Source organism: Papio anubis, chromosome 2 (assembly GCF_008728515.1).
Source record: "Papio anubis isolate 15944 chromosome 2, Panubis1.0, whole genome shotgun sequence".
NCBI classification, from domain to species: Eukaryota; Metazoa; Chordata; class Mammalia; order Primates; family Cercopithecidae; genus Papio; species Papio anubis.
Genome location: NC_044977.1, coordinates 192,950,909 through 193,022,437, shown reverse-complemented (window position 1 = coordinate 193,022,437; position 71,529 = coordinate 192,950,909). Strand labels below are relative to the sequence as shown.

The 71,529-nt window shown below is 45.8% G+C and overlaps 1 protein-coding gene, 1 long non-coding RNA gene and 1 other non-coding gene across 3 annotated transcripts; 1 reads left to right on the top strand and 2 right to left on the bottom strand.

The window, feature by feature from the left end:
• Positions 1–17,815: 17,815 nt before the first annotated feature.
• LOC108584759 lies at positions 17,816–24,429 on the bottom strand. The gene is made up of 2 exons (XR_001900296.3): positions 23,859–24,429; positions 17,816–18,398 (listed from the first exon to the last, which is right to left on the bottom strand). It is a non-coding gene; the product is annotated as an uncharacterized LOC108584759 (long non-coding RNA).
• A 3,309-nt stretch (positions 24,430–27,738) lies between these two features.
• TFRC (transferrin receptor) lies at positions 27,739–61,426 on the bottom strand. The gene is made up of 19 exons (XM_031663946.1): positions 61,306–61,426; positions 56,093–56,151; positions 53,609–53,810; positions 52,395–52,590; positions 50,184–50,333; positions 49,561–49,663; positions 47,642–47,755; positions 46,221–46,319; positions 45,692–45,831; positions 43,566–43,723; positions 42,025–42,144; positions 40,263–40,348; positions 39,991–40,054; positions 37,916–37,983; positions 36,528–36,586; positions 36,240–36,321; positions 33,523–33,744; positions 32,042–32,182; positions 27,739–30,638 (listed from the first exon to the last, which is right to left on the bottom strand). Exons 2-19 carry the CDS (start codon positions 56,126–56,128, stop codon positions 30,396–30,398), a joined length of 2,283 nt encoding a protein of 760 aa, XP_031519806.1. The 5' UTR covers positions 56,129–56,151; positions 61,306–61,426; the 3' UTR covers positions 27,739–30,395.
• Positions 50,998–51,057, top strand: LOC116273981. Its single transcript, XR_004182466.1, has one exon. It is a non-coding gene; the product is annotated as a U7 small nuclear RNA (small nuclear RNA).
• Positions 61,427–71,529: the final 10,103 nt, after the last annotated feature.

Genomic DNA, 71,529 nt, shown 5'->3' with positions numbered 1-71,529 from the left:
ACCTGCCCTCCTCGGTCTTCAGCTGCACGCACCCTCACCCAGAACATCCGCCTCCTCCCCCAGGTCTCCAGCTCCTCCATGACCCACAATCTAGAACATCAGCTCCTCCCGAATCTCCAGTTGAAAGCACCCTCACGCGTAACAACATCAACTCCCTCCCTGAGGCCCTCAGCCGCACCATCCTCAAACCAGAACATCAGCTTCTCCACCGGTCCCCAGCCAGGGGCCTTCAAATTAGAAACATCAGCCTCCCCACCCTCCCCGCACACCTTTCAACCTAGGAACATCCACCCTCCCCGGCCCTCAGCCGCACCTAACCCCACCCAGAACATCAGCCCCTCTCTGGCCCCCAGCTGCACCATCCTCAAACCAGGAACATCAGCCCTCTCTGGCCCGTAGCTGCAAGACTCCCTCAACCACAACATCAGCTCCTCCCCCCGCCTGGCTCCACACACCCCTGCACCCAGAACATCAGCTTTTCCTGAGTCTCCAGCTGAAAGACCCTCAACGTAACATCATCAGCCTTCCTCCCCTGAGTCTCAGTTGCATAACCTCAAACGGGAAATTATTCTGCCCTTCTCCGGGTCTGCAGCTGCACGAACCTCAAACTAGAACATCAGTTTCCTCCTGGCTCGTGCTGCATGAACTCACCTGTGAACATCTGCTCCTCTCCGGCTCCCCAGCTCCATGACCCACACGAACATCGCCTCCTGAGTCTCCAGCGCCAGAAAGACCTCAACGTGAACAAACATCGCTCTCCCTGAGTCTTCAGTTGCACGATCCTCAAACTGGAACATCAGCTCCTCCCCGCATCTCCAGCTGCACAACCTTCAATCTAGAACATCCGCTCCTCCCCGGGTCTGCAGCTGCACCCACCTCACCCAGAATATCAGCCCCTCCCCGGCCCGCAGCTGCACGACCACCTAGAACATCAGCTCCTCTCCGGGTCTCCAGCCCATGACTCCACACCTAGAACAACATCAGCTCCCTCCCTGAGTCTCCAGTTGAAAGCATCTCAACACTAACAACATCAACTCTCCCCTGAGTCTCAGCTGTACTTTTGTCTCAAACCAGAACATCAGTTCTCTCTGGCCTGCAGCCAAGCATCTCAAACTACAACATCAGCTCCTCCCCGGTCTCCAGCTCCATGACCCTCAATCTAGAACATTAGCTTTTCCCTGAGTCTCCAGCTGAAAGACCCTCAATGCAACAACATCAGCTCCTCCTGGAGTTCTCCTCAGCCCACCCTCAAACTGGAACATCAGCTCCTCCCCACCCCCACCTGCACAACCTTCACCCAGAACATCCGCTTCTCCCCCTCGGCCCGCAGCCGCACCCACCCTCACCCAGAACATCAGCCCTCTCCCGGCCTTCAGCTGCACCACTCCCTCACCTATAACATCAGCTCCTCTCCGGTCTCCAGCTCCATGACCCACAATCTAGAACATCAGCTCCTCCCTGAGTCTCCAGTTGAAAGACCCTCAACGCGAACAACATCAACTCCTCCCTGAGTCTTCAGTTGCACGACCCTCAAATCCAGAAGCCTCCACTGGTCTCAGCCAGGGCTCTCAACAGAACATCAGCTCCTCCCCGAGTCTTAGGCTGCATGACCCTCAAATTAGAACATCTGCTCCTCTCTGGGTCTCCAGCTCCATGACCCTCAATCGAGAACATCAGCTCTTCCCCGGGTCCTCAGCTACACGAACCTCAATCTAGAACATCAGCTCCTCTCTGCCCGCAGCTGCAAGACCCCAACCATAAATATCAGCCTCCCTCCTGGCCCCAGCTCCATGACCCTCAATCTAGAACATCAGCTTTTCCCTGAGTCTCCAGCTGAAAGACCCTCAATGCGAACAACATCAGCTCCTCCCTGAGTCTTCAGCTGCACAATCCTGAAACTGGAACATCAGCTCCTCCCCGAATCTCCTGCTGCACAACCTTCAATCTAGAACATCCGCTCCTCTCCTGGTCTGCATCTGCATGAACCTCAAATTAGAACATCAGCTCCTCCCCGGGTCTTCAGCTGCACGAACCTCACCTAGAAACATCAGCTCCCTTCTCCGGCTCCCCCAGCTGCATGACCTCACCTAGAACATCAGCTCCTCTCCGGGTCTGCAGCTCCATGACCCACAATCTAGAACATCAGCTCCTCCCTGAGTCTCCAGTTGAAAGACCCTCAATGCAACAACATCAACTCCTCCCTGAGTCTTCAGTTGCACGATCCTCAAACTAGAACATCAGCTTCTCCACTGGTCTCCAGCTATAGGGCCTTCAAATTAGAACATCAGCTCCTCCCCGAGTCTTAGGCTGCATGACCCTCAAATTAGAACATCTGCTCCTCTCCGGGTCTTCAGCTCCATGACCCTCAATCGAGAACATCAGCTCCTCCCCAGGTCTTCAGCTGCATGAACCTCAATCTAGAACATCAGCTCCTCTCCGGGTCTCCAGCTCCATGACCCACAATCTAGAACATCAGCTCCTCCCTGAGTCTTCAGTTGCACGACCCTCAAACTGGAACATCAGCTCCTCTCCAGGTCTCCAGTTGCACGAACCTCAATCTAGAACATCAGCTCCTCTCCGGGTCTGCAGCTCCATGACCCTCAAACTGGAACATCAGCTCCTCCCTGAGTCTTCAGCTGAACGACCCTCAAACTAAAAAACACCAGCTCCTCCCCAGGTCTCCAGCTGCGCGACCCTCCAATTAAAATAACACCAGCTCCTCCCGGGTCTCCAGCTGAATGATCCTCAAACTAGAACTCCTCTCCCACCGAGATATCCAGCTCCACGACCCTCACAGAGGAACAGCCACCCCGGCTCCTTCACTGTCTTCAGCTCCACAACCTAAGACATCAGTGGCAGCACCAGTGCCTCCCCGGACCTCCAGCTCAATGACTCTCATAGACTTAAAAGGCAGCATTGGCTCCTCCCCAAGGCTCCAGCTCCACCACCCTCAGATGTGAACAGCAGTAGCACCAGCTCCTGTCCAGGGCTTCAGCCCCGTGACCCTCCCTGAACAATCCCTTCTCGTGAAATTCAGCAGTCAAGAAAACTGCAGCAGAAGTAAATGAATAAATGTTTTGTTTTCAAATCGATGTCTCTTTTATGTTCATGAGTTAACTTTTCTACTTGCCATTAACCTTGCAATCTACTTAAGTCCAATGTGAGATAGAAACACACCATTTGAAATCATGTTTAAAAATTGAGTAATTTTTAAAATACGATCACAGCTGTAGGGCCCTAGACGCGATCTTATTTCTTTCTGCCTGTGCAGAAGTCTTATGAAAATTCAAACTACGAATTCACTTTGTTGAGATTCCCAGAATATACATTAATCCCAAATGTTACTCCCCTCCTTAAAATATTTTAACATGTTCCCCATCACCCAAGCATAAATGCCAGCTCCCATCCACAGCCCGCAGTGCCCGGCACAGCCCTGCCCTCTGCCCTGGCCTCTGGTCTCCCCTCTTACACGCCAGCACCCATCCACAGCCCACAGTGCCCGGCACAGCCCTGCCCTCTGCCCTGCCCTCTGCTGTGGCCTAAGGTCTCTCCCCTGTGCCCTTCCCTTCCCACCGGACAGGCCTCTGTCCGTTCCTCAAACCGCACAGGCTCAGGCCTGACTCTGGGCCTTTGCCCTGTGTGCCCTCTGCCTGGGGTGCCTTTCCCGGGCTCCGCATCCTCCTCTCGACTCGCTCAGCTCCAGCCTGCTGGTCGCCCCTCGGGTGGATGAACACACGGTGTCCTCCCGCCCCACCGGCCTTTGCACAGGCTCTTCTCTGTGCCAGACACACTCCCCCTCTCACCATTGGGCTTTACTCTCTTTTTTTTTTTTTTTTTTTGAGACGGAGTCTGGCTCTGTCGCCCAGGCTGGAGTGAGTGGTGCGATCACGGTTCACTGCAAGCTCCGCCTCCCGGGTTCACGCCATTCTCCTGCCTCAGTCTCCCGAGTAGCTGGGACTACAGGCGCCGCCACCATGCCCGGCTAGTTTTTTTGTATTTTTAGTAGAGATGGGGTTTCACCGTGTGAGCCAGGATGGTCTCGATCTCCTGACCTCGTGATCTGCCCGCCTCGGCCTCCCAAAGTGCTGGGATTACAGGCGTGAGCCACCGCCCGGCCAGGGTTTACTCTCTAAATGCCATTCATCCTTGGAGTCTCCACTGAAATATCGCTCCCTGCCCACCCCCTCACTGGGACTTAACCTTGGTTCGGTTGCCAACCCCTGTCTCCTGACTCCAGGAAGCCGGATGCTATCCCAGCACTCGGAACTCCCCCCCACTGCCACATTTTGCACACCGGTGATTACTGTGTTAGGTTGGCACAGAAGTCATTGCGGTTTTTGCCATTACTATTAACGAACTGCGGCAGCGGCTCCTCCCTTTTTTGTGTGTGTCATTATTTTTAATGACTGCTGCACCAACCTGTTAGAATCATATGTATTTATTCATCCATCATCTGCCTTCCCCTCTAGAAAGGAAGCTCCATGAGAAGAGAGGCCAGATCTACTCAAATCACTCCAGCTTCTCAGCATACTGCTTGTCAATAATCATTTACCGACTGACTGACAGAGAAATGCCATCACTGTTGCTGGGATGAGGCACACGACATGCCCCTTTGAAAGCCACTGTCATGGACAGTTAGCATTTGCTCTCCACTCTTGCACCCGTGGCGTGGCTGGGCTTAGGCTGATCTAGTCTGGGCTTGACTCCAGGCTGAGGATGGGAACCATGTGTGCTCCACACGCCTCTCATCCTGCAGCCAGAGCCGCTGTTCCCTGGGGCATGCACATCTCATAGGGAAAATCAAGAGCCTTAGAGGGCAGGCCTGGCAGTGCCCGCACATTCCAGGCTTCTGCTTGTGCCGTGTCCGTGCAAATCTCGTGGCAGAAGCAAGTCACCCAGCCACGAGCAACACCTGTGGGATGGATAAGTCCGTCCACCCTCCCTCAGGCCCTGGCTAGGCTGCAACTGGGGGAGTGAACAGATGAAGCCCAACATTAAATCACCCACAGCAAGAAATGTCGGCCTCCGTGTCCCCACGCTGGAATCATTCTTCACCAGCGGGTTCGCCTGAGCTGACTTCCCTTTGCAATGGTGTCTGCAAGTTTAGGCCAATGCTGTTTCCCGCGGAGGACAGAGAAGCCTCAATCGGCCTCTGTCTGTTGGGAAGAACAAGATATTAGCGTGGCGCAAAACAACCGCAAGCCCCAGGGGTCTGCAGCCGGTGAGACAGGAGAAGGGCAGAAAACTGTGGGAGCTCAGGAAAGCTTGTGTCCCCAGCCCCGCCCCTGCGTCCCCAGCCCCCTCCCTTGCATGCCCCCATCTCTGCTTCCTTTCTTTCTTCCTCTGTCTCCCTCCCTTCCTTCCTTCCTTCTTTTCTTTCTTTTCTTTTCTTTTCTTTTCTTTCTCTTTCTTTCTTTCTTTCTTTCTTTCTTTCTCTTTCTTTCTTTCTTTCTTTCTTTCTTTCTTTCTTTCTTTCTGTCTCTCTCTCTCTCTCTCTTTCTTTCTTTCTTTTCTCTCTCTCCCTCCCTCCCTGCCTCCCTTCTTTCCTTTCTTTTTTTTTTTTTTTCTCAGGGTCTGGCTCTGTCATCCAGGCTGGAGTGCAATGGCATGATCTTGGCTTACTGCAACCTTCACCTCCCGGGCTCAAGCAATGCTCCCTCCTCAGCCTCCACAGTGGCTGGGACTACAGGTGCACGCCACCATACCCAGCAAATTTATTTTTTTTTTTTTTAGAGACAAGGTTTTGCCATGTTGCCCAGGCTGGTCTTGAACTCCTGAGCTCAAGCAGTCCTCCCACTTCAGCCTCCCAAAGGGTTGGGATTACAGGCGTAAGCCACCGAGTCCAGCCTGCTTCATTTTTCTTTACACTACTTGGAAACTTTTTCTTTCTTTTTGAGACGGAGTCTCACTCTGTCTCCTAGGCTGGAGTGCGTGGCATGATCTCGGTTCACTGCAATCTCTGCCTCCCTGGTTCAAGCGATTCTCCTGCCTCAGCCTCCTGAGCACCTGGGACTAGAGGCGTGCACCACCACACGTGGCTACACCTTGATCTCAGAGACTTCTGTGTGGGGAAAAGAAAGAGAGATCAGCCTGTTACTGTGTCTATATAGAAAGAAGTAGACATAAGAGACTCCATTTTGTTCTGTATTTGAGGTGCTGTTAATCTGTGACCCTACCCCCAACCTTGTCCTTGCAAGAGACATGTGCTGCGGTGACTCAAGGTTTAACGGATTTTGGGCTGTGCAGGATGTGTCTTTGTTAAACAAGTGCCTGAAGGCAGCTTGCTGGTTAAAAGTCATCACCATTCTCTTAATTTCAACTACCCAGGGACACGTACAAGCAGGGACCTCTGCCTAGGAAAGCTAGGTATTGTCCAGGGTTTCTCCCCATGTGATAGGCTGAAAAGGTTTATGGAGATGTTTGCATATGCATCTCAAGGCACAGCATTTTCCTTTAAACTTATTCATGTCACAGAGGTTTTTGTTCATATGTCTTACTGCCGATTTCCTCCCTACAATGATCCTATTGTCCTGCCACTCCCTTATCTTTAAGATGGTAAAGATAATTATCAATAAATACTAAGGGAACTCAGAGACCAGGCCGGTGTGGGTCCTCTGTAAGCTGAGCGCCGGTCCCCTGGGCCCACTTTCTCTTTCTCTATACTTTGTCTGTGTGTCTCATTTCTTTTCTCAAGTCTCTCGTTCCACCTAAGGAGAAACACCCACAGGTGTGGAGGGGCAGGCCACCCCTTCACTTCTGGCCTCCAGAACCGCGAGACAATAATAGGTTTCTATTGTGGAAGTCCCCAGTCTCTGGAACACTGTTAAGTAGCCCTGGGAAGCTGGCACAGAATCCGGCCGGCCCTCCTGGGCAAGCTGCTTCCTGCCAGGCTCTGGGGCGGGGGTGGCCTTTCACTGATCTCCTCCAGTGCTTGCCCCTGTTCCGACCTGTATTTTGGGAGTGTCTTTCGTCTTCCTAATGTTGATAGCCTCACACAGGTGGCGTCGTACTGGCATCCGAGAACCAGCACTCATGTGTGCAGTACTTTCAGAAATTAGTTATATTTCTGCATGGTCATGGTCATACTCATAAATCTAATTGGACTTCTTTTTTAAGAAAGTGAAACAAAGCCTGACTTCTCCATTGGCGTGTAGGCCTCAGTTCCCGGAGCTGTCCTGTAAGTTTCGTGAAAAAAGGTGCTTCTGACCTGTACATGGGATCTCTCGGCAGCTGCCTCATAGCCTGGGCTGTGGACAGCTCTAAGGTCAGAGGAGTGGGGCTTCAGTAGGTTGCGCAGGGGTGAAATCCTGGCTGTCACCCACGAGGAAAGACCAGTGCAGCAGAATGGTCTCTGAAGCAGCGAAACATGGTCAGGAGCCATCAGTCAGCGAGCCATCCCTTTGCAAGTTCTTCACAGGACAATACGTCTCAGAATGTTTAACACATAGTGCCACGAGGTGGCTGACCCGTCCCGTTCCTACTGATGTACATTTGTATTCAAAGTAGAAACAGAAATCGTCTTCTACATAACCAAGTCCTGAAAATCGCTATAGCTCTTAAGCCACGTTTTTCCTCAGAACCACATAAGCTGACCCACCCAGCTCATGACCACGCGGACAGACTACAACATAACTGAAGAAGCGTCGGTATTTCATATGTATCAAATTTCATTTTTAAAAGACATTTTTAGGAGACAGAAACGTTATAGAACAAATTTTAACGTTCCACAAAAGTATAAATAGTAGAAAAGGAAACTAGGGCGTGTGAACTAGGACTCCACGAAAAGTACCCAGTGGTTGAAGCTGCACGACTCCGTGGACAGAAGTTTGCATAAATATTTAAGCGATGTTAGTTCCTGAACGTCAGGACTGAACATACAAGCAAGCCGTGGCAGGTCTGCGGCCAGAGCCCTCTGGAGCCCTCGCTGGGAAGGCCCTGCTCAGGGGGCTGCCATTACTGGTTGAGGAGGGGAGATGTGCCACTCACCTCTCCCAGGGAGCCCCTGGCCACAGACTCTGGAAAGAACATGAAGAGCAATGACCAGGCAGTGGGTGTGCCTGCGTCCCCTCCTGGGCCCCTCCTGCATCCCCTGCCCACATGGAGGCAGCAGAGTCCACAAGCGCTCAGGGGCCATGTGCAGGACACTCCAGGAAGGACCACGCAGACTGAGCTGGGGGTCATGGAGAGAGGACCTAAGGGGAAGGGCAGATACCCCACCCCTCTCCACACTCTGCCCTCTGCCCCCTGCCCCCCGTCCCCGGCAATCACCTGGGTCTGTGGCAGCAGCTGTGGCAACAATGGCAGAGGGCCGGACCCAGCCCCGCGGGGGAACCTCCTCTCCACATGGGGCTCCTGCAGGATGGAGCCAGCCCCACTGCTTCTTTCTCCCTCATCTTCCCAGCACTTGGCCCAGGCCTGGCTCAGCCGTGAGACTGCACAGCTCAGGTGGTAACTAAATCCCCGGCTTCCTAGCGAGAGAATGAAAATAGGGTTCCCAGGGAGAAAAGACATTTTAGGGAGATTCAAGAGAGGGAGAGTCTTGATAAGTGGCATGTGGCCTCCTGGACTGCCCTGAGCTGCTCACATGCGGATTTGAGCTCATACGCAGACCTCAGCCTAGACCCTGGTGGTGCACGCACAGGGCAGAGGCAAACAGCACTGAAGGCTTTGCGAAAGGAACTGGCTGTGGAAACCCGGACCACAAAATGTTAGTTGAAACTTGCAGCCTGAATTTAATCGGGTTAATCACTAAAACAAACCAAGACACAATCCGCGCTCTTCACTGGAGTAAAATAAGATGCAGAGTCTCCAAACATAATATTCATGGTGTCCAGAATGCAATTCAGCCTTACTAGGATATGAAGAACCAGGAAAATCTCAACTCACACAGGAACCAGTCAGCCCAGCCCGTGCCAAGACGACTGAGACATTGTGATCTGCTGACAGAAACATGCAAATAGCTATGATACAATCACTCCACCCATAGTCACAAACAATCTTGAAACGAAGAGAGAAAGGAGAAAATCTCAGGAAGGAACTAGAAGATGTAAATATAAACCAAAAGGACATCTTAGAATGGAAGGGCAATAAGTTCTTTTTGAAACAATCCTCACTGGCTGGGATTATAGAAGACGGTAAAGAAATATCAGAATGGAACAAAGAGTCTGTGGATTCGAATAGAGATCAACGGAAATTATCCAATCTTAACAACAGAGAAAAACATGAGAAAGGCGTGTTTTAAATGAGAATGTCTTCTCGTGGAGACGCAGTGTGCAGACCTAGCTCGTAACTCTCCTGTCACTGGAGGGGCAGGTGAAGGAGACCTACGTGGAGATGGATTCACAAATTCCAGCAAATATGGATTCCAGGTGATGTGTGAAAAGTTAACGATGTACATTTTATTTCCTAGAGAGTGATGCACTGTGTAAAATTAAAACACCCCAAATATAATGACTGAGACAGGATGAAAATCAAAAGATGAAAAATGAAGCAGGCCGGGCGCGGTGGCTCAAGCCTGTAATCCCCTGCACTTTAGAGGCCGAGACGGGCGGATCACGAGGTCAGGAGATCGCAGACCATCCTGGCTAACACGTGAAACCCTTGCCTCTACTAAAAAGTAATAAAAACTAGCTCGGCAAGGTGATCGGCTCTGGGTAGTCCCAGCTACTTGGGAGGCTGAGGCAGGAGAATGGCGGAACCCTGGAAGTGGAGCTTGTAGTGAGCTGAGATTCACACTGCACTCCAGCCTCAAGCGGCAGGATGCAGACTGGCCTCAAAAAAAAAAAAAGAAAAGAAAAATGAAGCAAACGCCAGGCACACCCTCATAGAAGACAGTGGATAAGCCATGTTGGTATCAGGCAACGTAGGCCTTGAAGCAAATAAAATCACTAGGGATAAAGAGAAGAAATAAATAATGACAAAAGGGTCAAGAAAACAACAATCCTAAATGTGAATTCACAAAATGCCAGAACTCTAAAATACTTGAAACAAAAATTTAAAAACCCAAAAAGAGAAATAGACAAAGTCCACAGTGAGGAATGGTAACACTGCTCTGTTAATAAAGATTATACTAAAAAGATAGAAAATTCTCAATAATGTAGGTTTTCACTTTTTAAAAGGTAGAAAAAGGAAACCAAAATGAATCAAAACCAAGCAGGAGTAGGGAAATAATAAAGGTAAGATCAAAAAACAACAAAATTATTTTAAAATAGAATAGAGAAATGAATGACACCAAACCTAATTCTTTGACTAAATTTGAATAAAACTGATGAACTTCTAACAATACCATTGAATAAAAAAGGAGAGGAGGGAGACACAGTTTACCAACATTGGAAAAGAAAGATGGGTCATCGTTACAGACGCTGCAGGCATTAAGGGATAAACAGGGCATAATATGACAACTCCACACACATGAGCTCAACACTCAGGTAAAATGGATGGATTCTTCAGAAAACACAAACTCACCCATGTGAAAGCAATACCCTCAGAGGGTTATTTGCATTCCCAAACCTTCTAACAAAGAAATCTTCAGGCCCATTTTTTTGCTAAGAAATTCTAATAAATATTTCACAAAGAAATGCCATTAGTTCTACACAATGTCTTCAAAAAATAGAAGAGGAGGAGGACTTCCCAAATTATTTAATGAGAGCAAGTCATCAGGATACCAAATCCAGACAAAGAGCATTCAAATAAAGAAAGCTACAGATCAATACTCCTCATGAACATGGACATAACAGTCCTCATTCAAATGTTACCAAATCGAATCTGACAATAAACCAGGAGAGTAAAGAGTACCACACTAGAGTCGAGTGGTGCTATTTATTCCAGGAATACAAGGGTGGTTTGATAGCTAAAAAAGTAAAATCAACTAATACAATACATCATATTAACAGTCTAAAGAATAAAACAACATGATCATATCAATTGATGCCAAAAGGCAATTGACAAAGGAATATCAATTTATGATAAAAACTCAGCAACAAAGATTAGAGAACTTCTCCAACCTGAACAGGGCATCAGCAGAAGGTCTACAGCTGGCATCACACTCGACAGTGAGGGCCCCATGCTTTCTCAGCGAGATCTGGAAGAAGATAGGAATGCCCAGATTTTCCAATCCTATTGGACATCACACTTAAAATCTCAGTCAGTACAATAAGGCAAGAAAAAGAAATAAAATGCATATTGATTCAAGAGAAAACAGTGGTGTCCTTAGTTGTAGATGACATGATTTTACACACAGAAAACCCCAAGAAACACAAAAACTAAATAAATAACTCCCAGAAATAATGAATGAATTTAGCAAAGTAGAATTTATGATCAACAAACCATATTTCTACATTTACATAGAAAGCCAATCATATTTTTACATAATAGCAATGCATAATTGGAGATTCAATTTTTTTTTTAAATGCCATTGTATAACAGGTCCAAACAATGAAGCATTTAGGTGTGAATCTTTCCAAACATGTACAGGATCTCCATGTACTACAAGAAGCCTATGAAGACAGTTTTTGCATGTATGTATAAATAATGAAGAAACAACATGTTCATAGATTGAAAGCCCCAACATGGTAAATACATCAGCTCTCCCCAAATCGACCTGTAGATTAATGCAATTCCAATTAAAATCCCACAAAAATGTTTAAACTGAGTTGATTCTAAACTTCATATGGAAAGGCAAAGGACAGAGAATATGCAACTTAATACTGAAGAAGAACAAAGTTGGAGAAAACAAAATTAAAACTACTTTATCAAGACTTACTGTAAATCTGCAGTCATCCAGACGGCGGCATTTGCAGAGTAGCAAACGTATAGATCCTTGAAACAGAATACAGTGTCCAGAACACAAATACGCCAAATATGCAGAAGGAGCTCATGGAGGGAAGGAGCCTTTCCAACAAACCGTTATGAATCATGTTGACAGGCGTGTGCAAACATCCTCGATCTAAACCTCACATCTTATGAATATTTAACTGAAAGTAATCATAGACCTAAATGAAAACTACGAAAGTATAAACGTTTTAGAAGAAAGCGTAAGAACTCTTCATGGCCTGTTATTAGGCAAAGAGTTTACTAAAATTAGGTTTAAAAATTGATGTACTCCATCACAATGTTTAAAATTAAACTTTGTACTAAACAATATCTCAATTCAATTGCACCCTGGTAAAAAGCCAATTCTAGCTGGACGTCTCTGAATCCTCTGCACCAAGCGTGGAAGGATGCTGGCTTCCCACACCTGCTGTAGTCAGTTGCCAGAAACCCAGGGGCTTAAAGCCATCGAAGCTTCCCCCACAGCTCTGGAGGCGTGAGGTCCAAAACCAAGGTATGGGCAGGGCCTGCTCCAGTCAAGGCCTCTCGGGTCTGTGGGACGTGGACGGAGGAGGCACCTGTGGGACGGTCGTCACATCAGTCCCAGCAGAAGCGCCCGAGCTTCCCGCAGCAGCCTGAAAAGAGTTGGGGAGGGGCAGTCTGCAGCTGCGCCCTCTCTGTTTGAGCAGAAACCGGAATAAAGGCACAGGTGGCTGCAGCTGCGTCCAGCGCCAACAGATGAGGCCTTTGTGAGCCATGGCCACACCGAAGGACCTCAGCATCTTCAAAGTGCTCAGACGTAGCAGAAAACCAGTTGGGAGGAATATTTGCTCCCTCACCGACACGCAGACAGCCTGACCGTGGTGTGAGTACAGAGACCGGGGGGTTCCTTCCGAAGGCTGTTCAAATTCCCATCGTGTTTTCAGCTGGGCATTCATTTAGTGGTCTTGGCTTTGTGGATTATAAAAATCAATGTTCTGTTTGTTTCTGTCCCTCAAACGCACTCAGTTAATCTGCTCCCATCCCCAGAAGGCAACTAACACTTAAACCGCTGGTCAGCTTGGTCATTACCCCAACCCTGCATGACGGTGGAACCATCAATACAACTTACCTTTGATCTTTTTTTCCTCCCCAAGCACCAGCTCAAAGGAGGCCAGTGGGGTCCCTCTGGCTGGGGAATGTTGCGCCGGGCCCAGGAGCTTCACCCCCTCCTGACGTGATGTGTGACTCTGGGACCTCCTCACACTCCCGGCCCTGCAGCCCCCTCCCCTGCATGCCCGTTCCTGGGAGTCTCAGGGACTGTCCAAGAGCACACCTGGCCTTTTCTCTCCATGACCTTCTCCTGGGCTCAGATCAGCACAGGGAGAGCCAGGATGGAGAGCTCAGGCCTCAGCTTCCCTCAGCACGGCCCCAGGGCCTGCAGTGGTGATTGCCTGAGGCTCCCCACCTGTGGTGGGCAGGTGTTGCTGCCGGTGTTGTGGTGGGGGGTGCTGGGGTGGACGGGTGTTGTGGCGGGTGTTGTCGTGGGCAGGTGTGGACTCAGGTGGGGTGGGCGGGTGTTGTGGTGGGCAGGTGTTGTGGTGGGCAGGTGTGGACTCAGGTGTTGTGGCAGGCAGGTGTTGTGGTGGGCGGGTGTTGTGGTGGGCGGGTGTTGTGGTGGGCAGGTGTGGACTCAGGTGTTGTGGTGGGCAGGTGTTGCCACGGGTTTGTCACCTCTTCCTGCCCCAGGAAAGTGCTGGTTCCCAAGAGCACTCCCAGATGTTGGGTGGAGGTTTTCCACTGTGGGCTCCAGCCCGAGTTCTGGGCCCTGGGAAATTCTCTCTGGACGCTGTGCTCTCACCCCGTGCATGGACATTGAGCTATTGGTAGGTCTTTACAAACAATACTGGGTCCACTATTCTGAGACGAGCTGAACTCCTGTGTGAGACACCACATCTGAAACCAGGGCCAAAAGCACAGATGGAATCTTCCTTTGCTTCCCCAAAGGAAGAGTGCACAGGAGCCTGGCACTCCTGGACCTGAGGAAACCCTGAAAGTGTTGGTATCTGCAGATCCTCTCCAAAAAGAGTTGGCCAATCTCCTCAGACTGCAAGCTGACCCCAGCATTCTGGGAGCCAAGAGGGAGAAAGAGTCTGCGGATCTCCCTGCTCAGTAAACTGGCTTTGACTAAATACTCGCTTTGCATAAGCAGCACTACCCAGTGTCCTGAAGCTTAGAAAAGTTCTGTTTCAATGTCTGAAGAAAACGAATTGTTTCTTTTTCCAATGTCAGGGAGGAGCATTTGACTGCCAGGGTGGACTGAGGGGTCTTGGGATCAGCTGCCTCTGTAGGCATCTCTCTTCCCAATGTGCTTTGAACCGACCCTTCTGTGTCTGCCTCACCATCTCCTCTGCTTACCTAGACACTTGGGAACCCTAACACAAGCCCTTCTAGGAGTCTGTGGTGTGGCTCAGCTGTCTCTGTAGGCATCTCTTGGGGTTAAACATTTTCGACTCTGCCAAGGCAGGGCCATCTATTCTTCTGCTTCATCTTCAGAAGACACCGAGCCCTTCCCCACCCTCCACACCAAGTCCGTGGCGCCCTCGAGGCCATAGGGTTGCTGCCATAGGATTTTTGTATTGAGTGCTCTCATTCCAAGCAACTGTGAGAGATTTCTATGGCAGGGCCTCCGGGTTCCTGTCAAATTAAATTGTAGTTGAGTGGTGGGTGCTATTTAAGAAGCATCCCCCTTTCTCCTTCCTAACAGAGCCCTGAATTATTCAGTCACGTGGTTTGAAACATGGGGTGGGTCCTGGTTGACTTAACCAGCACTGTCTCACCCTGTGTCACAGTTATTGGTTCCAAAGTGGGTGCATAACTGAGGCTCATGCCAGGTGCCACACAGCACTCCCTTGGTCCCCCTAATGGACTTGGGGATGGGCAAGGGTCTGAGTTGTTCCAATTAGAGTCAAATACAAGTTGTGCTAGGTTGTTAGGAACAAGGGTGTGCTTGTTCGTGCTCCCTCTTTGGTGAAGAATGCAGCCTCAGAAATTGTTCCTGGAGATTTTGCCACACGCAGAATGATTCTGACTTCACTGAAGGCAGAGCAGAAAATTGGGAAGAGACTGAGTCCTGGTAGCATCCATGAGCTTCTGTGCTCAGATTCACCCTGAAGCCTGGCCTGCTTCTGAACTACCCACCTGAGTCAATACATTCCCTTGTATTTAAAGTCAAATTGAGCTGGATTTTTAGTTACTTGCACCTGCAGGTGTTCTGTGACGCTGGTACTGTGAGTTTGCATCTGAGAATATTTACAGTGTTTCTCTCATGGTCGAGTCAATCATTTCAAGGATGCTCTGAGGGTAAAAAGAACGATCAATTGTGAAGCAGTGAATTGTGCTGCCAGGCACAATTCATTGGACAATAGAAAGCCTCATTTCCTGGGCAGTAGAAAGTTTCATTGTACACAAATTACATATCTTGTTTCTGTCTCAACCTCTTATTTTTTCGTATGCAAAGGAGGTAAGGAAGTCCATATCAGTCCAGCAGCCGATATGCCTCTTAGGCGTGATCCAAAGCAGAATTGAATTACACAAGCATTGTTAAAATTCATCATCATTATTCATAATTCTGAATATTTAAATTAGAAATTCTGAAAAAGCAGTTTGTTTCAGAGGTAGTTTGTGTGTATGTAGGTGTTTTGTCAGGATCAAAAGTTTATTCTTTATTGTCTGATTGAGTTTAATTTACATACAATAGAATATAGTAATTTTAAGTGTACAAATGAATGCATTTTGACGAATATATATAGTCATGTACACAACACTACCATTGAAATGCATTTCATTACCCCAGAAATTCCCTTGCATGCTGCTGTAGTCAGTGACCCCTGCCCCACACCACAGCTCCTGGCAGCTGCTTTCTTTCACTATAGTTTTGTCTGTCTTAGAATTTAATACAGGCCACGTGCAGTGACTCATGTCTGTAATCCTAGCACTAGACTGAGAAGGGAGGATCATTTGAACAAGGAGTTTGAGACCAGCCTGGATAACATGGCAAAACCCCATCTTAAAAGAAAAAAATCACACACACACACAGATGAGCCAGGTGTGGTGGCACACCCCTGTAGTCCCAGCTACTTGGGAGGCCAAGGTAGGAGAATGGTGTGAACCCGGGAGGCAGAGCTTACGGTGAGCCGAGGTTAGGCCACTGCACTCCAGTCTGGGCGAGAGAGCGAGACTCCGTCTCAAAAAAAAAGAAAAGAGGCGGGACACAGTGGCTCACACCTGTAATCCCAGCACTTTGGGAGGCCGAGGTGGGTGGATCACGAGGTCAGGAGATCGAGACCATCCTGGCTAACACGGTGAAACCCCGTCTCTACTAAAACTACAAAAAACTAGCTGGGCGTGGTGGCGGCGCCTGTAGTCCCAGCTACCCGGGAGGCTGAGGCAGGAGAATGGCGTGAACCCAGAGGTGGAACTTGCAGTGAGCTGAGCCCTTTGCCCATTTTTAAAATCAGATTTTTTTGTTTTTTGTATATTTTTATATAATCTTTTATCAGACATATGATTTACAAATATTTTTCTCTCATCCTGTTGGTCATTTTTTCTCACTCTCTTGATAATATCCTTTGATGCACAAATGTTTTTCATTTTGATAAAACCCAATTTATCCATGTTTTGTTGTTGTTTCATGTGCTTTTAGTGTTACATTCAAGAAATCATTGCCAAATCCAATGTTATAAAGATTTTCTGGCTGGTCATGGTGGCTCAAACCTGTAGTCCCAACACTTTGGGAGACTGAGGCAGGAGGATAGCTCGAGCCCAGGAGTTGGAAAGCAGCCTGGGCAACATGGCAAAACCCTGTCTCTACAAAAAACACAAAAATTAGCCAGGCGTAGTGGCTTGCACCGACAGTCCCAGCTACTCAGGAGGCTGAGATGGAAAAATAAGTTGAATCTGGGAGATCAAGTCTGCAATGACACTCCAATCAGGGTGACAGAGTGAGAGCTTATAAAAAAAAAAAAAGTCGGGCCGGGCGCGGTGGCTCAAGCCTGTAATCCCAGCACTTTGGGAGGCCGAGGCGGGTGGATCACGAGGTCAGGAGATCGAGACCATCCTGGCTAACATGGTGAAACCCCGTGTCTACTAAAAATACAAAAAACTAGCCGGGCGTGGTGGTGGGCGCCTGTAGTCCCAGCTACTCGGAGGCTGAGGCAGGAGAATGGCGTGAACCTGGGAGGCGGAGCTTGCAGTGAGCCGAGATCGCGCCACTGCACTCCGGCCTGGGTGACACAGTGCGAGACTCCGTCTCAAAAAAAAAAAAAAAAAAAAAAGTCCCTCTTTTTTCTTCTAAGAATTTTATAGTTTTAGCTCTTAAGGTTAGGTATTTAATCATTTAAGTTAATTTTTGGGCCAGATGCTGTGGCTCATGTCTGTAATCCCAGCACTTTGGGAGGCCAAGGTGGGTGGATCACCTGAGGTCAGGAGTTCGAGACCAGCCTGGCCAACATGGCAAAACCCTATCTCTACTAAAAATACAAAAATTAGCCAGGTGTGGTGGCAGGCACCTGTAGTCCCAGCTACTCGGGAGGCTGAGGCAGGAGAATCGCTCGAACCCGGGAGGTGGAGGTTGCAGTGAGCTGAGATTGCGCCACTGCACTCCAGACTGGGCAACAGAGCAAGACTCCATCTCAAAAAAAAAAAAAAAGGTAGCCGGGCGCGGTGGCTCAAGCCTGTAATCCCAGCACTTTGGGAGGCCGAGACGGGCGGATCACGAGGTCAGGCGATCGAGACCATCCTGGCTAACACGATGAAACCCCGTCTCTACTAAAAAAAAGATACAAAAAACTAGCCGGGCGTGGTGGCGGGCGCCTGTAGTCCCAGCTACTCCGGAGGCTGAGGCAGGAGAATGGCGTGAACCCGGGAGGTGGAGCTTGCAGTGAGCCGAGATTGGGCCACTGCAATCCAGCCTGGGCGACAGAGCGAGACTCCGTCTCAAAAAAAAAAAAAAAAAAAAAAAAGGTAATTTTTATATATGGTGCAAGGTAAGGATACACCTTTATTCTTTTGCAGATAGATACCCAGTTTTCCCAGCACCGTTTGTTAAAAAGACTGTACTTTTCCTATGGAGTGCCCTTGGCACTCTCGTCCAGCCAGGGTTTATTTCTGGGCTTTCTATTCTATTTCACCGGTCTATGTGTCTGCCCTCATGCCAGTACCACACTGTTCTGATTATTACCTCAGTTTTGTAGTAAGTTTTGAAAAATCAAGAAGTGTGAGTCTGTTACCGCCCAAGGGGTTCACCTTGCCTGCTGCCTAGACAGAGCCGATTCGATTCATCAAGGCGGGGGACTTGCAACAGAGAAAGAGTAACTCAGGCAGAGCCCGGCTTGTGGGAGACCAGGGTTTTGTTATTACTTTTATTATTACTCAAATCAGTCTCTTGCTGGGTGGGGAAGCCAGGGACCGGAGTGCTCACTGGTCAGGGATGAAATCCCAGGGAGTCAGAGCTGTCTTCCTGCGGAGTCAGTTCCTGGGTCGGGGTCACGAGATCAGACCAGCCAGGTTATCGATCCGGGTGGTGCCAGCTAATCCATCAGGTGCAGGGTCTGCAGAATATCACGAGCACTGATCTTGGGAGCCATGTAGGGAGGGTCAGAATCGTGTAGCCTCCAGCTGCATGGCTCTTAAACCAGAATTTCGAATCTTGTGACTAATGATAGCCTCACAAAGGCAGTCTAGTCCCCAGGCAAGGAGGTCTGCTTTAGGAAAGGGCTGTTATCGTCTTTGTTTAAACTATAAACTAAGCTGCTCCCAAAGTTAGTTCAGCCTACACCGAGGAATGAACAAGGACAGCTTGGAGGTTAGAAGCAAGATGGAGTCGGTTAAGTTAAATCTCTTTCACTGTCTCAGTCATCATTTCGCAAAGGCGGTTTCAAGTCCTCCAACTTTGTTCTTCTTTTTCAAGACGGTTTTGGCTATTCAGGGTCCCTTGAGATAACCACATGAATTTTGCCTTTTTTTTTTCTTTACAGAGATAATCAAGTCACTACATGAATTTTTATTTTTTATTTTATTTTATTTTGAGATGGAGTTTCACTCTTGTTGCTCAGGCTGGAGTACAGTGGCGCAATCTCTGCTCACCGCAACCTCCACCTCCCAGGTTCAAGCAATTCTCCTGCCTCAACCTCCCGAGTAGCTGGGATTATAGGCACCTGCCACCAAGCCTGGCTAATTTTGTAGAGACAGGGTTTCTCCATGTTGGTCAGGCTGGTCTCGAACTCCTGACCTCAGGTGATCCACCTACCTTGGCCTCCCAAAGTGCTGGGATTACAGGCGTGAGCCACTGCGCCCTGTGTGAATTTTTATTTTTTATTTTTTATTTTTTTGAGACGGAGTTTCACTCTTGTTGCCCAGGCTGGAGAGCAGTGATGTGATCTCGGCTCATTGCAACCTCCCCCTCCCGGGTTCAAGGGATTCTCCTGCCTCAGTCTTCGAGTAGCTGGGATTATAGGCACCGACCACCATGCCCGGCTAATTTTGTATTTTTAGTAGAGATGGATGGGGTTTCTCCATGTTGATCAAACTGGTCTCGAACTCCCGACCCCAGGTGATCTGCCCGCCTCAGCCTCCCGAAGTGCTGGGATTACAGGCGTGAGCCACCACGCCCAGCCAGAATTGTTTTCTTAATATCCTTTCGGAAAGTTCATTGCTAGTGGGTAATAATGCAGCTGATTTTCCTGTGTTGATTTTGTATCTTGCCATGTCTCTGAATTCTGGAGTGAGATGTAACCATGTTACTGTGGATTCTTTAGAATTTGCTACATGTAAGAGCCTGTCTTCTGTGAACAGAGATGATTTTACTTCTTCCTTTCCAATTCAGATGGGATTTATTTTTGGTCGAGTTCCCGTGACTACAAGGGCTACTCCTGTGTTGAAGAGAAGTCCTTATCTTCTTTCTGATCTTTGGGGTAAAGTTTTAAGAAATTCACCATTGTATATGTATTATATGTATATGATATTAGCTGTGGGTTTTTCAGATATAACCTTTATTATTTTGAAGGAATTCCCTTCCATTCCTAGTTTATTGACTGCTTTATCATGAAAGTGTGTTGGATTTTGTCAAATACTTTTTCTGTATCGACTGAGATGATCGTTTGGGGTTTCCACTTCATTCTATTAATTAATTAATGTAGTATATTACATTGGTTGATTTTCCTATGTTGAACCGTCCTTGCATTTACAGAATAAACCTCACTTAGTCACAGTATATAATTATTTTGATAAGCTGCTAAATTTGGTTTGCTAGTATTAAACATTTTGCATCAATATTCATAATGGCAGATGGGCGTGGTGGCTCACACCTGTAATCCCAGCACTTCGGGAGGCCAAGGCGGGTGGGTCACGAGGTCAGGAGTTTGAGACCAGCCTGGCCAACACAGTGAAACCCCATCTCTACTAAAAATACAAAAATTAGCTGGGTATGGTGGTGCGCACCTGTAATCCCAGCTACTGAGGAGGGTGAGGCAGGAGAATCACTGGAACCCAGTAGACGGAGGTTGTGGTGAGCCAAGATCATGCCACTGCACTCTAGCCTGGGCGACAGAGCAAGACTCTGTCTCAAAAAAGAAGAAGAAGAATTCACCAGTGAAACCATCTGGTGAAGAAAAGGCCAGGGTCTTACTGATTCGACCTTAGTAGTTTGGAGTCTATTTAGATTTTCTACTGCTTTATGAGTCATTTTTGGTATATTGTGTATGTCTATGAATATGCCCATCTATTCTAGGTTATCCAGTTTGTTGGTATACAATTGTTTATGCTATTCTTTTATAAACTTTTTACTTTCTGTTAAATTGGTAATAATGTCTCTAATTTCATTTCTGATTTTAGTAAACTGAATCTTCTCTCTTTTTTTCTGAATCCACCTAGTTAAAAGTTTGTCACTTTTGTTGATGTTTTCAAAGAAAAACTTTGGTTTCATTGATTTTCCTTGTTTTTCTATTATCTACTTCATTTATCTCAGCTCTGATTCTTTATTATTTCCTTTTTTCTAGCTTTGAGTTTAATTTGCTCTTCTCTTTCTAGTTCTTTGAGGTGTACAGTTAGGTTGTTGATTTTAGATCTTTCTTCTCTTTTTAATATAATTATTATTTGTCAATTATGCCTCATAAGAAGAAAAGAATTCTGAGTAAAAAATAAAATAATACAGAATTTGTCCATTACATAAAAAATAAAACACAGCCATATTTTATTTACAAAAGAAACATTTTATGTAGACAGACATATTCTAAAAGTGAAAGGATGAAAATAGATCATGCAAATATTAACCAAGGGAAAAATTATATGGCTATATTACTATCAGACAAAGTAGATCTAAAGTAGAATTACAAGACATAAAGATACACATTTCAAAGTAATAAAAAGATCAATTCCATAGGAAGCTCATAAATTTGTAAATACCTAATAGCATAAATTTCAGTTATATAAAACTTACAGAACTATAAACTATGGTTTATAGTTTATAACTATAGAAGTAATATACAAGTCCAGCCAGGCACAGTGGCTCACACCTGTAATCCCAGCACTTGGGAGCCGAGGCAGGTGGGTCACGAGGTCAACAGATCAAGACCATCCTGGCCAACATGGTGAAACCCCGTCTCTGCTAAAAAGTACAAAAATTAGCTGGGTGTGGTGGTGTGAGTCTGTGGTCTCAGATAGTCAGGAGGCTGAGGCAGGAGAATTGCTTGAACCCAAGAGGCAGAGGTTGCAGTGAGCTGAGACCACACCATTGCACTCCAGTCTGGCAACAGAGTGAGACTCCATCTCAAAAAAAAAAAAAAAAAAGAAGTAATATACAAGTCCACAATCACAGGGGACACTAATCCACTGTTTGCAGTATTTTTCTTTCATGTATAGATTGACAACTATACATTTCCCTCTTAATGCTGCTTTTGCTGCATCTCATAAGTTTTGGTTGGCATATTTTTTTTCATTTATTTATCTTAAGGTATTATCCAATTTCTCTTGTGATTCTTTCTTAGCTCATTTGTATTTAAGAGTGTGAATTTCCAGCCGGGTGCGGTGGCTCGTGCCTGTAATCCCAGCACTTTGGGAGGCCGAGGCGGGTGGATCACAAAATCAGGAGTTTAAGATCAGCCTGGCCAACATGGTGAAACCCCATCTCTACTAAAAATACAAATATTAGCCAGGCGTGGTGGCACAAGCCTGTAGTTCCAGCTACTCAGGAGGCTGAGGCAGGAGAATTGCTTGAACCCTGGAGACAGAGGTTGTAGTGAGCCAAGATCATTCCACTGCACTCCAGCCTGGGCAACACAGCGAGACTCCATCTCAAAAAAAAAAAAGAGGTTTAATTTCCATATATGTGTGAATTTTCAAGTTTTCATTGTTATTGATTTCTAGTTTCATTCCATTGTGATTGGAAAAAAAGCTTCGTCTGATTTCAGTCTGTTAAAATGTATTAACACTTGTTTTTGGCCAGGTGCCAAAACAAGTTTGTATCAAATCTTTTATCAATATGTAATGCCCTTCTTTGTATTTTGTCATCATTTTAAAGTCTATTTTATCTGATAATAATACAGCCACTCAGCTTTCTTTTAATTACTATTTGGTAAAATACCTTTTTTCATCATTTACTTCCAACATTGTATCCTTACATCTAGAGTGAATCTCTTGTTGACAACATTTAGATGGATCTTGTTTTTTTTTTTAAATCCACTCTGCCAATCCCTGCCTTTTCACAGGAGAGTTTAATCCAGTTACATTTAACATTAGTGATAAAACAATATTTTCTTCTGCCATTTATGCATTTGTTTTTGTATGTCTTACATTTTAAAAATTCCTCAATACCTTAATTACTGCCTTTTTGTATTTTTTTTTTTTAGTGTACTTTTTAAAATCCTTTCTTCATTCCGTTTCTGTACATTTTTAAGTTATTTTCTTAACGGTTAACATGGGGGCCACAATTCGCATCTTAAATGTGTAACAACCTAGTTTTGTTTGTTATGTTTGTTTCGAGACAGGGTCTCACTGTGTCGCCCAGGGTGGGGTGTAGTGGAGCAATCCTGGCTCACTGCAGCCTCCGCCTCCTGGGTTCAAGTGATTCTCCTGTCTCAGCCTCCCAAGTAGCTGAGATTACAGGCATCCACCACCACACCCAGCTAATTTTTGTCCTTTTAGTAAAGACAGGGTTTCACCATGTTGGACAGGCTGGTCTCAAATACTGGCCTGAAGTGACCCACCTGCCTCAGCCTCCCAAAGTGTTAGGATTACTGGCGCGAGCCACTGTGCCAGGCATCCAGTTACAGTTTTGAATTACACCTACGTACACCTGTATTACTGAACATAGGAAAGAGATATTCATCACAAATCCATGATGGTCATTACATTTATTTCCTCAATCAATAAAAGAGAAAGAACAGGTAGGAAAGACGAGTCATTATTCCCGAGAAACAATCAATCAAGAATATATCTAATCCAAACTAATGATGTGAAATATTTAGTTCTCATGTCAGGTATGTGATTCTGCTTTTACTTGAATAAAATTAAAGTGTGGAAACTGGCCGGGCACAGTGGCTCACACCTGTAATCCCAGCACTTTGGGAGGTCGAGGCGGGCGGATCACCTGAGGCTGGGAGTTCAAGACCAGCCTGGCCAATATGGTGAAACCTTCTCTACTAAAAATACAAAAATTAGCCAGGAATGGTGGCGGGCGCCTGTAATCCCAGCTACTCGGGAGGCTGAGGCAGGAGAATCGCTTGAGCCCGGGAGATGGAAGTTGCAGTGAGCAACCTGTGTGCTCCAGCCTGGGTGAGGGAGTGAGACTCTCTCTCAAAAAGAAAAAAAAAAAAAAAGGAGCAAAAAAGTGTAAAATTTGAGGTAAAGGAGAAGAACGTGGACCACAATTTTACACACGCAGTATTTTTGTAATGGAAATAAAATAGACATGCAGATTTAAAAATAATAATAATCGTATATACGGGTCTACTCAGATGTCCTGATGTTACATTAATTTTGGTAATTTGAATATATCAATAAACTTGTCTACTTACATTTAAGTTGTCAAATTTGGGGGCCTAAAGTTGTTCACAGGGCCAGACGCAGAGACTCACAGCGGGAATCCCAGCAGCTCGAGGCTGGGGTGGGAGGGTCACTGGAGGCCAGGAGTTCAAGACCAGCTTGGGCAGCAGCGCAAGAGCCTGTCTTTAAAAACAAACAAAAAAAAATTGCAGCGGCCGCCGCGGCCTGTGCCCGCCCGTGCGGCGCTGGCGGAGCCGTGGTGGGGTCGGGCGGAGGCGGCTCCCGCGGAGGGTGGTCCCCGCCCACGGCCGCCATCGCGCCGCGCTCGCCTGCCCCCTGCCGGACGGACGGAGCTGACGCTCGCGGCCTGAGGCGCTCGGGCGAGACCACCCGTCACCGCCCTCACGGCAGCCGAGCTCAGCGGAGACGCGACGGCCCCGGGGGCTGCGACCCGAGGAAAGGAACTCACGGTCACGTCGCGGCCAAGATCCAGACCGGCCGGCGCCGTGGCTCACGCCTGTGGTCCCAGCATCTGGGAGGCCGAGGCGGGCGGATCGCCTGAGGTCGGGAGATCGAGACCAGCCTGCGCAACACGGCGAAACCCCGTCTCTACTAAAAATACGAAATATGAGCCGGGCGCGGTGGCGGCGCCTGTGGTCCCAGCTCCTCGGGAGGCCGAGGCCGGAGAACGGCGGGAACCCGGGGGGCGGAGCTTGCAGTGAGCTGAGATCAGGCCACTGCACTCAAGCCCGGGCGACAGAGCGAGACCCCGTCAAAAAAAAAAAAAAAAAAAAAAAAAAAAAAAAAAAAAAAGAATAGATGCTGCAGGTCATGAGAAGATAGAAGCTTCCTGAAACGAGCTACATAATCTTCAACAAGAGAAAAACTCCGTGTCAAAAAAAAAAAAAAAAAAATTAGGACTTGTTTTACCACCCAATGTATCAGTTCATTCTCACGTTGCTTTAAAGAACTACCTGAGACTGGGTAATTTATAAAGAAAAGAGGTTTAACTGACTCATGGTTCCGCCGGCTACACAGGAAGCATGACTGGGGAGGCCTCAGGAAACGCACCATTGTGGCAGAAGGCGAAGGGGAAGCAGGTGCATCCCACACGGCTGCAGCAGGAGGAAGACAGCAAAGGTGCTGCACGCTTTCAAACTCCCCGATCATGTGGGACCGATCATGAAAACAGCAAGAGGGGATCCAACCACCTCCCACCAAGCCCCCTCCGCCAACACTGGGGATTACGATTTGATGTGAGATTTGGGCGGGAACAGAAATCCAGACGGGATTACCCAGTGTATGGTCTGTCTTGCTGAATATACCACGTAGACCTAAAAGTGTACTTTGCAGTTGTTGGATGTGGTGTTCTACAAATGTCAGTTAGATTGAGGTGGCTGATACAGTGGTTCAAATAATTTGTCCTGATTTTTTTGGTCTAGTTTCTGTATTTACTGCTGATAAATGGGTGTTAAAATCTTCTATAATGGCAGAATTTTCATTTCTTTTTCATGTATTTTAAGGTGCATACGTATTTATAAGTGTGCTATCTTCCTGAATGGCCCTTTTTACTATTATAAAATGCTCCTATTTTGTAGTGCTATCTGTTTGAAGTCTTTTTAATCTGATATTTATATAACCATTCCAGCCATACTATGCTAGTGTACACGTTGTATTTTTTCCCATCTCTTTCAATTTATGTCTTTAAAGTTCTTGTAGGCAGCATATAAATGGGTCTTGATTGCTTTTTAATCGTCAGTCTTGATTAGAATGTTCACACGTCAATAATATAACTGTTGATATGGCTGGACTCGGCATGCCAGCTTACTAGTTTTTTTGTTTGTTCCTCTTTTGGTTTCTGCCAATTCTTTCCCTTTTGAAGTCACTTCTCCAAGTTGTACTCCCCTCCACAGTTCGCCTACCTTTGTTTACATCTCAGGTTTGGGAGAGCTTGCCCCTGTCTTACTGAGCTTACAGCTGTAAGCAGCAGAAGGGATAGGTTGTAGGGGGCTTATGTGGTGACAATAGCACCAGAGCCCCCATATATGCTTTCATGAAGATCTGGTAGATAATTCTCATTTATGCATAGACAACTTTGAAAGTGTACGTAAGAAGTTGGTAAATGGCCAGGCCCAGTGGCTCACACCTGTAATCCCAGCACTTTGGGAGGCTGAGGCAGGTTTATCACTTGAGTCCAGGAGTTTGAGACCAGCCTGGGTAACAAGGCAAAACCCCACCTCTCAAAAAATACAAAATTAGCCGGGCGTGGTGGCGCCTGTCTGTAGTCCCAGCTACTCTCAGGAGGCTTAGGTAAGAGGATAGCTGGAACCCAGGAGGTGGAGGTTGCAGCGAACTGAAATCATGCCACTGCAATCCAGCCTGGGTGACAGAGCGAGACCATCTCAAACTAAAAAAAGAAAAATGGGTAATTGTGGAGATTTAGAGGGATGACATCACTGGAGACTAAGAGGAAAATACTCTTTAATACAGACTTTTCTGCACTTCGACTGTATGTGAATATTTTCAAAAAAGGCATTAAAAATTATACAAAGCTGGCCAGGCGCAGCGGCTCACGCCTTTAATTCCAGCACTTTGGGAGGCCAAGGCAGGTGGATCACCTGAGGTCAGGAGTTCAAGACCAGCCTGGCCAACATGGTGAAACCCCATCTCTACTAAAAATACAAAAATTAGCCGGGCGTGGTGGCGGCGCCTGTAATCCCAGCTACTGGGAGGCTGAGACAGGAGAATGGCTTGAACCCGGGAGGCGGAGGTTGCAGTGAGCCAAGATCATGCCATTGCATTCCAGCCTGGGTGACAAGAGCAAAACTCCATCCCAAAAAGGAAAAAAAAAAAAAAAAGGAATATAAACTATCTTGATAATTTTTAATGATTATATGCTAAAATGATAGTATTTAACATATACAGATAAAACACTAAAATTTCACCTATTTTATTTTTCACCCTTTACCTTTTAATGTGGCTACAGGGACATTTAAAATTACGTATGTGGGGCCAGGCATGGTGACTCATGCCTGTAATCCAGCATCTTGGGAGACCGAGGTGGGCAGATCACTTGAGGTCAGGAGTTCGAGACCAGCCTGGCCAATATGGTGAAACCCCATCTCTACTAAAAATACTAAAATTAACCAGGCATGATAGCCCACACTTGTAATCCCAGCTGCTCAGGAGGCTGAGGCAGGAGAATCGCTTGAACCCGGGAGGTGGAGGCTGCAGTGAGCCGATTGCCCACTTAGAAGACAGCGGCAATCATGTACCTTGGTATTTACCTAAAGAGCTGAAGACCTAGGTTCACAGAAAAAACATGCACACAGGTGCTTATCAGTTTATTCATAACTGCCAAAACTTAGAAGCAACAAGATTACTTAGTAAGTAGGTGAGCTAGATAAACTGTGCTAACTGCAGACAACAGAATATTGTTCTGTATGAAGAACACATCATGAAGACATGGAGGAAACAAATGCTATTGCTTAGTGAAAGAGGCCAGCCTGAAAAGGCTATATTCTGATTCCAACTGTAACATTCTGGAAGAGGTAAAATTATGGATATCGTAAGATCTGTGGTTGCCAGGACCTTACAGAAGAGATGGATGAATGGGCAGAGCACAAGATTTACAGCAATAAAACTATTCTGTAAGGTATAGAATGGTATTACGCATTTGTCAAAAACCGTAGGAGAACAAACCCTAATAGAAACAGCAGACTAACGGTGCTGACGGCGCTAACGGTGTGCCCACGCAGGCTGCCCACTGTAACAAACACGCCGCTGAGGTGCAAGGTGCTGGCAGTCATGGAGGATGTGTACGTGGCAGAAACGGTGGGTATGTGGGAATTCTGTTTAATTTTGCTATAAGCCTAAAACTGCTCTTTAAAAAATTTATCTAAAAACGACAACTCAGTGTTTAAGTATTTTATTAAATCAGATAAGGAATCTCCACATTGTTGCACGTAACAGCTTTTATACAATGATAAGGACATATCATTTGTTTACAAAGAAAGTCTAAAATTTCAACAACATTCAAAGAGCTAACACAGTAAAGGTCATGCAAGTTCTAGAATAGCGAATCATGACAGAACTCACTAATTGTATCCTTTACCTCCAAAAGGCCCATCTCCTTAACGAGAAGACATCTGAAGACCAGGAGCTTGTCACTAGTCTGGTATTTCATTCAGGAATATTGAGCCTGTTACCACACACTGGCTTGATAGGAAGTAACTCAACCCTACTATAGAAGAGGGTTTTCTGAAGAGACTGACTGCTGCAAAATGTATGCCTTTTATTCATGTTGTGTTACACTATGAGTATGTCACACACTTTCATTTAAGTATGTAAGCGTAACACCCAAACCAGGAATCTCGGCTATGACCTTTTCACATAGCTACACTAAATGTCAGTCCAAGATAAAAGAGGAGATTAAAGATAAAACTGAAGATGAAAGAGACTGTGAGTAGTGAAATGATTCCAGTGAGGCTGTAAATCTAGGTGAGTTACACTAAGAACCTCAAGAGACCCCTATGAGCCTCTTCCTAGGAGGCAGTTTCAAACTGCCCTATGACAAACAGCTGATCACGTTTATAACGATGGTTCACTCATGTAGCTTCAAACTTATTCATACCTACATTTAATTTATAACCACAAATGGGTAGGCAGACGTGTCAAAGATCTTCTGGGGACTCTCCCTCCCCACACCCCCCAAACCTCCTATACAAAGTCCCCCTGCTTTAAGTCAAAAGGCCAATTCTGAATTAAAACTTGTCCGCACTAAGTTTATAGGAGGTAACATGCAAATAAGGTGATAAAGTTAAAATGACTTGTCAATAGCAAACATTACAAATGTATGCTACTATCCTGTTAAGTAGAGGACCTGGAGAAACCACAAAGATAACAAAATCCCACGTTAAATTTCAAATTTTGTAGTAATTTCATTTTACAGTGGTTGCATTTACCCACCAAATGCTTAATGACCACAAAATGTTTCTGCAACTAAAACTAAAAGATAGGGAATTATAGGAGTTGGGAATACATGTTAGATACTAACGATCTTCAAGCTTTGAAGATGTCATTGCATGAAGAAAATTATGGGAAACACTGTTCCCGATAATTACTTACACCCTTTAGTGTAACATATGGAGACCACTGTCTCCGATACAGACCCTGTGGTAGGTAAAAACTACCTTGTTCTTTATACATTATGGAAGACACTGCTCCCGATAATGTGTTAGGATTGTGACAAAGGTACTGGAAATTTTGCAAAATGGGAATTAGAGTTATACCTTGGATAAACTGAGCTATAAAATTGTGCAGGAGTACTTCCACAGCCTTTAAGTGACATTTATTTATAACTTGGTCACAATTCATTGCATTTAGGAAAACTAGCATTCTTATCTGGTCAGTGCTCACTTCTTAGCAATCCCTAATTAAATTTAATTCATCTCTAAATCTTAGCTTCAACTTTATTCAATTACATTTGGCTTGCGGCTGTTTTCCAAAACCCCTAAGTGTTGACCATAAATGCAAAACTTCCAGTATCTGTTGAGTTTTATTAGCAGATGCTGCTTTTATTTAAAAAAACCGACAGTATAACTGTCATAATTATGGAAGGCACTGCTTCCGATAATTATATTCTATAAAAAAAAACATCATTTATAGTGAACTCTGTCACTGATAAATAAACAATAAATATCTCAGTGCCAAAAGGACAGAAAGCTCTCCCCTAAGATTAACACTTTGGCCAAAATTTGGCAGTGTATTATTCTTTGAAGTCTGACAAACAGAGTCTGCAACTAAACACCTGAAACTGGTTCTCTTTCAATGTGCTTTGGAAGAAACAAAAATAACAAAGAACTAAATGGAGGCTTACGGGGAAGGGACAGAGGAAAAGAAAATATGCTAAGTCTTTGGCTTCTGGTCCCCTCTTTTCATAAATGACATTGAGGTGAACATATTAAGGCCTTATTCCTGCAATCAACAGTTGAGCCTCATTTGATCCAGCAGAAGGACCTCCATTTCAGACCCCACTGGCAAGAAAACAAGCCCATCTCTTCGGAAAGTTAACTGTTTCTTTCAGGAATGAGGAAACCAGCTACGTTCCTTATGGAAAGGCTCCGATCTCATTTGGAGAAGGTCTGTCGACCTGGTGTCTCCTAGCCGGCATCAAATGAAGTTGGAGGATCACTCGAAGTAAGCGACCCCTTACAGCCTTCAGCAGAGACCAGCCCTTAGGGTCCACAGCGATCGCTCACATAACTGGTTTCTGACATTTTCATTAACACCACCAGGAAAGAGGCAGTTACCATTACACAGCACTTACGACTCTAGAGAGGGGAATATTCCATCAGGGACATTTTTTAAGTGGTTATTCGCTTTAACGTGAAGGACAGGTTGTCTACCCTGGATTAAAAGCTGCTGCCTAAAGACATCTAGTAGTACCAAGATGATGGGATGGAATTTTCACATCAGGTTTTGAAGCCCTACTGAAAACGTAGCACAATCAGCACGAGTCTAGAAACTAGACTATCCTGCTGTTCTGACGTAAGCTACGGGTATCACGTTTAAAACTCATTGTCAATGTCCCAAACGTCACCAGAAAGGGCATTTGCAGCTCCCTGAATAGTCCAAGTCGCGAGAGCCAGCTGGTTTCTGAACAGCGTTTCATTAAAAGCACTGTTATTCTGTCTACGCAGTTTCAAGCTCTCCAGTAAAGCGGACAGCGTGTGGGAGCCGGAGCCCCAGAAGACGTGCCGGAAAGGAGACTCTTTTGGAGACACATAGGGTGAGAGGAAGTAATACTCGACCTATAAAACAAAACATCGGGCAATTTACACTGTCCTGTGACTTCTGTAGCAAAACAACTGTTCACTTCCAACATAAAGTTTCCCAAATTAGGAAAGCTGATCGCTCTTTTATTTTTTTTTTGAGACAGAGTTTCTCTGTTGCCCAGGCTGGAGTGCAATAGCACAATCTCGGCTCACCGCCACCTCTACCTCCTCACTTCAAGCAATTCTCCTGCCTCAGCCTCCTGAGTAGCTGGGATTACAGGTGCCGCCACCACACCCGACTGATTTTTGTATTTTTAGTAGGGACGGGGTTTCTCCATGTTGGTCAGGCTGGTCTTAAACTCCGGACCTCAGGTGATCTGCTTGTCTTGGCCTCCCACAGTGCTGGGATGACAGGCATGAGCCACTGAGTCCAGCAGCTGATCAGACTTTCTGTAGCAGAGTGAGGAAAACAGAATGCTGGGAACCAGGCTAATGCTAATCTTCTAAGGTTAAAATTCTAAAGGAGGCCGGGCACAGCGGCTCACGCCTGTAATACCAGCACTTGGGAAGGCAGAGGCCGGTGGATCACCTGAGGTTGGGAGTTCAAGACTGGCCTGGCATGGCCGGGCGCGGTGGCTCAATCCTGTAATCCCAGCACTTTGGGAGGCCGAGACGGGCGGATCACGAGGTCAGGAGATCGAGACCATCCTGGCTAATGCGGTGAAACCCCGTCTCTACTAAAAAATACAAAAAACTAGCCGGGCGAGGTGGCGGGCGCCTGTAGTCCCAGCTACTCAGGAGGCTGAGGCAGGAGAATGGCGTAAACCCGGGAGGCGGAGCTTGTAGTGAGCTGAGATCCGGCCACTGCACTCCAGCCTGGGCGACAGAGCGAGACTCCGTCTCAAAAAAAAAAAAAAAAAAGACTGGCCTGGCTAACATGGTGAAACTCCGTTTCTGCTAAAAATACAAAAAATGAGCCGGGCGTAGTGGCGGGCACCTGTAATCCCAGCTACTCGGGAGGCTGAGGCAGGAGAATCACTTGAACCCGGGAGGCAGAGGGTGCAGTGAGCCGAGATTGCGCCACTGCACTCCAGCTTGGACAACAACAGTGAAACTCCGTCTCAAAAATAAATAAATAAATAAATAAAAAGTTTAAAGGAAACGGATTCATTTTACAAAGGAAAACTTTAAATGTGTTCAGATTCTTTTCCCCACTGGAGTATACCCGGAAGGTTTACAGCAAGTGTCTTCCAAGACTAGGTTTGGCCAAGGTCTGAATTAGCAGAAATAGAAAATGACAGCTAAGCCATTAATGCTCCTTCTTCCCTTCTTAACGGAATTCTAGACTCCCAGAGTTTGTCCACTCTGCGTAAGTGGAAGATTTATCCACTAAAATTTTACACATACTTTAGTTCCTCCTTTCCCAAAGGTTCACTTACTCTCATGACACGATCATTGAGCTTCTTCATGACAAACTTGTCCGTTTTCTCAGCATTCCTGAAATCTGTTGTTAGCCTGGATGTAGCACGGAAAAAGTCTCCACGAGCAGAATACAACCACTGCAAGCTCAGGCCCATTTCCTGAAACAGACATTCTTCGCTATGAGAAGTTTTGTTTCTAAGGACACTCTTTTGCGTGCCTTTCTAATTTAACGTGTGTTAATAAGATTCTGATAAAAGGAACTCGCAGACAAGCTCAAGACTCCAAAAGCACCTTGCACAGGGTTCCAAGCTCTACAGACTGTGATATACACTCTATTTCAGCCCAGCATGTAAGAAAACCATTCTCATTAGGAATTTAAACATAATTATACAATCCTATGTACTACACTGTTTCCAGTTCGATTCTCCTTCTGGGGGAGAACTTCCCTATAGGGGAAAACATTGTGGTTCAATGTACTTCAGGATCGTTATCTCCATCTGGTAAGTTCCATTTTCAACAGTTACAATTAGTTTCAAGAAAGACCTAAGGGGCCGGGGGCGGTGGCTCACACCTGTAATCCCAGCACTTTGGGAGGCTGAGGCGGGTGGATCACCTGAGGGAAGGAGTTTGAAACCAGCCTGTCCAACAGGGTAAAACCTCAGCTCTACTAAAAATACAAAAACTATCCAGGCATGGTGGCACACGCCTGTAATCCCAGCTACTTGGGGAGCTGAGGCGGGAGAATTGCCTGAACCCGGGAGGCGGAGGTTTCAGTGAGCCGGGATATACCATTGCACTTCTGCCTGGGGGACGAGAGTGAGACTTTGTCTCTCAAAAAAAAAAAAGAAAGAAAAAGAAAAGACAAACATAAAAAGATTTGGTTATCAGTGATTTACTTCAATTAAGAGATCTGTTAAAAAATCAACTCCTAGTACCATAAAACTATCTGGAAGCCACTTAATATTAATTTTATTGATTTATTTAGAGATGGGATTTTGCTATGTCGACCAGGCTGGGCTCCAGTAATTCTCCTGCCTCAGCAGAAGTAGCTGGGGCTACGGGCGTGCACCACCTCACCCTGCTTATCAGTTTCACTTAATGGAATATTTGAATTTTAGATGCACAGGATCAATACGAGACAGAATCCTACTAGCTGTGCTGTCTTTCCATCCACGTCATGTCTGAAACGCACACAGCCCAGCTCCTTGCTGAGATTGTCATATTCTGTGACAGGCTGCCTGGGAGACATGAGTGATAGAAAACCTGACATTGCTCTAGATTCTGAAATACTGCTGAGCTCTGTCCTAGGTCTCTGATCCACAGCCTCCCAACTTCTGTCAAACAAGTTACAAATTCTATGTAAAATTGTGCCTCCGTTCACTTTAAAATGTACTTTGGCTACAATCATCCTTCCACCTACCAGGAACACATAGGAACACATCACACTTCAAACTACTTGACATTCAGCAGTAAAAACATACTTGGAATCAGTGCTCACCTTTACATCTGCTCTGTACTGGTTCAGATCCCTCAAAAACAAAAGCAGCTGGCTGTTGTACCTCTCATAGTCCAGGTTCAATTCAATATCATGGGTCAGTTTAATCACGAACTGACCAGCTACTTCTGCCGCTGCTCGTGCCACTTTGTTCAGCTCAGGAATCCTCTCCACCAGTTCCTTATAGGTGTCCATGGTGGTGCCCAAGTAAGGATAATCTGTGTCCTGCAAGAAAAAGCGAGGCTATGGCACTCACGTGAGGTCTACCAGCAAAAGCCTCACATTCTGGCTTCCCCATCGAGGTAAGTTACTACAGCTCCCCGCTGCTTCTAACACATTCCCACCCCAATGTGATCTCGTTATCTGCTGCTTTAAGTACATTCTTGCTACTTCTCTGAATCTAACCTACTCCTAGAGTGATGACTTTCTTCCAGGTTCTACAGAATCCCTGTCCTATCGTATCATATGCCTTGAATAGATTTCTAGCCAAATTCCTTAAGGCTGTACGTTTTTCATTCTGGGAAGTTTGGGCCTTTATCATGGAAAAAGAGAACACACATGAAATGTACCTTGAGACGAGGTCTCACTCTGTCACCCAGGCTAGCGTGTGCTGATGCAATCCTGGCTCTCTGCAGGCTTGAGCTCCTGGCTCAAGGGACCCCCCCTGCCTCAGCCTCCCAAGAAGCTGGGACTACAGATGCCACTGGGCAGCTTAATTAAAAAAATGTTTGTAGAGATATAGTCTAGGCATGTTACCCAGGCTGGTCTCACTCCTGGCCACCTCAGCCACCCAATGTGCTGGAATTACAGGTGTGAGCTATTGCACCCAGCCTGATGAAAATACTGTTCAGCTGGACTGTCCAATAGGCAGGCCACTGCTCAATCACTCAAGAAAATCAGCCTCGTTTTTTTGTTGTTGTTAGACAGAGTCCTGCTCTGTCGCCCAGGCTGGAGTGCAATGGCGCGATCTCGGCTCACTGCAACCTCTGCTGCCTGGGTTCAAGCGATTCTTCCACCTCAGCCTCCTGAGTAGCTGGGATCATAGGCATGAGCCACCACACCCAGCTAATTTTTTTGTATTTTTAGTAGAGATGGGGTTTCACCACGTTGGCCAGGCTGGTCTTCAACTCCTGACCTCAAATGATCCACCCACCTTGGCCTCCCAAATGCTGGGATTACAGGTGTGACCCACCACACTCATTATTAAAACTCATACTTAAAGAAGTTTTAGCAATAAACTCAAATGCTAATTAAGCTAATTGAGATTAACAAGTCTATATTAAAACTGATAATGAAGGAACATGCAATAATTACATGTGTATAACTTTTTTTTTGAGACAGGGTCTCGCTCTGTCGCCCAAGCTGGAGTGCAGTGGCTCCATCTCAGCTCACTGCAACCTCCACCTCCCCGGTTCAAGCCATTCTCCTGCCTCAGCCTCCTGAGTAGTGGGTTTACAGGTGCCCGCCACCACATCCGACTAATTTTTTGTATTTTTAGCAGAGACGGGGTTTCAACATTTTGGTCAGGCTAGTCTCAAACTCCTGACCTCGTGATCTGCCTGCCTTGGCCTCCCAAAGTGCTGGGATTAAGGGAGGAGACCACCCCTCATATTGTCTTATGCCCAATTTCTGCCTTCAAAGAAAGAAGTAGAAACTAAAAGGCAGAGGCAGACAGCCCAGCGCCGCACCCTGGGCCTAGTTAAAGATCGACCCCTGACCTAACGGGTTATGTTATCTATAGATTCCAGACATCGTATGGAAAAGCATTGTGAAAATCCCTGTCCTGTTCTGTTCAAATTACCAGTACATACAGCCCCCAGTCACGTTCCCACTGCTTGATCAACCACGACCCTCTCACGCCTACCCCCTTAGAGTTGTGAGCCCTTAAAAGGGACAGAATTGCTCACTCAGGGAGCTCAGTTTTTGGAGACGTGAGTCTTGCCAAAGCTTCCAGCCCAATAAAGTTCTTCCTTCTTTAACTCGGTGTCTGGGGGGTTTTGTCTGCGGCTGGTCCTGCTACAGGATTACAGACGTGAGCTACCACGTCCGGCACTTGTGTATAACTTCTTAAAACATTTTAAGCACTCCAGTAAACTTGGTCTCAAAGTTGACACAAGAAGATCCATGGCCAGGTGTAGTAAGTAGCTCTTGCCTGTAATCCGAACGGTTTGGAGGCTGAAGGGGAAAGACAGCTTGAGGCTGCAGTGAGCCATGACTGGGCCACTGTACCCCAGCCTTGGTGACACAGCAAGACATCGTCAAAAAACAAACAAAAAAACCCCAACAACTAAGATACGTGCAAAAGCAAAATGGAGTCACTAGTGTTAACAAAAATGCAACCCTGAAGAGAAGGGTCTCACCCTTCTATGTCTGATAACAAGGACTAAGGGTTTTTGTTTTCCTTTTTACGAAAACTACAACCTTACACAGAGGCCACTGCCACCTTGCACCAAAAAAATTCTCTTGTGAGAAAATCTGCCGAGCAACTGCCTGTAAACCTTGACTGATCTTGGTAGTCAAGAATAATTACCTCAAAATAATTATGTAATCCTTGTCATTTGTCCTTTAAAAACTTGCTTTCCTTTACCTCTCTCAATAAAGCACATTCCCATGTACTTTCCCATTCCCAAATAAAGATCATTTCTTTTAGAGAGCCTCTCTCCATTTGTCATTTAAATGAACTGATGGAATGCTTTTGGTTTTGGGTTCCTCAGACTTACCTCACAAAAACAGAAAGAAACTGCTGGGATTCCAGAATACGCAAGGAAAGGGAAAGCAGCATTGTCTAAAGTGAGTTTCTCACTGCAAGAAGAAAGGATGTGTCTTTAGAAAGTTTTCTAAAGAAGACTGTTCTATCATGCTAGTCCTCACATCCGAAATAAATTCTTTAGTTGAGTATCTTTAGGTGTAAGTAAGCTCAATGCAAGGACAGATTTGGATTCTACCTGACACAGGAGGCAGAATCTCTGCTTTTCTATTAGTTTGTTCATTCACTTTCCTCAACTTACACTTTGCTGGCCCAGTTGCTGTCCTGATATAGAGATCGCCCAGTAACCGGATGTTTCACCTGTAAGGTAAGAATTATCATTAAAACTAACCTTTTGGAACTTATTTATTCAGGCTAGTCACTAACATGTTACTCTATAAAAATTTATAAATAGAAAACTTGTATTATATCTTCTTGAAAAGAAATTATTTATGACAGTTAAAACGGTCTCAATTTTAAGTTATTACTAACTAGGCTCATGTTTTCAGTTCCTTTAGTTATGGTTAGGAAAAAATGTTTCCTTCTTAATTAACATTTTAAAAGTGGGCCTAGGCCAGGTGGGGTAGTTCACACCTGCAATCCCAACACTTTGGGAGGCCAAGGTGGGAGACCACTTGAGCCCAGAAGTTTGAGACCAGCCTGGGCAACAGAGCAAGACCCTGTCTCTTAAAAAAAAAAAAAAAAAAAAAAAAAAAAAAAGCCGGGCACAGTGGCTCATGCCTGTAATCCCAGCACTTTGGGAGGCCGAGTGGGATGATCACATGGTCAAGATATCGAGACCATCCTGGCCAACATGGTGAAACCCCGTCTCTACTAAAAATACAAACATTAGCCAGGTGTGGTGGTGCATGCCTGTAATTCCAGCTACTCGGGAGGCTGTGGCAGGACAATCACTTGAACCCAGGAGGCGGAGGCTGCGGTGAGCCAGGATTGCTCCACTACACCCCAGCCTGGGCAACAGAGGGAGACTCCGTCTCAAAAAAAAAAAAAAGCACCCAAAAAACCACGGTGGCATACCCACAATTGTAAAAGCCCTCTTTAGGCTCCATAATATGCCTATCTTGTTTCTGGTTTCTTCCTTCTAGTGCATCTTATGCCACCAACCTAACTGGTAAATTCATTATTGCCTTGCTTGAGATCCTATAATCCCTAGTATCCCTTGGGATCAAAGCCAGTATCTGCTGTCTGACCTGTATCTAACTTTACTCACTCCAATACACAGCCTCTAATCCCATGAAGCTCCCTCACTCAAAACTATGGTAATTCTTTATTCAATGAATATTTCATACCGCTTCCTCAAAGTATAGTTCAAGTTGATTTTAGCCTTCCTTAGCATTGTGACTCTACAGACAATCCCCTGTGGGCACCTGCACTACAGCTCAGGCCTCATGGCATTTTGTTATATATTCCTCAAGAGACGACATATTTTTTGAGATTGCAGCCCTTCATATACCTCCTCATCTCATATGGTTCAACAGGCAAGTATCTCTTTAATGATGCTGCTATAGAATTTATTCTCAATTCCTAGTTTTTGTTACTGACTATGGTTTTACATATCAGTGTTTTTTATCTCAGGTCGATTCAACAAAAAATTAAGTCATCCATTTTGGTAATGAGGTATATACTCACATCTTGCATTGTTTTCTCAATCAGCGTATACAACAACGGGCTGGCAGAAACCTTGAAGTTGCTGGTACCTGAAAAGAAATTATTTTATCATTGCCCCTTCTCCACTCCAGTAATTTTCACACTGCTACTTCTACAAGTACTTGACAAATAAGACAGTAATCTACATCAGTGGCCCTATGCAACAGCTATCCTATTCATCAAGTAGACAAAAGTAATTTTGGTATCAAGTTCTTTAGCAACTATGATAACTTGACTCAAGTCAGGCTCTTACTACTCCTTGAGTTTGCATACTTTAATCCTAGTGATCTTTTTAAAAATATCAGCAGTTTTAGGTTCAGCAGCAAAATTAAGATAAAGGTACCTAGAGGTCCCATAAATCCACTGCCCCCACACATGTGCAGCCTCCCCCATTAGCAATTTCACATTTAACTTTCTGGTTCACCCAGGTTAGAGCTACAACATGCTTGCTATACTCAGCACATTCTGCTGCAAACATACAACAGGGAAATAACTGACCCAGAGGCTTAATTGTAACTCTTTCCTTTTTCCCCCATGTAGACATTTCACTATTCTCAGTTCATCAGCTACATCTGCACTTTCTTTACCCCATTCCTGTTGAATGTAATCTGCACTTTAAATAACACTCAAACTCTGTCAATTTTCTGCTGCCAGTGAACATTCAAACTCTTCTAGAAGTTTGATTATCCAATATTTCTATCAGTGATGCCACAACATAACAGGATGTGAATTACTCTCTAAGTACCATTCTATATGGCATAGTTTAGTTTCTTCTCACCTCAAAATAGTCCAGAACTTATGGTCCTAAAACTTTAGTGCATCAGAATTACCTGGCATGCTTGTTAAAGTTTTTTGTTTATTTGTTTGGGTTTCTTTGCTTCAGGATACTTTGTCCTTAAGAAAATAGTAAGTTTTTATTCCCCAAGGGTTGCCCAAAAAAAAAGCCCAGTTTTTTTGTTTCTTTGCGATGGAGTCTCGCTCTGTCACCCAGGCTGGAGTGCAAAGGCACCATCTCGGCTCACTGCAACCTCTGCCTCCCGGGTTTAAGTGATTCCCCTGCCTCAGCCTCCTGAGTAGCAGGGATTACAGGTGCCCACCACCACGCCCGGCTAATTTTTGTATTTTTAGTAGAGATGGGGTTTCACCATGTTGGCCAGGCTGGTCTCAAACTCCTGACCTCAGGTGATCCGCCTGCCTTGGCCTCCCCAAGTGCTGGGATTACAGGCGTGAGCCACCATGCCCAGCCAAAAAAGCCCAGTTTTTAGACCAACACTCCCATTTCTGACTCAAAGGTCTGGGGTGGACCTGAAAGTTTGCATCGTAACAGTTCCTGATGCTGCTGATCTGGGGGCCACATTGAGAACCACCCACTGCTCTAGACAAGGCAATATGTGTTCATTGTGTAACTTGACCGACTATTTAAAGGAAGGTTAAGATTCAGGCTGAGGGCAATGGCTCACGCATGTAACCGCAGCATTTTGGGCAGCTGAAGTAGAATGCCTGAACTCAGGAGTTTGAGACCAGCCTGTGCAACATGGCAAAACCCCATCTCTATAAAAAAAAAATTAGCCAGGTGGCTGAAGTGGGAGGATCACCTGAGCCCAGGAGGTCAAGGCTGCAGTGAGCCAAGATTGCGCCACTGCACTCTAGCCTGAGCAATCGAGTGAGACCCTGTCTCAAAAAAAAGCTTCCTTCCACTTCAAAGTAGTTTACCCGGCCAGGCATGGTGGCTCACGTCTGTAATCCCAGGCCAAGGCAGGCGAACTGCCTGAGGTCAGGAGTTCGAGACCATCCTGGCCAACATAGTGAAGCATAGTCAATTTTTTGTACTAAAAATACAAAAAATTAGCTGGGCGTGGTAGTGAGCACCTGTAATCCCAGCTACTTGGGAGGCTGAGGCAGGAGAATCACTTGAACCTGGGAGGCGGGGCTTGCAGTGGGCCAAGATTGTGCCATTGCACTCCAGCCTGGGCGACAAGAATGAAACTCCATCTCAAAAAAAAAAAAAAAAAGTAGTTTACCTGAATTCATAAACAGCTAAAGAAAGGGATACTTACCAAGCACCGCTTTATCCAGATTAATATAAGTGAAAGCCTTTAAATGCAAGGATGAAAGGTATCCCTAGAAGAGAAAACACTAATAAGTACAAATCTGTTCATTTATCACATACAGTAGCAACAGGGATTCATTTTCAATTCTGGACTCTATTGAGACTAAGCGCAAAGGCAAAAACGGTAAAATCAAACCTATAAGAACATCATTTCTGGAGGACAGCCTGAACCCACAAGCTCAGGTGCCCAATATGGGAATAGATGATGATAAAGAATACCTCTAGCCATTCAGTGGCACCAACCGATCCAAAGTCTCCAGCACTCCAACTGGCAAAGATAATGCTTCTGCTGGGCTGAAACCCATCTGAAAGAGAAGGAAGTTAGCTTTATCTTGGGAACTGTTATACACGGGCAAGGATGGAAGGTATCCTACTTCAGATGAATCAGAAAGTCTAACTCCAAGATAGCAGATTCCAAAATCTTCTTTTCTGAGCCAAAAAAGAAAAAAAAAAAATACTAACAAAATCTTTGAGACTCCAGGTGAAAGAATAAAAGAATAGGAATAATTTTTTTTTAAGCAACCTACAAAAAGCAATATAGGAGATCTGCAAATAAGATTTCGAGTACATAGCAGGGGCCAGTAGTCGTCCTTTTACAATTTCATTCTTTCAGTTCCTTAACTTCTGGACCCAGAGATCACTGAAAACAGAGTAAGCATGATGATGCACATCTTGAGAATAATTTGCATAGAAGTAAATCAAAACATTGGATTTTTAAAAAATAACTCTAAAATAAAATAAAAATTCACAAATTTAAGTTATAAGAAGAGTTTGCAGAGAAACTACACTTGTGACAGCGCCTTTTGGGGATACATGTATCACTGCCCTCCATCCCACCCACTTCCCTCAGTATTTTTTTTTTTCCATTAATGTACTCTGTATTAAAGATATAAGCATTGCAATTTGCCCTGTGACCCAAAGATTCAGGAATATGATGATTTTGAATGTGTGGGTGGGTAGGAGTGTGAAAGAGTGGCAAGCAGGACAGAAAGGCTCAAAAATAAAACAGGCGGGGCACGGTGGCTCACTCGTAGCAGTTTGGGAGGCTGAGGCGGGTGAATCACTTGAGGTCAGGAGACCAGCCTGGCCAACATGGTGAAGCCCCGTCTCTACTAAAAATACAAAAATTAGCCAGGCGTGGTGGTGGGCGCCTGTAATCCCAGCTACTCAGGAGGCTGAGGCAAGAGAATGGCTTAAAGTCAGGAGGAGGAGGTTGCAGTGAGCTGAGATCGTGCCACTGCACTCCAGCCTGGGCAACAGAGTTAAACACTGTCTCAAAAAATAAATGAATAAACATAACAAAATTTCAATAGCTGTTAGGCCTCAGTACATGAGTATAGAGGTATGCTACTGCTTTCAAATAGATTACTTAGGGACTATGGTCCGCCTTATCATGCTGGATACATCAAACTAGGCACTAGGGCTCAATAATCCACTGTCTCAAAGAAACTGGTGATTTTCAGCACAGCTAAGACATTTTATGGAAAGCTGTTTCAAAGAAAAAGGCAGCGGCCGGGCACGGTGGCTCAAGCCTGTAATCCCAGCACTTTGGGAGGCCGAGACGGGCGGATCACGAGGTCAGGAGATCGAGACCATCCTGGCGAACATGGTGAAACCCCGTCTCTACTAAAAAGTACAAAAAACTAGCCGGGCGAGGTGGCGAGCGCCTGTAGTCCCAGCTACTCGGGAGGCTGAGCCAGGAGAATGGCGTAAACCCGGGAGCGGAGCTTGCAGTGAGCAGAGATCCGGCCACCGCACTCTAGCCTGGGTGACAAAGCGAGACTCCGTCTCAAAAAAAAAAAAAAAAAAAAAAAAAAAGAAAAAGGCAGCTACAACAAAAGACAATCTGCCTTGTATTTAAGAACTAGAGTCTGGCATGAGGGAACCACAGGAATGCAGGCAAAGCGAGCAAAGCACAGTACAACATCTAGAACCATCTGTAGTGCACCAATATTCAAAGGAACCAAAATTTGTACTCTACCTTTTAAGACCATATCTGAGAACATCTGGGCAAGTTTCAACAGGAGAGCTGTCCCCACACTGGATTTTGCAGCTCCGGGGCCCCACGCATCTCTCTGGGCCCCAACCACAACATAGTGATCTTTAAAAACAAGAGAGGAAGAATTTAAATAAGCTTCTAAACTTTTCTACAATTAGCACATCAGTAGAAAGGTAAAAGTGCAGTATATGTATTAAGAATAAAAGCACCTTACTTCAAATCTGACTAAAAACTCTGGGAATTAAAAATTCACATGAGGGCCGGGCGCGGTGGCTCAAGCCTGTAATCCCAGCACTTTGGGAGGCCGAGACGGGTGGATCACGAGGTCAGGAGATCAAGACCATCCTGGCGAACACGGTGAAACCCCGTCTCTACTAAAAAATACAAAAAACCAGCCTCCCGAGTAGCTGGGACTACAGGCGCCCGCCATCTCCGGGAGGCTGAGGCAGGGAGAATGGCGGGAACCGGGGAGGCGGAGCACAGTGGCTGAGATCGGCCACTGCACTCCAGCCTGGGGAACAGAAAGCGAGACTCCGTCTCAAAAAAAAAAAAAAATTCACATGAGAATATTAATTTTACTTTACTAGTAGAGCTACTTTTTTCCTACACTACTAATTAAATTTACTGACTACTTAAGTGAAAGAATAAAAGAACAGGAATAATTTTTTTTAAGTAACCTACGAAGAGCAGCAATATGGGAGATCTGCAAATAAGATTTTGAGTATGTAGCGGGGCCAGTAGTCATTTTCTTATTTCTTAGTAGGTGTTGGCTATTTGATTGCATTTAAACTCAACTCCAGGGACTGGCAAACTACAGCCTGCATACCCATTCATTACGTACAGTCTATGCCTATTTTCTTGCTTCTACAGAGTTGAACAGCTAAAACAGAGACTGTATAGTCTGCAAAAGGTTTATTATCTGCCCCCTTAAGAAATTTGCTTATCACTGGTCTAGTCAATAACTTAGAATAGATTTTCTAGTCACAATGGTCAATTTTCAACAAGAATTTCCTAGGGCCTTATTACCTCCCAGTAAAACTGACACACAGGCCGGGCACAGTGGCTCACACTTGTAATCCCAGCACTTTGGGAGGCCGAGGCAGGCAGACCACGTGAGGTCAGGAGCTGACCTCATAGAGCCTGGCCAACACGGAGAAACCCTGTCTACTAAAAATACAGAATTAGCCAGGCATGGTGGTGCACGCCTGTAATCCCAGCTACTGGGGAGGCTGAGGCAGGAGAATCGCTTGAACCTGGGAGGTGGAGGTTGCAGTGAGCCGAGATCGCACCACTGCACTCCAGCCTGGGCAACAAGAGTGAAACTCCTCAAAAAAACAAAAACAAAAACAAAAAAATCTGACACATAAACAATTCACTTTAGGACAGATAAGATTAAGCACTTCATAAAACCAAGCCAAGCCAGCATCGTACACTCCCTCCCCTTCCCTAGCCACATCCTCAAGAACAGCAAAGAAAACAACAACAACAAAAAAAAAACCAAGAGGGGTGGGGGCGGTCTTTACCTGGTTCTACGAAGCCTTTAATAACTCCAAAGATGTTAAGAATTTTTGTCTCTTTCAGCACATTGCTCACCGTGAGCTTCACATTTTTGTTTTCCGAGGTTACCATCTTACACGTAGAGTCTGTTTTCCAGTCAGAGGGACAGTCTCCCTCCATATTTCTAGAACCAGAAAGTTCTGCGTTATTGTTCCTTGCCCAAAGTTTACTTTTGTCTAGTGAGGCTCTAGATTAAGAGGACATATAAACAAAACTTACTCTCGGGCAGGCACAGTGCCTCACCCCTTTAATCCCAGCACTTTGGGAGGCCGAGGCAGGTGGATCACAAGGTCAGGAGTTCAAGACCAGCCTGACCAACATGGTGAAACCCCGTTACTACTAAAAATACAAAAATTAACTGGGCATGGTGGCGGGTGCCTGTAATCCCACCTACTCAGGAGGCTGAGGCAGGAGAATCGCTTGAACCTGGGAGGCAGAGGCTGCAGTGAGCCGAGATCACACCATTGCACCCTACCCTGGGCAACAGAGCAAAATTCCTGTCTCAAAAACAAAAACAAAAACAAACTTACTCTGTAGTGGTGAACCATTTGTGTCTTACTTTGATCTGTAGGCAGCCAACTGAAAACCATGAATTCCTAGTTTAAGCAATATTTTATAAAACTTCTAACTGTCCTCATCTGATATATGCCTTTCCGCCAGATATAGTTATGTAGTTTATATTTGGAATACATACCAAGATGGACTCAAAATGAAGTTCTTTTAATATATAAAAGGATATTAATACATTTTTATGTTTCCCAACTGTCACCACTAATAAAGATAGTATACATTCTTATCTCAGTTATAAAAAATATTCCTCAGCTGGGTGCAGTGGCTCACGCCTGTAATCCCAGCACTTTGGGAGGCTAAGGCAGAATTCCTTGAACCCAGGAGGTGGAGGTTGCAGTGAGCCAGGATCACACTACTGCACTCCAGCCTGGGCAACAGAGTAAGACTATCACAAAAAAAAAAAAAAAAAAAAAAAAAATCCTATGCTTCCCCCATCTAATTCCTCTGTGTTACCCCAAATAATAGCTGTTCCTAAGGGGGCTTAATTACACAAATATAGGTTGAAACATTATTACTCCCCTACTACATAAGGGTAAGATGCGTCACTGGCTTCACAGGTTGGTTACGACTTGTAGGTGGTAGGTAGAATGAGTCAACAAAAATCACCTATGCTAAAGGCCTCTTAGCATTATCAATGATCATAGTATGTTACACACTCCTTTCTATGCTAAAGGCCTCTTAGCATTATCAATGGCCATAGTACGTTACACACTCCCTCCCCTACGCTAAAGGCCTCTTGGCATGATCAATAGTCATGGTATTTCACATAGTCCTTACATACAGATGTTCTTCATTTGAGACTATCAAGTAGAATATATTTTCACTATCCAATTATGTTAAAGAAACAGGATCAGAGAGCCTATGTCATACAGGAGATAAATGCTTTCATAAAGGTCTGAAACTCGATCTCTATCCTGTAACAGGAAATGAGAAATATGTCCACATCCAAATCAAAATTAATCAAATCAAAATTAATGCTAAAACGGAACTGGGCTGTTTTTAAAGAGGAACACTAACACTACAGGGAGGATATCCAGGAGCGCCATGACCATAAATGGTTTCTCTGGAAACCAGCATGAGAAGTGAGGCTTCTCAATCTACAGACAAGGAAACTAGAATCATCCCGTGTTGCTTAGAAGAAAAATCCAGACAAATGGATGTTTCAGGGAATGGGATTTTATCCCAATATGAATTCTAACAGATTCTCTCCACTAACTGAATGGGTTGCCACAGGCATCGTGCCTCAGCACAGAAGTACTTGAGCAGAAGTTGTGCCAGGAATCTTGCACAAGGAATTCACTGGGGTTGTAAGTCTCCTTATTCTCCTGCATTTGTAAGTCCATTATTAAGATCTCTTTAGAGAAAAATTCATTTTTATCTATACCAAGGTAACAGCTAACTATCTTCCAAATTCCCAAATGTGGAAAATTATAATCATATTTAACATTTTAATCAACATATTACCGTTCTTCCCTAACCATAAAACCTCACCCTGCAAGACAGCTTTCAAATAAAAACTTACCCAAACAGCTTTTCTGCAGCAGCTCTGGAGATCGTTTGGACAGGTATATTAGGCAATCCTGACGACTGAGATGGTGGAAACTGAGTGTGATTGAAGGAAGGGAATCCAGGTGTGTAAGGGTCACCTGTTCCCAGATGAGCCTAGGAAAACAAAGAGCAATTCGCTCCATCACATACTTCCTCAAAAGTTCTCTGTAAGATTCGGAGTTGGTATAAGATTCGGATTTGGTATAAGGCTGCAGCCCAACCTTAGTTTACCAACTTGAAGCCTCAAAAATCTGAGTGGCTCTGCAATGTGACTCCTGTTTTCATGGCACATGGAAATTCTCAGTTCAAGGTACTGTTGATAAAGTACTTTTACCAACAAATAATAAAGCCTCAAAGTCAATGTAATCTATCTTCTTGCTTACTGCTAATGCCCTCCCAGAAAAAGAGCATTTAAGGAAGACACAGTGCTATTTCTGCTAATATAGGAATCCAAGAACAATTCAAAGAACTCAAAACGGCGATTTACTCAAGAAATAACTCACATGTCCAAAGAATGAAAGGTCTGCCTTAACAATGGGAAATTTAGTCCGGTCCATATATATCAAGACACCAATTGCATTTAAGCTTTCAGCATTTGCAACCTAAAAGAAAACATATAAAGCTCAGAAAATGAAAATCTGATCATATGAAATGAGAATACATCTTGGACATTATGCTAAAGGCCAAATGGTTACAGAGGACTAAACTCAGAATACTTCCAAATATTTCAAATTGTTTATCTAGTAATGTGTTGTTAATTGTTTCCTGAAAAATTAACTCACTTGTTTGCAAAGTAAGAATAACGGGCCGGGCGTGGTGGCTCACGCCTGTAATCCCAACACCTTGCAAGGCTGAGGCAGGCAGATCATGAGGTCAGGAGTTTGAAACCAGCCTGGCCAACATGGTGAAATCCTGTCTCTACTAAAAATACAAAAATTTGCTGGGCTTAGTGGCAGGCGCCTGTAATCCCAGCCATTCGGGAGGCTGAGGCAGGAGAATTGCTTGAAACTGTAAGGCAGAGGTTGCAGTAAGCCACTGCACTCTAGCCTGACCAAAAGAGCAAAACTCCGTCTCAAAAAAAAAAAAAAAACAAAGAATAACGAAGGCCAGGAGTGGTGGCTCACGCCTGTAATCCCAGCAATTTGGGAGGCCGAGGCAGGCGGATCACCTGAGGTCAGGAGTTCAAGACCAGCCAGGCCAACTTGGTGAAATCCCCTCTCTACTAAAAATGCAAACATTAGCTGGGCGTGGTGGCAGACGCCTGTAATCCCAGCTACTCAGGAGGCTGAGGCAGGAGCATCACTTGAACCCGGGAGGCAGAGGTTGCAGTGAGCTGAGATCACGCCACTGCATTCCAGCCAGGGTGACAGAGACTCCATCTCAAAAAAAAAAAAAAAAAAAAGAAAAGAAAAATAACAAAAACCCATCTAAGACAACCACTTTTTTGAGTCCCACTGTCACCCAGGCTGGAGTGGCACAAGTCACATCTCACAGCCTCCAGGGCTCAAGCAGTCCTCTCACCTCAGCCTCTCAAAGTGTTGGGATTACAAGTGTGAGCCCTGCCACTTCTTTAAAAATGCAGAAATCACCACTGTCCTTTGATATGTTCCAGTCTAGTTCCTTGTGTATGTTTGGCTATTTATTTTCCTTTTTATAAAACATGCTTTTAACTGTATTCTGTATATGCATAAAACTGAGTTATACAGACAAACAGCTTTCACTTAAGCATTTCTGATTAGGGAAGTGGAACTTATTTGATTTGCTTAGCACTTTTAATAAATTATATTATCTGGTATGAGAGTTTAAGATCGCTGGTTTTCAGAATGTAAGAATATTAACAAGAAATATAACTTACCTGAAGAGTAAGATACCAAAGTACTGTATTGAATATTTTATATATATATATAAAATAACCCACACTCACCTTTTCTGCAAAGGTGATTTTTCCTGCTCTGACAATCACTATAGATCCATTCACAGGAGAGTCTAAATCCTCAAAGTCTTTTTTAGTACCAAAATTAGCATGGACCAGTTTACCCTAGAACAAAGACATTAGATTTAATGAGCATTATGGTATTGGAACAGCTCTAAAATCTTGAGACAAAAGAGTTTTATAGATCAAACCTAAGACAGGCAACCCAAGAGATAAAAGGAGGCCAAGGCCTAAAAAAGACATGAGTTCTAAAAAACTTTATAATTTTTAGGTCAGAGGTATTAGAATAAAATCAAGAGTTTTAGCCTCCTATGTCTTTCATGCTTTTATTCCACGCTGCCTTTCATGTAAAGGGCATTTAGATTAAAGAGGCCTATGTAGGCTGGTCATGGGACTGGAGGCCTGGAACAATCTTCGCCTTGAGGACATCATAGAAAGAGGTTTTAACCGAAAGACCTGACAATACATCTGTCCCAAAATTAAAACACCATCTATTACAACAAAGTGACTTGCATACACCAACTTTGGATGTGTCATTATGTTCCTAAGCTAAGAAGAGTCCAGATGAACAGCTATAAACAGACACTAACACCAAGCACCTGAACACAGAAAGCTGGAAGCTGAAGAAAAACCTTCAATGTTCTTTAACAGAACAATCTACCATCTCTAAACTCCTGGCTTACAGGCAGCCAGGCAAAGGGATAAAACACAAGTATCCAGAAAGGCAAGGACTCACCACAGAACTGCACCTGCCTCAAAAGGTATCCACTGGAGATGCCCAACTCACAAATGTGATTTTTTTTTTTGAGACGAATTTCGCTCTTGTTGCTCCTGCTGGAGTGCAGTGGCGCAATCTCCACTCACTGCAACCTCCGCCTCCTGGGTTCAAGGGATTCTCCTGCCCCAGTCTCCCAAGTAGCTGGGATTACAGGCACCCACCACCACACCTGGCTAATTTTTGTATTTTTAGGAGACTTCAACATGTTGGCCAGGCTTGTCTCTGACCTCAGGTGATCTGTCTACCTTGGACTTCCAAAGTGCTGGCATTATGGGCGTGAGCCACCACGCCCAACCACAAATGTGATTTTTAAGCTGAAAATTATTCCATCTATCTGTTCTCTATTTCTGTGTTAATTTGACTGTATCTGCCTAAGTTTAAAAAGATCAAGGGCTGGGTGCAGCAGCTTACTCCTGTAATCCCAGCACTTTGGGAGGCCAAGGTGCATGAATGGCTTGAGCCCAGGAGTTTGAATTCAAGACCAGCCTGGTCAACATGGCAAAACCCTGTCTCTACCACAAATAATAATAATAATAATAACAAAATAAAAAATAAAAATTAGCAGGACGTCCCAGCTACTCGGGAGGTTCACTTGAGCCTGGGTGGTGGTGGAGGTTGCAGTCAGCCAAGCTCACGCCACTGCATTCCAGCTAAGGCAAAAGAGTGATACCCTGTCTCAAAACAAAAATAAAAAAAGATCAAGCATTAATGAATCAAGCTAAGACTAGGCCCCAGCCAAGATGGATATTTAGATCTGTCCCCACAGGGAGGATATGCATTTGTTTAGCAAATACTACTATGTATGGTCAGCCATTCTCCAAAGCTCTGCGACATGGCAGTAAATAGAACTAACCCATGGTTCTTCATTTGGCTCACATTCTAACGGAAACAAAGGCATAGATAATGTCAGGTGCTATCAGTACCATAAAGAAAAAATAAAGCAGGATATGGGGAAAGTGATTAGAGAGAGAAGACATTGCATGTTGACTGTGTCATTAGAGGGTTGAAAACCAAAATATCTCACGATAATTTACATTTCACAAGTAAATGTATAACTCCTAAGAATAGAAAAGATGAGTTTTGAATGATTCAAGAGGGAAAAGCATCTCATGCACTGTTTTGCCTTACTTACAGTAACTGTTGCAGCCTTACTATACGCCACATAACCCCCAGGATTCTCCACCAGGTAAACAAGTCCACCATTCTTATCAACTATGATCACCGAGTTTTGAGCACTGTTAAAAAGATGAAGTTAAAATAAGTCTAAGGTCATCCTTCCAAAAAACACAATAGCTTACATTTAGTATGTCTTGCATTATTTGGCTTCAGGAAATTTACCTCTAAATCTTAAGCTTAATTTTTATTTTAAAAGCCTTTGGGCCACGTGTGGTGGCTCACGCCTGTAATCCCAGCACTTTTGGGAGGCCGAGGCGGGCAGATTACCTGAGGTCAAAAGTTCGAGACCAGCCTGGCCAATATGGTGAAACCCCACCTCTACTAAAAATACAAGAATTAGCTGGGCATGGAGGTGTACACCTGTAATCCTAGCTGCTTTGGAGGCTGAGGCGGGAGAATCAGTTGAACCCAGAAGGCAGAGGCTGCAGTGAGCACAGATTGTGTCACTGCACTCCAGCCTGGGCAACAGAGCAAGACTCTGTTTCAAAAAAAGCAACAGTAACAAAAAGTCTTTGCTATATTTAGCACACCTGAAAATAGCTACTTGTATAAAAATAAGTTTACCATCTTTCAACATACCTGTCCTTGACCTGAATCTTAACAAAATGTTGATCACGCCAGACTTTGCTGAGTTTAAATTCACGAAATTGATTTTCAATATACAATGCAAGATTTTCATCTTTTTGAGATCCAGCCTCACGAGGGACATATAAATTTTCATTCAGCAGCCTGGAGGAGAAAATGTCTTTTAAATAAACTTAAGTTTAATTTAAAATAAACATTTAACTCAAGGATTAAACAAATTGTTTTGAAAGCAAAATATTATCCCTCATAGTTTAGATAAACGAACTGTGACCCAAAACTTCTAGATTAACACAAACTAAGAAAAAAAAAACTGTGCCCCAAATCTTAATTTATAACTTCACAGCTTCTTTACCCACTATAAAGGACCCCTTCAAGAGCCTCATCATAATGTATCTGCTAAGGGGAAATGAGTAGCTTCCAGGAGATCTACTATAAAGTCAATTATAAAATCTAAGATAGTACTACTGTGCTAAACAGGGTGCATAGTTTCAATTTTCACCTACTTGTGAAGCATTTCTGAATACCCTGAAGCAAAGCTGCTCCTTGGTCTGATCTCCCATTGCTCTATTTACTCAGCATATTAGTTCTCACATGTTTGTGGGGTGGACTATATTCTCACTTTATCCGTAATATCTGGTGTACAGTAAATAAGCACAAAAGCATCAACTACATGAAGTAGAAAATGCCATAACTTAAGACTAAAGAATTATAGTACCACGCTAACTATAGGAAGCTTGAAAAAAGGAAAAGATAAATTTATTATTTGCACAGAGGCATGGATGTGCAAAGATAGTAAAACTATATGGACAAGTGTTACAGCTCTTAGAATCTGTCTAGCATGCTTTCTGGCTTTTGCCAGAAAACCCATTAAAAATAAAATAAATAAATACAAAATAAAAATCTGGCCAGGTGTGGTGGCTCACACCTGTAATTCCAGCACTTTGGGAGGCCGAGGCAGGAGGGTCACCTGAGGTCAGAAGTTCGAGACCAGCCTGGCCAACATGGTGAAATCCCGTTTCTACCAAAAACAAAATTAGCAGAGTGTGGGCACAAGCCTGTGATCTCAGCTACTCAGGAGACTGAGGTAGGAGAATCACTTGAACCTGGGAGACAGAGGTTGCAGTAAGCTGAGATCGTGCCACTACACTCCAGTCTGGACAACACAGGAAGACTCCATCTCAAAATAAATAACTAAATAAATAAAAATAAAAATCTAAGGACAGACCGGCCTGGAAGACATGGTGAGACTCCGTCTCTTAAAAAACAAATTAGCTGGGTGTGGTGCTGCGTGCTTATAGTCCCAGCTACTCAGGAGGCTATGGTGGGGGGATCGTTTGAGCCTGGGAGGTTGAAGCTGCAGTGAGATGAGATCGTACCACTGTATTCCAGCCTCCACCAGAGGGAGACACTGTCTCTGGATACATATTGGCCTATGGGTTAATGGGTGAGTATCAGCAGAAACTAAGAAGCACTAGACTTAAGTCAGGCAGTTAAATTACCCATGATCTAGAAGATGAAAAAGGCTACTTCTGGCATGTGTTGTTTCCTATAAAAGAGAAAAGCTACTGATGCCCTTGTCAACAAAGCAGAGCTTAGTACAACATTACAAGAGGTTAAGAAGAGCCAGGCGCGGTGCCTCACACCTGTAATCCCACCACTTTGGAAGGCCAAAGCGGGCGGATCACGAGGTCAGGAGATCGAGACCACCCTGGCTAACACAGTGAAACCCTGTGTCTACTAAAAACACAAAAAATTAGCCGGGCGTGGTGACGGTCGCCTGTAGTCCCAGCTACTCGGGAGGCTGAGGCAGGAGGCGGAGCTTGCGGTGAGCTGAGATCGTGCCACTGCACTCCAGCCTGCGCGACAGAGCAAGACTCCTCAAAAAACAAAACAACAACAAAAAAGAGAGATTAAGAAGAAAAATCAGAGCCAAAGAATGACAGCAAGCAATAAGCTACAAAGATCGGGAAAACATCAAGGGCCTATGAATTTTTTAAGAAAAAGGAGACTCCCTAGAAGTTCTACCTTTTTTCCTACCAGTATAGTTTCAGTTCTTTACAGGCCCCTCACCCTCTTTAGCTAAACATGGCAAGTCTTGTCTTCTCTGAAAAGCCATTCCCACAGTGTCACCATTATTGTTTCCCTGCGGCCTATCATAATCCCTGAATTACTCATCTAGATACTTGCAAAGTAGCTCATGCTCACTTGATGGTGCTGGTGAAGTCTGTGCTGTCCAGTTTCTCTGACAACTTTTTCTTCAGGTCATCCCAGTATAAGCGCGGCGCCGCAGGGAAGTCCTCCTCTGGCTCCTCCCTCGCTGGAGACTCGGTGCCTGCCAGCCTCTCACACTCAGTTTTTGGTTCTACCCCTTTACAATAGCCCAAGTAGCCAATCATAAACCCTAAAGAGACAAAGTTCCAGAGCTGAACTCAGAATTTCACTTGTGATCTATCCCTGTTAATACTTTTCAGGTAAGCCTTGAAAATACTGGTTGTCAAATTCTAAGTAGTTTTAAAGTATATAATGCATCTCAGTTTTGTATACTTTAAGCCACTTAATAAACTGTATACTAGCTTTATTTCAAATAGTTACCTATTCAAAACATAGGTACTTTTTCCAAAAGACCTCCTTGAAACATCAGACTGAGCTTCTACACCACCAGTATCCTGTGTATATGTTTTAGTGTAACATTTGTTTCCTGGTGGAGTGGTAGCAAACAAAAAAATACATAAATAAAAAGAAAACACTTGCTCATCGTATTGAAAGAATTCATGGGTCTCTCTTTCCAACCAGACTAAATTCAATGACAGGTATAGAATCTACTCATGATTGTCTTCCTAGTGGGACTTAAAAAGGCACAAAGTGGACGGGTGAAGTGGCTCGTGTCTGTAATCCTAGCACCTTCGGAGGCCAAGGTGGGTGGATCACAAGGTCAGGAATTAGAGACCAGCCTGCCCAACATGGTGAAACCCCGTCTCTACTAAAAATACAAAAACTAGCCAGGTGTGGTGGCGCACACCTGTAGTCTTAGCTCCTCAGGAGGCTGAGGCAAAAGAATCGCTTGAACCCAGGAGGCAGAGGTTGCTGTGAGCCAAGATCACGCCACTGCACTCCAGCCTGGGCGACAGAGACTCCATCTCAAAAAAAAAAAAAAAAAAAAAAAATTAGCCGGGTGTGGTGGTGAGCGCCTATAGTCCCAGCTACTCAGGAGGCTAAGGCAAAGAATCGCTTAAACCTGGTAGGCAGAGGTTGCAGTGAGCCAAGACGGTGCCACTGCACTCTAGCCTAGGCAACAGAGCAAGACTGTCACAAAACAAAACAAAACAAAAAGGCACAAAATAACTATATGCTGAACTGAAATAACAGACTTCTCAGAGTTGGTTATGGAAAATATTGAAGTTTGGAATGGTCATTCTTACCAATCAAGAAAAAGATGATCACGGCAATAGTCCCATAGCAGATATTTCCACCACACCTTTTTGGTTTTGTGCCATTGGCCTTTGTGTTATTGTCAGTATTTTCTTCTTCATCTACACCAAGTTTCATCTCCACATGACTGTTATCGCCGTCTACTTGCCGAGCCAGGCTGAACCGGGTGTATGACAATGGTTCTCCACCAAACTGTTTTGGGGAAAAAGGCATGATGAAGAACAGGCACAGGAATGTTTAGGAAAAGCTTGCTTAGGTATATGCTTGTTATTGGGCCATTACTATGACTTGCTATGTATTCCTCAGTGTTTTCCTTTCAAACCAACATTCTTCCCTGGGCCCAGTCAAGGGCTAGTTCACACTGGTCTTCTCAATCAGTCTTTCCTTTTCTGTAAATGGTTTTTTGGTGTTTTTTTTTGAGACAAGGTCTTCCTCTCTCTCCCAGGATGAAGTGCAGTGGTGTCATCACAGCTCACTGCAGCCTCAAAATCCTGGGCTCTACTGATTCTGCCGTCTCAGTCTCCTGAGCAGCTGGGACTAGGGGCACAAATCACTTTAGGATACTATGCAGTAACCCAGACCATGATGCTGGTGGGAGCCAGGGAACAAGAATAAAACAAGGTTATAAATAAGCAGAAATTCTGACTAAGCATAAGATAGAAGACAGAAAAGAGAGAATAGGCCAGACGCGGTGGCTCACGCCTGTAATCCCAACACTCTGGGGGGCCAAGGCAGACGGATCATTTGAGGTCAGGAGTTTGAGACCAGCCTGACCAACACGGTGAAATCCCGTCTCTACTAAAATAAAAAAATTTAAAAATTTAAAAAAATTAAAGGCCGGGCGCGGTGGCTCAAGCCTGTAATCCCAGCACTTTGGGAGGCCGAGACGGGTGGATCACGAGGTCAGGAGATCGAGACCATCCTGGCTAACACGGTGAAACCCCGTCTCTACTAAAAAATACAAAAAACTAGCCGGGCGAAGTGGCGGGCGCCTGTGGTCCCAGCTACTCGGGAGGCTGAGGCAGGAGAATGGCGTAAACCCGGGAGGCGGAGCTTGCAGTGAGCTGAGATCCGGCCACTGCACTCCAGCCTGGGCGACAGAGCCAGACTCAGTCTCAAAAAAAAAAAAAAAAAAACCAGCTGGGCATGGTGGTGCACGCCTGTAATCTCAGCCACTCAGGAGGCTAAGGCAGGAGAATTACTTGAACTCAGGAGGCGGAGGTTGCGGTGAGCACTCCAACATGGGCAACAAGAGCCCACGCTGAGACTCCATCCCAAAAAATAAATAAAAGAGAGAATGGAGGTCTAGATAGTGTGTCAAGAGTTAGGCTCCTTTTCATCATGTCCCGGATGGCTGTCTTTTCTGTATGTTCTTTCAGCTTTCGCTCATACTGTCTACTCAATGTTTCTTAAAATTTCATTTTTTTTTAATAGAGATGGGATTGCTATGTTGCCCAGGCAAGTCTCAAACTCCTCAAGTGATCCTCCTGCCTCACCTCCCAAAGTGCTGGGATTACGGGACTGAGCCACCACACTTGGCCTCATTCAGCCTTTGCTTTTTTTTTTTTTTTTTTGAGATGCAGTCTCCCTCTGTGACCCAGGCTGGAGTGCAGTGGCGCGATCTCGGCTCATTGCAACCTCCGCCTCCTAGGTTCAAGCCATTCTCCTGCCTCAGCCTCCCGAGTAGCTGCGACTACAGGCGTGCGCCATGACACTCCACTAATTTTTCTTTTTTTTTTTTTTTGTATTTTTAGTAGAGATGGAGTTTCACCGTGTTGATCAGGCTGGTCTTGAACTCCTGACCACAGGTGATTGACCTACTTCAGCCTCCCAAAGTGCTGTGATTACAGGCGTGAGCCGCGACGCCCAGCCAACTTTGCTTTTTACCTCTCTCACTAAGGAGACATTTTGATCAGCGCTTTCTTTAGTTCATCTTGTCTACTCGGCTGCCCCTCTACCACACCCAGAACCACGCTGAGAATTCTTCCAAGACCTTCTATAATCAACCCTATTGAAGGCTGAACTCTGTGGGATCAGTTATGCCTCAAGACCAATTCAAATGTAAATGAATACCTGATAATAGATTTGGGTTATTATTTCATGCTTCAAGTCATGCTTGTATATTTCACATTCTTTTTTTTTTTTTTTTTTTGAGACGGAGTCTCGCTTTGTCGCCCAGGCTGGAGTGCAGTGGCGCGATCTCGGCTCACTGCAAGCTCCGCCTCCTGGGCTTACGCCATTCTCCTGCCTCAGCCTCCCGAGTAGCTGGGACCACAGGCGCCCGCCACCTCGCCCGGCTAGTTTTTTGTATTTTTTAGTAGAGACGGGGTTTCACCGTGTTCGCCAGGATGGTCTCGATCTCCTGACCTCGTGATCCACCCGTCTCGGCCTCCCAAAGTGCTGGGATTACAGGCTTGAGCCACCGCGCCCGGCCTCGATTCTTGCAGACAGAAATACAACTGAAAATATCTTACCAAGTTAGAGAATGCTGATCTAGCTTGATCCATCATCCCGAACTGCCACACAGAAGAACCTAGGTATCAGAATAGAGAATTATTGAGAAAGATACTACTGTATCACATTAGTGAACTTTCTATTACCAGGCTAAATGTTTTATATCAAATTTTTAAAATAGTTTATCACTTTTCTAGAAAAGGCATTTAACCACAATTTACATGACAACTAAATTAAGTGTGATCCTTTTTAATACTTGTTATATATGTATTTCCTTTTTTTTTTTTTTTTTGTAGAGACAAGGTCACTCTATGTTGCCCAGGCTGGTCTTGAACTCCTGGCCTCAAACAATCCTCCCACCTTGGCATCCCAAAGGGCTGCGATTACAGGTATGAACCACTATGCTCTGAGTAGACAAAGAAGTGACACATACTGCCGGGTGCGGTGGCTCACGCCTGTAATGCCAGCACTTTGGGAGGCTGAGGCCGGTGGATCACCTGAGGTCAGGAGTTCGAGACCAGCCTGAGTTCGAGACCAGCCTAACCAACATGGTGAAACCCTGTCTCTACTAAAAATACAAAAATCAGCTGGGCATGGTGGTGTGCACCTGTAATCCCAGCTACTCGGGAGGCTGAGGCAGGAGAATCACTTGAACCCGGGGAGCGGAGGTTATGGTGAGCCAAGATCACACCATTGCACTCCAGCCCGGGCAATAAGAGCAAAATTCCGTCTCAAAAAAAAAAAAAAAGTGACACACACAAAAAGACAACAGACTATCACTTGAAAAAATTAAGACTAAAGCAGACAAGACCAGTTATGCTACGAATACCAAACCATCTTCAATGGAAAGGGGAAGAAATCCTGATTCTGACTGAATGAATAGTTCTACAAGTGATTCGATCTTTGACACAAAAAGAAACACGAAACACAGATCTGCTATTTTACAGATGAAGAGGCCACTTATCAGAGAAACTAAGTGGCCTGTTCACGGCTGAAAATTGATAATCTAAGTGAAGTTAAATGGGTTACTGGGTTATAGAAATTGTATTCTCATTTCTGGAAATTTAAGACATTAACCTTAACTTCTGTCAAAGCAAAATACATCTCTATAATCAAAGTCCTATGTTAAGTTAAAGGCCTTAACTGAAATCTGAATTTTCGGTTTGAGGGCATCTAGATACGTGAAAGTGATATGATCCTGAGATTTGCAAAATGGACATTTATTGGACTATTTTAAAGCTTTTCCTACATACGAGTACACTGAGAGCATATTAAACGCGCACACGGCACAAAGCCAGCTGTGAGGTATATGCAAACTGTAAAGCAAAGGGTATGATAACTGGCATTAAGAAAAAGCTTTCTGGCCCGGCGTGGTGGCTAACGCCTGTAATCCCAACACTTTGGGAGGCTGAGGCAGGTGGATCACGAAGTCAGGAGTTAGAGACCAGCCTGGCCAAGGTGGTAAAACCCCCATCTCTACTAAAAGCACAAAAATTAGCTGGGCGGGCTGATGGGCACCTGTAATCCCAGCTACTGGGGAGGCTGAGGCAGGAGAATCGCTTGAACCCGGGAGGCAGAGGTTGTGGTAAGCCAAGATGGCGCCACTGCACTCCAGCCTGGGGGACAGTGAGACTCCATCTCAAAAAAAAAGAAAAAAAGTTCTAAAACCCATTACAAAAAAACTTATTTTTAAATCCAAGCTTTAAAGACCAGCGTCCATATGCAATGGGTCATATTCTTAGAAGCATAATCTTTTTTTTTGAGACAGAGTTTCAGTCTTGTTGCCGAGGCAGGAGTGCAACAGCATGATCTCGGCTCACTGCAACCTCCGACTCCTGGGTTCATGCGATTTTCCCACCTCAGACCCCGAGTAGCTGGGATTACAGGCGCCTGCCACCATGCCCGGCTAATTTTTGTATTTTTAATAGAGACGGGATTTCACCATGTTGGCCAGGGTGGTCTGGACCTACGGTGATCCACCCACCTGGCTTCTCAAAGTACTAAGATGAGTTACTTGACAAGAACATCCCAAGGCGTGTGAGCCACTGCGCCCGGCCAGAAGCACAATCTTTTGCCCCTTCTGTTACAAAAAGCTTATCACTGCCACCACCAGAGCAGTAAGGACCCAATCACTAGAGCAGACCTGGAAGGCCCCACCCTGAACCAATTTTAATCATCCTTTTCCAGGAAAAAACATCTTGCAAGGTTTGACACTCATCTGAACCATCATTCCTCAAGTTTTCTAGTTTTGTTTTTTTTTTTTTTTTTTTTTTTTGAGACGGAGTCTCGCTCTGTCGCCCAGGCTGGAGTGCAGTGGCCGGATCTCAGCTCACTGCAAGCTCCACCTCCCGGGTTCACGCCATTCTCCGGCCTCAGCCTCCCGAGTAGCTGGGACTACAGGCGCCCGCCACCTCGCCCGGCTAGTTTTTTGTATTTCTTAATAGAGACGGGGTTTCACCGTGTTAGCCAGGATGGTCTCGATCTCCTGACCTCGTGATCCGCCCGTCTCGGCCTCCCAAAGTGCTGGGATTACAGGCTTGAGCCACCGCGCCCGGCCAAGTTTTCTAGTTTTAAATTAATTTTAAGAACACAAAGCGATGGCCGGGCATGGTGGTTCACACCTGTAATCCCAGCAACACTTTGGGAGGCCGAGGCGAGCAGATCACCTGAGGTCGGGAGTTTGAGACTAGCCTGACCAACATGGAGAAACTCCATCTCTACTAAAAAAAATACAAAATTAGCTGGGCGTGGTGGCGAATGCCTGTAATCCCAGCTACTGGGGAGGCTGAGGCAGGAGAATCACTTGAACCCAGGGGAGGTGGAAGTTGCGGAGAGATCGCGCCATTGCATTCTAGCCTGGGCAACAAGCGTGAAACTCCGTCAAAAATAAATAAAAAAATAATCTAAGCTACTTGTGTATCTTCGGTGTTCTCAATGGTGACTGAAAACAACAATTCAATTTTTCACATTAATAATGAAGTCCAGGTAGGCAAAACGTAGCCCCACATTTTGAACTATGAAATGGAACACATTCACTGCCTAACCACTTCACTACCCTCTATTTTCTCCAAAATCTGACAGAATCCAGCCCATCTTTTTACCCACTAACATTCTTCTCTGTTTCTTGAGGTCCTCATTTCTTCCAGGCTCAGCTCAAGGGCCATCTCTATGAAGCCTTCTCTGACTGACTTCCCTATCCTGTAATAACTGGTATTGAACGACCTGATAATGAGTAAAAATATTGTATTTAACAGTACTAGGGCATGCTTGATGCATGAGATTCCAAATGATATGAAAAACATAATGAAAACATTGGACCAGTAATCTTTTCCCATCCCAGCCACTCTTCTGGTTTAGTAGGGAGGTTTTTTTTTTGTTTTTGAGATGGCATCTCGTTGTGTGGCCCAGGCTGGAGTGCAGTGGTGCGATCTCAGCTCACTACCTCTGCCTTCCAGGTTAAAGTGATTCTCAAGCTTCCGCCTCCTGAGTGGCTGGGATTACAGGTGTGCACCACCACACCCAGCTAATTTTTGTATTTTTAGCAGAGGCAGGCGTTCACCATGTTAGTCAGCCTGGTCTCGAACTCCTGACCTTAGGTGATCCGCCTGCCTCAGCCTCCCAAAGTGCTGGGATTACAGGCGTGAGTGAGCCACGGCACCCAACCAGGAACCAGTTTTAACATAAATTGGATTGTGATCCAATTCACGTTTGGCTGGGAACCTTGCTCCATGACATGTAAATACATTATCAGAGGCAAGTAACTGCCTCGCCTGAGGGCACAGTTAGCCAAACTGCTGTGTATCCAACGACCTTCAACACAGGCTAGGTTTACAGCCACCATTACTTGATAAGAACATCCAAAGGAAATTGAAGGATGCCATTACTTGATAAGAACATCCAAAGGAAATTGAAGGATGCCATGCTCTATATAACCTTGCAATATCGATGACAAAAATTATCTTAACTCTGGATTTTCTTGAGAAGCATACTGTAACCCAAAATTGAGGGCGAGGGGTGGGGGGACCAGCAGGGTCCACAAGCACTCTAGAGAGCTTAACCTTAATTTTCACAGTAAGCTTAGCATACAAGTATGGGGTGGCCAAATACAATTTCCTACTTCAATCCTCTTATCAACGGGGAAGAAAATGGGAAAAGCTGCAGAATCCAGCCCCCCGGATAAGTGACGTACCCAAGTCTCTACAAGCAGTGAGCAGAGGGAAAGCGTTAACCGAAAAAAGCCGAATCAGAATGTATTTTCTTACCCACCCTCCCAACCTTAAAGAACTGTCCAGCAGAATGTGACACAACGGCCTCTCGGGCGCCCATCAACACAGCACAGCCCTCTGACCACACCGCTAATCTCCAAGTATCCTTCACCAATAAGACTCCTATGGCTCCCGTCTTGTGAGAACTGCTGGCAATATTCTTAATGTCAACACCTGCGGCGTTCCGCCGGATTCTGCCTTGAGAAACTAGAACCCACACACGGCGAACAGGCAGAGCGTGGCGAGACCAGCTTGTACCAGAGCCGAAGGGTCAGTTTACAGAAGCCCGTATCTAATTAATGCCTGTAACATGCCAGGTAACCGAATCGGGGACAGCTCTGTCCCTTTCCGCAGTGAGAGCGGAGCCTGCCCGGAGCCCGGGGAAGCGAAGGTTTACAAGCCCAAGGTCACCCACGGATCCCAGCCATTCCCCGGGGCGACTTCCTGGAGCAGCCACGTGTTCCCCGACGCCGCACGCCGCGCAGCTGCACCGGGACTGCGCCCGCGCTCCCGGACCCGCAGTCCGGAGCCCGCGCACGAGGGCCTGCAGCCTGCAAGGGCGAGGACCCGAAGTCCGCGGGGCTGAGCGACGTGGGGTACACCTGCTCTCGTCCTCGGAGCAGTAAGAGAAGCCATTCGTCGCTCTGTGACCGAGGCGGCGGGCAAGAAGGCAGCGAGAAGGGAAGGGATGAGAGGCCAAGGGACGAGAGGCGAAGGGACGCCTCTCCGCACAGCCGCCCGACCCCGTGCACCTGCAGCCGCTCGAGGTGCCGCCACAGCCCCTTCCCCACAGGCTCGCGGCCCCGCTCCATCCCGGCCGCCCCGCCTGGGGCCGCGGCCGCCTTCCCGCTCCCCGCGCGGCCCCCTATGGCTGCTAGACAGCACCGGAGCGGCCGCTCCAGCAAGCCCCGCAGGACGAAGGGAGGACACGAGGGTCGGCGTCGTTCTAGAAGCCCGCAGTCACTCACACTAGCGCGTCCTCCGTCCCGCGCCGCCCCAGCCGCCACCCGATATCACGACGCTCTGAGGGGATGGCGGCCCCGAACCGGCGGTTTATAGCCTGGCCCCGCCCCCGGCCCCCCGGGGCCTTGCGTCACTTCCTGAGGCACGTACGCTCGGCGAGGTGCTCTGACAGATCGCCTGGGGGCGGGGATGCGCGCGCACCGGGCGGGGCCCTCCGCGGAGGGCGCTGCGGGCGAGGCGAAGGCGGAGGGAAAAGGCGCCAAGGCAGCAGGTGCCCCGAGGAGCCGCGCGATGGGCGCGCTGGCCTCTGCCTCGGCGCCTTCCTCCACCCTGGCAGCCTGGCAGCCTCTGCCTGACCTTGACCGACCTCCAGTCCCTGCAGTGCAAGGTCAAATCTGTTGGCGTTGACGCTCAAATGTTGGATACTTGCACTGCAGCAGTTCCTTAAAATGTATGTGCAGGATGGAATGTTAGGTAACCATTAAAGCCGCTCTTGTGAAGATGTATTTTGCAGCCTCAGAAATACAAAAAGGAAAAGAAAAGCAAAATGCAAATTTTTGTTCAGAATGTATACAAGCTGCACTGTAACCAAGAGTAGCGGAGTGCTTTGCATAATGTTTAATGCATGAGGGAATAAAAGGGAAAATAGAAACAATCGGGTGATAGGATTGTAGATTAACTTTCGTTTTCATTGCCATTATTGCTGTTACTGGATTGTGCAGGGCATAACAAAATTCAATTCTTATCACCGTTTAAACTCTTTCCAAACAATCACACCCTCTCCCTCCCTCTGGTCAGTAACCTGCAGGCCAGGGAGGTAGTAGCCACAATGCAAGAAAACAACCCAGACCTTAAAAGCATTGCATATAAACTGACCTTCAGCGCCCTTAGGGACACAGAACAGCCCTTTAAGAAGCAAATCTGTTTCTCGGCCTTGTGCTTTTACTTTTCCCTTTATTTTTTTCTGCTCTGAGATAGAGAAAGTACTTGGGATTATCTCACCGCCTTTCTCTTTACTCCCATTTTCTAAAATCTCTCTCCCCAGAGAGAAGTGTTTAAAAGTCATTGAGTTGCCAGGCGCGGTGGCTCACGCCCTAATCCCAGCACTTTGGGAGGCCGAGGTGGGTGGATCACGAGATCTGGAGTTCCAGCCCAGCCTGACCAACATGGTGAAACCCCATCTCTACTAAAAAAAAAATTCAAAAAAAATTAGCCGGGTGTAGTGGCGCGCGCCTGTAATCGCAGCTACTCACGAGGCTGAGGCAGAAGAATCCCTTGAACCCAAGAGGTGGAGGTTGCAGTGAGCCGAGATCGCACCATTGCACTCCAGCCTGGTAACAGAGCAAGATTCCGTCTCAAATTAAAAAAAAAAAAAAAAAGTAATTTGAGCAGGAGCATTGCTGCACCTTAAATGATCTACTCAGGAAAAGGTTAAGGACAGACTTCCACAGAAGGCCTACCTTAATATTCAGACACCAGGCCTGCTCCCCTCTGCTCTTCCTTCTTTATTTTTTTAATTATTAATTTTATATATTTGTATTATTATTATTTTTAAGACAGTGTCTTGCCCTGTCACTCAGGCTGGAGTACAGTGGCATGATCTCGGGCTCACTGCAAACTCTGCCTCCGGATTCAAGCAATTCTCCTGCCTCGGCCTCCCAAGTAGCTGGGACTACAGGTGCGCACCACCACGCCCGGCTACTTTTTGTACTTTGAGTAGTGATGGGGTTTTATCATGTTGGCCAGGCTTGTCTCGAATTCCTGACCTCAGGTGATCTGCCCACCTTGGCCTCCCAAAGTGTTGGGATAACAGGCATGAGCCACCGTGCCCAGCCTATTTATTTTTTATTTTTTATTTGACGCAGTTTGCTATGTAGCCCAGACTGGTCTTGAACTCCTGGGCTCAAACAGTCCTCCTGCCTCCGGCCTCCCAAAGTGCTGGGATTACAGGCAGGAGCTACTGTGCCTGGCCTTCTGCCTTTCCTTGACTGAAGTATCTTTTAAAAAGAAACAAACTATGCTGGCATTTGCCGGTGAAGATCTTATACCCTCATGGAGGACGTAGGTTTAGGTGGACATATGAGATGGCTAATCCCTGTAATCCCAACACTTTGGGAGACCGAGGCAGGTGGATCACCTAACGTCAGGAGTTCAAGACCAGCCTGGCCAACATGATAAAACCCCATCACAACTAAAAATACAAAAATTAGCCTGGCTTGGTGGTGCACACCTGTGGTCCCAGCCACTCCAGAGGCTGAGGCAGGAGAATCATTTGAACCCGGGAAAGGGAGGTTGCAGTAAGCTGAGATCGCACCACTGCCCTGCAGCCTGGGCAACAGAGCAAGACTCTGTCTCAAAAAAAAAAAAACAAAAGAAAAGAAAAATATGCTTAGGAGACATTTAGGGGCCAGGACCATTTGGACATGAAAATCCAAATCTGAAAAATTTATATTTGCTGAAATAAAACCATAAACATGACACTAAAGGGGCTGTCAATTATATTTTTATTTTTATGCTGTTATTAGTATTAACAGACACTGCAATTAAAGTCCACTTATTAACACTTTGATTATTTATTTATTTATTTATTTATTTTTGAAACAGTCTTACTCTGTCACCCAGGCTGGAGTGCAGTGGTGCGATCTCGGCTCACTGCAACCTCCACCTCCGGGGTTCAAGCAATTCTCCTGCCCCAGCCTCCAGAGTAGCTGGGATTTGAGGCCTAAACCATTACGCCACGCTGATTTTTTTTTTTTTTTTGTATTTTTACTAGAGACGGGGTTTCCCCATGTTGGCCAGGCTAGTCTCGAGCTCCTGACCTCAAGTGATCCACCTACCTCAGCCTCCCAAAGTGCTGGGATTACAGGCATGAGCCACCATGCATGGCCTATTTTTTTGAGAGGGGGTCTCACTCTGTCGCCCAGGCTGGAGTGCAGTGGCGTGATCATGGCTCACTGCAGCCTCCACCTCCCAGGCTTGGGTGGTTCTCCTGTCTCTCAGCCTCCCAAGTAGCTGAGACCACACGTAAATGCCACCATGCCTGGGTAATGTTTAATATTTGCAGAGACAGAGTCTCCCTTTGTTGCCCAGGCTGGTCTCCAACTCCTGGGCTCAAGGGATTCTCCCACCTTAGCCTCCCCAAGTGCTGGGATTACAGACATACCAACCCTTTGTGACTGAAGGCTTTGCAGAATCTCCCTCCTCTGCAATTTCAAGTAAATGAATATAAATTTGTCTTGTTTTGTTCCAGAACCTTTACACGCTAAGAGGCAATACAAAGGTTCATGCCAGGAAGGTAGTGTTACGGGTAGAAGTTCAAATGTTTTATTTTTTATCTGATTTTCATTGTGGTTATTGTTGCCATTATTATATAGTATTACCTCTGTTTGGGCTCAGAAACCAATACCCCAAAAATACAGCATTTTGACGTGCTGAACTAAAGAAACCTCAAGGCCTCTCTGGCCTCCCCCTCCACCTACAAAAGCACAGAGTGAAGTTGAAGTTCCTCTGTCTTCCTGAGTTCCAGGCCCACCAGAAAGGAGCTCTCTGTAAGACCAAGAATGTCACCACATCTGACAAATTAATCTGTTTCCTGATCCATTCATTCTCATTCTCCCTGGTCATCTCCTCAATAGAATTCCTCTTCTGGGCTGGGCACAGTGGCTCACACCTGTAATCTCAGCACTGTGGGAGGACAAGGCAGGTGGATCACCTGAGATCAGGCATTTGAGACCAGCCTGGCCAACATGGCAAAACCCCTCCTCTACTAAAAATACAAAAACTAGGCCGGGCGCGGTGGCTCAAGCCTGTAATCCCAGCACTTTGGGAGGCTAAGGCAGGAGAATCGCTTGAACTAGGGAGGCCAAGGTTGCAGTGAGCTGAGATCGCGCCGTTGCACTCCAGTCTGGGTGACAGAAGGAGACTCTGTCTCAAAAAGAAAAAAAGTAAAAAGGAGTCAATTGGCCGGGCGCGGTGGCTCAAGCCTGTAATCCCAGCACTTTGGGAGGCCGAGACGGGCGGATCACGAGGTCAGGAGATCGAGACCACCCAGGCTAACATGGTGAAACCCCGTCTCTACTAAAAATACAAAAATTAGCCAGGCAAGGTGGCGGCGCCTGTAGTCCCAGCTACATGGAAGGCTGAGGCAGGAGAATGGCGGGAACCCGGGAGGTGGAGCTTGCAGTAAGCCGAGATCATGCCACTGCACTCCAGCCTGGGCGCCAGAGCGAGACTCTGTCTCAAAATAAATAAATAAATAAATAAATAAATAAATAAATAAATTAGCAGGGCGTGGTGGTGCATACCTGTAATTCCAGCTACTTGGGAGCCTGGGCAGGAGAATCACTTGAACCCAGGAGATGGAGGTTGCAGTGAGCTGAGATCGTACCATTGCTCTCCAGCCGGGGCAACAGAGCAAGATTCCATCTCAAACAAAACCAAAAAACAAAAAAACAAAAAAAAACTCCTCTTCTGTCTTCTCCCATAACCTGGTTTGCCAGGAGCTTCTGAAGCCTGTCAGGGGATAAGCAGTCACTCTGTGATTGTCCCTGTGCCTGCACATGGTATGTTAAATAAATGTGTGCGCCTTTTCTCCTGCCAATCAGCTTCATGTCAGTGATCTTTGAACCTCCAGGGGGCCCAAGGCCTTGGCCCCTATACCTTTCATTTCTGGACATCCAGGAACTTGGATGTTTGCAATGAAATATATTTTTGGCAACCTTTATTTAATATCTAGGCCGTGTACGGTGGCTCACGCCTGTAATCCCAGCACTTTGGGAGGCCGAGTGGGTGGATCACTTGTGATCGGAAGTTCAAGACTAACCTGGCCAACATAGTGAGACCCCGTCTCCACTAAAAAAATACAAAAAACATAATTTGCGTGCCTGGTGGTGCACATCTGTAGTCCCAGCTACTTGGGAGGCTGAGGTGGGAGAATTGCTTGAACCTGGGAGGCGGAGATTGCAGTGAGCTGAGATCACACCACTGCACTCTAGCCTAGGTGACACAGCGATGAGACTCTGTCGAAAGAAAAAAAAAACCCTACATACATACATAAATACAAACAAAAATAAATAAATTCCAAAAGCTAAACTCAATGGCCAGCCCCTCCCATGGGAGTAACTCTCACAATGAGAACCAGCAAACTCCAGTGACAAACCCGGACCGCGGGAGGCACAGGACCCGGACCGCGGGAGACACAGTCACAGAGACAGACCCGGACCGCTGCAGACACAGTCACAGAGACAGACCCGGACCGCGGGAGACACAGGACCCGGACCGCGGCAGACACAGGACCCGGACCGCGGCAGACACAGTCACAGAGACAGACCCGGACCGCGGCAGACACAGGCCATACCAAGCTGGGCCCCTGTGAACACCTTTACTCCAACAGGTGGAGGGACCAAAGTAGGATCTGGGGCACCTCTGACCTTAGTCAGGATGGAGAGAGTAACGGAAGCACATGCAGAGCGTAGGAGTGCACATCTGGAAATTACTGAAAATTGTTCAATTATTCGATTTTTTTTTTTTTTTTTGAGACAGAGTCTCATACTTTCGCCCAGGCTGGAGTGCAGTGGCGCCATCTCGGCTCACTGCAACCTCCACCTCCTGGATTCAAGTGATTCTCCTGCCTCAGCCTCCTGAGTAGCTGGGATTACAGGCGCCCGCCACCACACCTGGCTAATTTTTTGTATTTTTAATACAGACGGGGTTTCACTATGTTGGCCAGGCTAGTCTTGAACTCCCAACCTCATGATCCGCCCACCTTGGCCTCCCAAAGTGCTGGGATTACAGGCGTGAGACACCACACACAGCCTAATTATTTGAAATTATTATTGGAAATTATTTAATTTCCAACCCTCCACAAACTATTCCATGAGGCTTACCTCACCCTCTTGCAGTTCTTCTGAATGGTACACAGAAACCCCAGAATTTTCATAAAGGGAAGGAGATTGGCGAGGAAAAAGCCACCATGAGCTATGGGGAAAAGAAAAGAGCACAAAGCCTAGAGGGCCGAGAACCTGGAATTCTCGACTTTCCTGATCCTGGGTTGCATCAGCTCTAAAATGGGAATAAAGGCCGGGCGCGGTGGCTCACACTTGTAATCTCAGCACTTTGGGAGGCTGAGGCGGGAGTATCATTTGAGGTCAGGAGTTCAAGACCAGCCTGACCAACGTGGTGAAACCCTGTCTCTACTAAAAACATGAAAATTAGCTGGGTGCTGGGCGTGGTGGCTCACTCCTGTAATCCCAGCACTTTGGGAGGCCGAGGTGGGCGGTTCACAAGGTCAGGAGATCGAGACCATCCTGGCTAGCATGGTGAAACCCCATCTCTACTAAAAATAGGAAAAAAAAAAAATTAGCCGGGCATGGTGGTGGGCACCTGTAGTCCCAGCTACTCGGGAGGCTGAGGCAGGAGAATGGCATGAACCCGGGAGATGGAGCTTGCAGTAAGCCGAGATTGTGCCACTGCACTCCAGCCTGGGCGACAGAGCGAAACTCCGTCTCAAAAAAACAAAAAAAAAAGAAAAGAAAAGAAATTAGCCAGGTGTGATGGCAGGCACCTGTAGTCCCAGCTACTCAGGAGGCTGAGGCAGGAGAATCACTTGAACCCAGGAGGTGGAGGTTGCAGTGAGCTGGGATCGTGCCACTGCACTCAAGCCTGAGCGACAGAGCAAGACTCCTTCTCGAAAAATAAAAATAAAAAATAAAATGGGGGAAAAAACTCCCTTATTCCAAAAATTCCTCTTTTAGGGACCTATTGTAGACTGTTGGTCAGCACGGTTGAGCCAGAGTCCCCATAGGGCAGAATGGGATCAGGTAGGAATGTGACGAGGAAGATGTCTGCAGATTGGGATGGATGTGGGTTCAGGGAGAGGAAGGATGAAGGCATTTCAGCAGAGGAGAACTGGCCACCTGAAGGCTCCGTAGTGAGAAGGAGCCTGCGGTGTGTGTTAGAAATCCTAAGGAGATGTCTGACAGCTAATTCAGGAGAATCACTGCTGGAAACAAGAGTGCAGGATGATTAACCACAAAATTCTGCCTCCCTCTCTTTTTTCTTCAGCAAGAGATGAAAGCAGGAGTCTTGCTTTTTGGTGAGAGAGAACTGGCAGGAAAAGGAAACCAGATAAGCCACTTACCTAGTGAAGGAGCCCCACTTGGCAGGGCACAGACGCTCATGCCTGGAATCCCAGCACTTCGGGAGGCAGAGGCGGGAGGATCACTTGAGGTCAGGAGTTCGAGACCAGCCTGGCCAACATGACGAGACACTGTCTCTACTAAAAGTACGAAAATTAGCCAGGCGTGGTTGTGTGCGCCCGTAATCCCAGCTACTCAGGAGGTTGAGGCAGGAGAATCATTTGAACCTGGGAGGCGGAGGTCGTAGTAAGCTGAGGCTGGGCCACTACACTCCAGCCTGGGTGGCAAAGTGAGTCTGCCTCAAAAATAAGATAAAAAGCCCCAGCCTAGAAATTAGCAACTGCTCCCCGTGGGCCCGTCACCACTGTGCTGCGGAACCGTGTGCGTCAGTCATGGCTCTGTACTTCATTTTCCCTGTCTGCCATGTGGAAATAATATTCCGTTACTGCCTTCATTCATTTACCAGTGAAATAAAAAGTAAGAAAACTCCTTAAACTACATGGTTATACAAATTTAAGGTGTTACTGGTGCAGAGCCTAGTCTAAGTGAGTAAATGTGGTGGTGGCGGGTCGAAGCTTTAAAAAAAAAAAAGGAAAAGGAAACTTTTTTTTTTTCTGGCTCTGTCACCCAGGCTAGAGTGCAATGGCACAGTCTCGGCTCACTGCAACCTCTGCCTCCCAGGTTCAAGCGATTCTTCTGCCTCAGCCTCCTGAGTAGCTGGGATTACAGGTGTGCGCCACCACGCCTGGCTAATTTTTGTATTTTTAGTAGAGATGGGGTTTCACTGTGTTGGCCAGGGTGGTCTGGAACTCCTGACCTCGTGATCCACCTGCCTTGGCCTCCCAAAGTGCTGGGATTACAGGTATGAGTCACCATGCCTGGCTCTTCAAGGCCTTTTGAATGCACCTATTCCAGAAAAAGTGACTTGATCATTGATAGCAGTGGATACAAAAATGTAATGCCATCATTATTTACTGAGTACTGTTGTGCGCTGGGAAAGGACATGTAAAGAGGTAAGAACCAAGTCTGTACCCCTGAAAAGGCAAAAAACGTAGCTGGGGAAGCACAATGTATATTTACAAGGATTTATATTTAAAGGCCAGGCCTAGTGCGGTGGCTCATGCCTGTAATCCCAGCACTCAAGGGGCCAAGGCAGGAGGATCGATAGCTTGAGGCCAGGAGTTCAAGACGACCAGCCTGTGCAACACAGTGAGAACCCCTATCACTCCAAAAAACTTAAAAATTGCCAGGTGTGGTGGTGCTGCCTGTAGTCCCAGCTACTCTGGGGGCTGAAGTGGGAGGATAGCTGGAGCCCAGGAGTTCAAGGTTGCAATGAACTGTGATTGCACCACTGCACTCTTATCTGGGCAACAGAGCAAGACCCTGTCTCAAATAATCATAATAATAAATATATAATGCTAGTCACCGTGGCTCATGTGTATAATCCCAGCACTTTGGGAGGCCAAGGTGGGCGGATCATCTGAGGTCAAGAGTTCAAGACCAGCCTGGCCAATGTGGCCAAACTTCCGTCTGTACTAAAAACACAAAAATTAGCCCGGCATGGTAGAAGGCGCCTGTAATCCCAGCTACTCGGGAGGCTGAGGCAGGAGAATCGCTGGAACCTGGGAAGTGAGCCGAGATCATGCCATTGTACTGCAGCCTGGGCAACAAAAGCGAAACTTTTGTTTTTTTGTTTTATTTTGTTTTGTTTTGTTTTTGAAGCAGAGTCTCACTTTGTCACTGAGGCTGGAGTGCAGTGGTGTAATGTCAGCTCATTGCAACCTCTGACACCCAGGTTCAAGGGATTCTCCTGCCTTAGCCTCCTGAGTAGCTGGGATTACAGGTGCGTGTGACCACACCCGGCTAATTTTTGTATTTTTGGTAGAGACAGAGTTTCGCCATGTTGGCCAGGCTGGTCTCAAACTCCTGACCTGATCCACCCACCTCGCCTCCCAAAGTGCTGGGATTACAGGCGTGAGCCACCGCGCCCGGCTAGAATCCCAGATGTTTCTGAAAATAAGAGTTTGTAGCCGGGAGCTCGGCTCTTAAGACACGAGTCTGCCGACGCTCCCGGCCAAATAAAAAAACCTCTTCCTTCTTTAATCTAGTGTCTGAGGAGTTTTGTCTGCGGCTGGTCCTGCTACACAACTGATGCTCCAAAAATCTCTGGATACTGTTTGACAGAAATGCAGTGCATTCATATTGCCCTTGCAAGCTAGCTGATTTGCTTAAATTTCCAGAATGCGTACCTACCTTTGATAAGGAGAGTTATTGAACTGATAAAATTATAGTATGAATGTGTATATATTAAACATTGTTTCTGGGCCACACGGCAAAACCCTGTCTCTACAAAAAATATGAAAAAAAAGAAAAAACATTAGCCAGGCGTGGTGGCACACTCCTGAAGTCCCAGCTACTTGGGAGGCCGAGGCAGGAGGATCCCTTGAGCCCAAGAGTTTGAGGCTGCAGTGAACCGTAATCATGCCACTATACACTATACTACACTGGGCAACAGAGTGAGAGCCTGTCTCAAAAATAAATAAATAAATAAATAAATAAATAAATAAGTTAAAAAAAAAAAAAAAAAACTTTGTTTCCAAAATATAAATTAGTCAGTTAGGTTTTTCTTATTTGCCTCTTCCTTCTTTCTTTCTTTCTTTCTTTCTTTTTTTGTATGGAGTTTCGCTCTTATTACCTAGGCTGGAGGGCAAGGGTGCCATCTTCGCTCACTGCAACCTCTGACTCCCAGGTTCAAGCGATTCTCCTGCTTCAGCCTCCTAAGTAGCTGGGATTACAGGCATGCACCACCATGCCCAGCTAATTTGTATTTTTAGTAGAGACAGAGTTTTACTATGTTGGTCAGGCTGGTCTCGATCTCCTGACCTCAGGTGATCCGCCCACCTCGGCCTCCCAAAGTGCTGAGATTACAGGTGTGAGCCACCACGCCCGGCCTCTTTCTTTCTGTTTTTTATAGAGACAGGACCTTGCTATGTCGACCAGGCTGGTCTTGAACTCCTGGCCTCAAGCAGTCCTCCCACCTCGGCCTCCCAAAGCGCTAGGATTGCAGGCATCAGCCACTGCACCCCGCCTCCT

Coding starts and splice junctions, on each gene's coding strand:
- TFRC (XM_031663946.1), bottom strand. CDS start 56,128: ATGATGGATCAAGCTAGATCAGCATTCTCTAACTTG. Junction 50,334..52,394: donor GACTTCACCAGCACCATCAA/GTGAGCATGAGC, acceptor TTTCTCCTCCAG/GCTGCTGAATGAAAATTTAT. Junction 32,183..33,522: donor AGTACAGAGCAGATGTAAAG/GTGAGCACTGAT, acceptor TGTCTGTTTCAG/GAAATGGGCCTGAGCTTGCA.